Source organism: Cololabis saira, chromosome 13 (genome assembly GCF_033807715.1).
Source record: "Cololabis saira isolate AMF1-May2022 chromosome 13, fColSai1.1, whole genome shotgun sequence".
Lineage (NCBI taxonomy): Eukaryota > Metazoa > Chordata > Actinopteri > Beloniformes > Belonidae > Cololabis > Cololabis saira.
The window spans coordinates 5,039,625-5,098,583 of record NC_084599.1 but is presented as its reverse complement, the minus strand read 5'-3'; the positions used below and the strand labels follow the sequence as shown (position 1 = coordinate 5,098,583).

The following is a 58,959-nucleotide window of genomic DNA, read 5'->3' as shown; positions in this document are numbered from 1 at the left end:
GCGGGGACGCGGTGTTTATAAAACCCACACCTGCAGGAGGTTTAACATTTCTGTGTTGTCCTTTTTTCCTGAGAGCCGGACAGACAGCAATGTAGTGGCCTGGCTCATGGCAATAAAAACACTCGCGGCTCTCACCCGCAGCTGGTGAGGTGCTTTTACGCATCAGCTTTGGCGATCGGTTTCTTCGCTCAGACATCGTGTGTAAGACACGAGGTGCTGGCATCGAAAAAACACTTTTGTGAGTCAAAATGAACTCATCAGCGAGCACGGCTGCTTTTGCTACCGATGCCTCTTTTTGTTCGTTCAAATAGATCACAATTCGCTCCGGCAAACACTTTTTAAATTCCTCGAGAAGAATGAGCTCTCTCATTTCCGCCATGTTTCTGACATTACACGCTTGGCACCATTTATCAAACAAAACACTCTTGTCACGCACAAACTCAACATACGTCTGGTTGGGAGTTTTCTCACTGTTTCTAAATTTTTGCCGATAGGCTTCGGGAACCAGCTCGTAGGCCTGCAGAACAGTCTTTTTCAAGATTTTATAATCCAAACTATCCTCAATGGAAAGACTGGCACAGACTTCCTGAGCTTTCCCCACTAGTTTACACTGGAGGAGAAGGGACCAGAACTCTTTGGGCCAACTAAGGGCAGCAGCTATCCGCTCGAAAGCGCTAAAATACGAGTCCACCTCGGACTCACGAAACGGCGGGACCAAAGCGATGTGCTTACTGATGTCAAAGCCCGGAGCAGAAACAGCGCTGCGGCCAACAGTAGACACTGGGGTGGAGGCTTCAGAGGCTCCTTTTTCCAGCTCGAGAGCCCTGATGCGCAGGTGCATGGCTTGCACCTCCAGCTGTTTGTTTCGGGTCTCTACCTCCTTTATTTGGAGTGCTATGCGGAGATCCTCGGTAGTCATGTTACTCACCAGAGGATCTATGACCGGCCCAAGCCCCGCACCAGCAGTGAGCGTGCCAGCGGCCCCCGCCACTTTCACCTCAGCGCCCGGTACGTCACCAGCCACGTCAGCCGCAGCAAAAGCAGCATCATCCGCATCAACAGCTGGGTCAGGTAGGACGCCCTGCTCCACCAACTGTGCACACAGCAACCGTCTGAGCTCCGCTTTATTGGCACTGTAAGACACCCGCACATTATACACATTTGCCAAACTCAACAGGTCCGCCTTTTTGCACTTCTCAATTTTATCCAAAGACGGACTAGCCACAAAATCATCCAGTGAAAACTCCATAACTTCCCCCCACACACCAAAAGAGAACTACCAACCAGAGGTACTCACCAAACAAAGCGAGACAAGAAAACGGACGAGCCCCCAATTCATGTTATGCCCCCAGTCTAGGGGTGCCTAGGACACAACATGAAAAGGCCCCATCTTCCCCAAGTCCCAAGTAGCCACAAACAAGATTTGGTTTCACTTTAAAAAGGAAGTGATTTATTAACAAAAGTAGATCAACTTGAAAAGTAAACTGAGACTGAGCTGCTAGGCTTCAGGGTGGACAAAGGCCAAAACAACAAACAAAAGGGTCCTGTCTTAGGAGTAGGTAACTGACCTGTCAAACAAAAGAAAACAAATGACACAAGGCTTACCTCCCTAACTAAAATAAACAGGAGAAAACGAAGTTAACAGAATTGGCAGCCCACCCTTACTTTACTCAAAAGTCAATATCTTCCAAAACCTATACAAAGTTCTAAGTACAAGGTGTGGCCGGTTGGGAGAGGAGGAGGATGAGTCTGCAACCTGCTTGCAGCCCACATGGTGGCGGCCATCTTGGCTCCTTTTATATCAGGTGGTTGTTGTTTCAGCCAATCACCATCCAGGGCATGGAACCTTCCCACCAATGACCGCACGGCTGTGGAACACACCTATCTGCATAGTAGATTAATACAAGAAAATCAAAAGGGCACACACACACCCACACAAGACAGACTACAAAAATATGACCACAGTCATAACACTTTATAAAACAAACATAACAATAGCAGCAGTAACAGCAGCAGTAGTAGTGTGGCACATATTATATTAATATATATACACTGATACAAATATCTTGCTTGATCTACTTAAAAAAATAAGTCAACTTTTTGCATGAGATTATTATGTAGATCAAGAAAGACTAGTTTTTGTATAAACTACTTAATTTTATGTATGTAAATAATACATTTTGCAAGTACAGTCAACTTAATTGCATTAAGTTTACTTTATTTATCAAAATTAATTTGATTTTAAAAAGAAAAAAGAGAAAAAATGGAAAAAAGGGGAAAAAAGGAAAAAAAATTAAGTTGACTTTACTTGCAAATTAATTTTGTACATATAGTCGGCTGCATATATGAAAGAAAACCATCATACCCCAAAAAAAGTCTAACAAAAGGTTTTTCAGTGGATTATTGTAGTACTAGGTGTACTTAATGACATCCTAAAAGTCTACCAAAATCTGACCACAAGAAAGGTGTATTTTTCAAGATGGCGACCATGGTGGCCAAGAAATCCCAGGTGAATAGGGTAACATTTTTAACAAACAGATATCATCATGAAACTTCCCCACTTAATTACTTACATGAAGACAAAAAAAAATTGCATTGGAAGTTTTTTGAAATTGTATGTGTAACTATGCAAATTAGGCGTATCTCATTGAATATGCGCCAATTCGCATAAAGGAACATATATCTTAACATTGGATAAAGCTAGGTTAAAAATTATTGTTTGACCTTATTCAGCTATCAGATACAAATTTACACAGGAGATTTTGGAAAACTCTTATCACTCTGCAGGCGGAGCGGAGCAGAGTGCCTGCGAAGGCTCACGCCCTGTTTAACCAAGGAGACCGCCTCCGTGCGCGGTGCTTCCGCTCTGCTTCGGCGTCCGGTGGGTTTACGCTGTTAGAGGTAAAAACTCATTTTGAGAAAATGGCCAATAAAGATAACGATTGTGAATTCTTATATTAGTAATATACAAAAATATACAGACGCAAGTATATATGTAACGATTCACTCGGGTCATGATTCGATTCGATTCACGATTTTTAGCCCACGATTACGATTTTTCATGATTCTTTAAACAAAATTATTAAATTAAAAGAATCCACTGTACTGTATTTTCTCACCTCCTCACTGTTACAGCAATACTGATCGTCGCTGTGTTGCAGTGTTATCAATGCATCAGGTGATGCAGGTGTTGACATAGTCAGAACTGCAGTCAAAGCATCAGAACATCAGACCACAACCTTAATAGGAGAGGATACAGACTTGCTTATTCTTCTGCTCTACTATGCTGAGACAAACAATAGAGACCTCTATTTTCATTCAGATAAGTCCAAAGCTAGTAAAGTGTACAACATCAGAGAGATGAAACAAGTCCTGGGTAGTGAGTTGTGTTCCCAGTTGCTCTTTATTCATGCTTTCACAGGATGTGATACAACTTCCCGCATCTTTAGTGTCGGGAAACAGTCAGCCTTCCAGAAACTTGTGAAACGTGAATCAACCATCCAGTCCTGTGCAAATGTGTTTCTGCTCCCAAATCAGGCAAGGAATGTCATCGAGGACCATGGGAGCAAGGCAATGGCAGTGTTTTTTGGCGGCAAGAGTACTGATTCACTTGCTTCTTTGCGCTACAACCTTTTTAGCAAAAAAATTGTTTCTGCTAAGTCATTTGTTACTCCAGAACGTCTCCCTCCTACAGAGTCCTCGACTAAATACCATTGTCAAAGAGTTTATTTCCAGATCATGGTGTGGATGGAAAAGGAGAGTGACATGAACCCAGTGGATTGGGGGTGGAAACTGGAGGGCAATATCTTCCTGCCAGTTATGACCAATAAGACTGCTGCCCCAGAAAGCCTCCTGCAGATGGTCCACTGTAATTGCAAAACCGCCTGCCGAACACAACGGTGCAGTTGCAGAGCATGGACTACCATGCATGCCTGCTTGTGGACCATGTCAAGTTGAAAACTGTGAGAATCTACAGAATCAACCTTTATGGGAGGAGGAGTGTGACGACGAACTGTGAAAGGAAAAAACAAAAAAAAAATAAAAAAACATACAAGATAAACAAGAAACAACTGCAGCGAACTTAAAAACATAAAAACAATGAGAAAAAAAAAGATAAAAATACAAAAAAAAACAATGAAAAAAAACATATATATAACTATATAATACTAAAAATTGAGTAGTTTATACAAAGACTAGTCTTTCTTGATCTACATAAAAATCTCATGCGAAAAAGTCACCTTCATTTTTTTAAAGTAGATCAAGCTAGATATTTTTTACTGTGGTTTCTACTTAAACAAATAAAGCATGTTTCATCTAAACGTTGGTCAATCTGCCCAATAGATTAAAACTGTTAAAGGAAAAGTAAATACAAAAAGATCATTGCTTGTTGTTTGTGTGTAAATGAAAAGATTGCCTGGGATTACATAAATACTGCTTGTTAAGGAAAAATGCACAATGTCTTGTTTTTTGAACAAATGCAGATTAAGTTCAAAACCAGATGTATTCATGTAAAGCAACAAACGTAATTTTTAATTGTTAATATCACATATTTAAATATGTTATATTTACATGCGCTTAGATTTATTTTTTTCAGTGTAATTGCCTGCTCACTTAAATATGTTATTTTATATATAGCTCTTATTGCATATTTACCATCCACATTCAATTCTAAGCATTTTTGTTTTGTTTTTTTTTAGTGTAAAAGGCACGAGACCAGCCGGGGGTTTATAAGCTGTGGCTGCGCTGAATTCTTCAGTTGGCATTTATATATTATTATTAATTATTATTAACACTGGGACCAGTGAAAGCTCTGACGATCAGCCGACGCACATTTCTGTTTGTATTGATTCTTTCAGGTGGGTAAATGTTACATTACTACAGTTTGTCAATATTGTTATCTTTTTATTTAGTGTACTGTATCATTCTAGCGTGTATTTTGTCCGCGGTATTTGCGCTAGTTTGGTTTCCTAAACCGGGACGAGTCGCAGCAGCTCGGGTTACGGTGAGTTGGTTGTGGTCAAATTAATGTTCAACTGTCAATCAGAGTCGGATGTAACGTTTGTCTGACTCAACTGATACATATATATGAGTAGGATATCATTTTAGAGTGTTTTGTTGTTTATATTTTCTGTGTTTTATTGATTTTTTCTTCTAACGGTTATTAATTTTCCGCCAGCTGATTAGCAGCGCTGTAGTTTACCGTTGCCATGGAAACCAGGCAGCGCGCACGCTGTAAAACGTCACATGAGGATAAACGGGAGAGATTATATTATTGATGTAATTGTTGTGTGACTAAAGGCATAAGGGAATAATATAATTATATAGATAATGTAGCATCCCCGACTGATGACGGTTGCTTCTCTGATGGTTCACACATGTTTTTATTCCTTCAATGTAAAATCACTGCAAACACCGTAAGCGCATCCTCTTATCAGCCAGGTGCGTTTTGTGTCGGTTAGGCTTCACTTTAGCACTTTAGCACTCCCGACACTCGTTTAGTCTTGCAGAAAACGTTTCTACAGCCGTTCAAACTTTAACCGTTAAATACCGGAGCGCTGAAGTTCTCGGCGAGACGCCTTCAAAATAAAAGCACTAAATACTCATCTTAATATACTGTATAACAAAATAAAAGCCTAACTCCAAACAACGCCAATAAGAAAACAAACACAAAAACACATTTACAGAAATAGTCATATTACATTTCATTTACAGATAATAATTAGAGTTGTAGATAATATAAATATAGAATTGATCATTTTTAATAGCCTACGTCTGTTCATAACCACCTATTTTATGTTTATTGTGATTGTATTAGCCTATTGATTTTACATTGAAATATTTTAGTGAATGTATGTTTAAACTGTATTCCAACCAAGAAAACTCTCCATACTAAAGTGTACAAAGAATGCAACCTAATGGTTTTCTACCTTTTGTAGAGCTACAATTTTACTGTGTTTTACTCCCTAAACCACTTCCTTTTCCCCCAAGTGGTCCTTGTCTCTTGTCAGGCCGTCATTGTAAATAAGAATGTGTTCTTAATGACCAGCCTGGTTAAATAAAGGGGAATGACTGAATGAATATCAAATAAAGCGGTAGAATTGGGTTTTTTTCTCTTTATCGTATAATGTTCACAAAGTGTAATGCAGTTCATGTCATGGGTAGTGTATTTTGAAGGATCAAATACTAAACATCCCATATTATCCATTTTAAATCAATATTTCAGGGGTAGCATCATTTGATAGTCCAGTAACATCCTATCAAATAATGCTCCCGTAGGGGCACGGTGGCGCAGCTGGTAGTGCAGCCGTCTCACAGCAAGAAGGTCCTGGGTTCGATTCCCGCCGGGGGACGCTGTGGGCGCTGAAGTGCGTGTTAGTTCCCCCATGACTTCAGTGCCCACACCATGGGTGGGGTTGGCGAAAGGATCTTTCTGTGTGGAGTTTGTATGTTCTCCCCGTGTTCCCCTGGGTAGCTAGTGTGAGCTACCCTCACAAAAACATGCACACAGTCCTGGGCTATACATGCCCCCTCTGGCCAACCGGGGCGCCAGATGGGGTGGGGAGGATCCGGCCGGAATAACGTGATCCTTCCACGCGCTACGTCCGGCCGGAGAAACCCCACCCTGTCTGGTGAAAAGATGCGGCCTGCTCACTCCTCAGGTTAAGGAGGAGTCCTGAGCTCAGTGCAGGGCCCTCCCGGGGTTGGTAGAGGATGGCAATGCCCAGGACTGTCAGTAGGTAGGAGCACGGTGGTAAAAATGGGAAAAAAACTGGGATAAAAATATTTAAAAAAAAAAAAAAAAAAAAAAAAAATAATGCTCCCGTCACTTAATGCATTCAGGTAAGATACTAATCACCTCACTGCCACTGCAGGATGAATGTCAGCATACTAACACCTCAATTTATCCATTCTAAATCAATATACCTCAGTTTATCCATTTTAAATCAATATTTCAGGGGTAGCATAATTTGATAGTTTTGATATTTTATATTATTATTATTCTTTTCTATATATGATGATATTCTTACAGCCGGGGTTTGCAGACAGACCAGGATCCGAGCCAGGGTGATGGACCTGGATCAGAACCAGAACCAGGACTCGGAGATGGACCGGGATCAGAACCAGAACCCGGACCAGGACTCGGAGATGGACCTGGATCCGAGCCAGGACTCCGGATCCAGCAGCAGGACTAAAGCGGACGCTGCCGGTCTGCAGGTCAGTTTTCGGGTCCAGAACCCGCTCCTTCTCGGTCCGTCTGTCTCCTGCTGACGAAACAAAACTAAATGGTAAAGACGTGGCATGGAGAGCATTTGCATCAGTGAGATAGGAGTAAAACCATTAAAACACTGTTCTAAAACAGTGCCAGAGACGCCACCAGACTAGGTCTGTTTAATGAAATGTGATGATCTACTGTCTCAAAAGCAGCGCTTAGATCCAGTAGCACCAGGATTGAAAGCTTCTGTGAATCCATAATTGCATCTGAGATCATTAACAATCTTTAAAAGGACTGTCTCTGCACTGTGGTTTGTCCTAAAACCAGACTGATATTTCTCCAAAATATTGTATTTATTTAAAAATGTATTTAATTAGATAAACATTTTTTTTCTATGACTTTTACTTAAGAATGGTAAGTTGGATACAGTTTGGTAGTTATCAAGGATGTTATGATCTAAATTGCTCTTCTTCAGAAGGGGCATCACCCCTGCCATGTTATAAGGGCAGGTAAAACTCGGGCAGGCTAATTAATTGGCGGAATTATTGATTAGCAACCATTTAATTCAGTAAAGGACAATATTTATATATATATATATATATCACTTCCACTATTTTTTTTTTTATTTGCTAAACACCTACAGTGCAACAGTTGAACAATAAAAGAGAGGAAAGAATCTGGCTGGCCCTCCTAACTTGTGTCTCAAGTCCAGTCCTCTTTCCCTAATAACGACACAATTGTCCAGTAGAAAACTTGTGACTTGTTTCCACTCAAGTCAAGTCTCCCGTTTTGGCCGGGAAACTACTGTAATTCAATTTTTCAATTCAATTTTATTTATATAGCGTCTAATACAACAGAGTTGTCTCTAGACGCTTTCCAGAGACCCATACCCAGAACATGACCCCCGAGCAGTTATTACATAAACAATGGCAGGTAAAAACTCCCCTAGTGGGAGAAAAACCTTAAGCCAAACAGTGGCAAGGAAAAACTCCCCTTTAGGAGGGAAGAAACCTTGAGCAGGACCAGGCTCGTAGGGGGGGACCCTCCTGCCGAGGGCCAGACTGGTGGGTCAGGGACGGCAACAGCACAGCAGGCAGGTGGAAGCAGCAACGGGATGACCAGGGGTGGGGACCGCAGGCCAGCACGCAGCTCCCGAAGCTCCGGCCCAATCATCAAGTCCCAGGTTGGGTGCAGGGTCGGGGAAAGGTTGAAAAGGGGCAGGGCCAGGGAGAGGAGTCTTGAGGGACGAACCTTCTCCCCCGCCCAAAAGGGGCCGTTACCCTGCCCCCCTCACTCCCACACTGCAGGTTCCGGTGTCCGGCAAAGGATGCTGCAACATGGACAAAAGAGAGAAAAGGGAGGAGAAGGGGGGGGCCAGCACAAGAAACTACAGGAGCGACTCTGACACACTAATGTTTACACTACCTAGAGATTTACCAACACCAGCTAGAGGTTTACTAAACACTAACTATAGGCTTTACTAAACAGAAATGTTTTAAGTTTAGTTTTAAAGGTGGAGGGGGTGTCAGCCTCCTTAACCCAGATTGGAAGTTGGTTCCAAAGTAATGGTGCCTGATAGCAGAACGCCCGCCCTCCAAATCTACATTTGGATACTCTAGGAACTACGAGTAAACCTGCACTCTGAGAACGGAGAGCTCTGACAGGAACATAAGGCACTATCAGGTCTTGCAAATAATGCGGAGCTAAGCCGTTTTGGGCTTTATACGCAAGTAATAAAATTTTAAATTGGATTCTGAATTTTACAGGTAACCAATGGAGCGACGCTAACACTGGAGAGACGTGGTCTCTCCTGCTAATTCCTGTCAGTACTTGTGCTGCTGCATTTTGGATCAGGTGGAGCCTATTCAGCAAATTACTTGGACATCCTGCTAACAACACATTACAGTAATCTAGTCTAGAAGATTCAAACGCATGAACTAGTTTTTCTGCATCATTCTGCGAGGGGATTTTCCTAATTTTTGCAATATTACGGAGATGGAAAAATGCTATTTTGTGCTGTATTTTACCCCTCTTTCCCGCCGTCCTCCCGTATTAGTATTTTCCCGTAAATGGCTAGTTTTATAATATAATAATTAAAAAAAGGGTTATTGTGCCTTTTGCGCCTCTCGCAAGGTTAGTGGCAGCAAATGGAACAAACTCGGAACAACAAATCAGACCAGGGCGTCGTACGACATCTTTTCTTGTTGTTGTTAAGTGGAGGTCAACCGGAGGTGGCTCTTTGTTGAAATGGTTACCATGGTTACAGCGCCACCTAGCGTCACGGAGTCAGCCATGCTCTGGCCATTTATCCGATCTCTGAACAGCATGTAAACTCAGACAAGTTATCCGGTCTTCTGCATGTCGTGATCTGATACGATCAGAAATCCCATCTCTTTGCTGCATGTAAACGTACTGAGTGAGGGCAGTCGCCTGTTGCAGCTACACGTCTGCTTCTTTTGCAGAAAGGGGTCCATGGTGGCTCTCTTCTTCAGACTACATGCATTTAATATAAAACACTTTTGTCAGGCACAGTCAGGCATAACGTTAAAGCTCTCTTTTAAAGGCAAAATACGCTTAATATCTTACCAAGGTGAGTCAGTTTCATTCAACTGTCCAACGTGCTTTCTCTTCAAATGCTCATGCATTACCGACGTGCTCCCGTGATAAGCAAGGTCTGCTTTGCAAATTAAATGGTTGAGATTGTGCTCTCATTATCTTCTGCATTTTACCTTAGGATGCGCTTTATCCTGGTCTCCCTTGACATAATTCCGTCCAGGTATTCAAAGGCTGAATTAACATCAACATCAATTTACAAGTTGACTCTCTCGCCATCAGTTGTTCCAGGTATTCTTCCAACACATCCTTGCTGGGATCTTCTTTACCAACCTCCCTATCAATCTTATTTAGGAGTCGTGTCGTAGCAGCCCATACTGCTCCCCTAAATTTCTTCTGTCTTTGCAAGTCCAACATTGTTGATTTGTCCTGGTATCCGCGTCTTCCTTCTTTCTTTGTTTCTTCTCCCGGGTTTCGGCACCAAATGTTGTAAGGTGCAGATATCAAGAGGAGTCGTCTTGCAAAATTTTAAGAATTTATTTACTATCTAAAATTCAGAGGAAAGGGAGGGGGAACAAAGTCTTTTGTTTGTCAAGAATGCTCTCATCCAGGCGCTGCGCATCAGTACCTAATGAGCTCTCACTGACGCTCCCAGCTGCAGCGCGACTGCGCTGTCCATCGTTCCAACTTTCAGGGACCTTGGTTTGAAGGTGACAGCAGCTTAATGTTTTACAATTAAATTGCAACAGGAGCTCTGCTGGCAGTGGAAAAGGGGCTGGCCTTGGATTTTGGAGCCAACAAATGGTCCTCCCGAGCAGTTGTCTTACTGGGTCTGCCGGTCCTGGGCTTGTTCAAAACATGTCCAGTCTCTTCAAATCTTTTTCTTATTCTTTGTACTTGACGCTGAGACACATTAAAGGTGTAAGCCACCTCAGCAGTGGATCTGGGGTTCTCTTTATACACACCCACTAATTGATTGATCAATTACAAGTGAGGCTGTAATCTGTAGTTTTTTATCTGTAATTTTTATCATAGGTACTCCAGAAAATCCAGAAAATCACATTGTATGATTTTTAAGTAATTAATTTGCATTTTATTGCATGACATAAGTATTTGATCACCTGTCAACCAGTAAGACTTCCGGCTCTCACAGACCTGTTAGTTCTTCTTTAAGAAGCCCTCCTGTTCTCCACTCATTACCTGTATTAACTGCACCTGTTTGAACTCGTTACCTGTATAAAAGACACCTGTCCACACACTCAATCAAACAAACTCCAACCTCTCCACAATGGCCAAGACCAGAGAGCTGTGTAAGGACATCAGGGATAAAATTGTAGACCTGCACAAGGCTGGGATGGGCTACAGGACAATAGGCAAGCAGCTTGGTGAGAAGGCAACAACTGTTGGCGCAATTATTAGAAAATGGAAGAAGTTCAAGATGACGGTCAATCTCCCTCGGTCTGGGGCTCCATGCAAAATCTCACCTGGTGGGGCATCAATGATCATGAGGAAGGTGAGGGATCAGCCCAGAACTACACGGCAGGACCTGGTCAATGACCTGAAGAGAGCTGGGACCACAGTCTCAAAGAAAACCATTAGTAACACACTACGCCGTCATGGATTAAAATCCTGCAGCGCACGCAAGGTCCCCCTGCTCAAGCCAGTGCATGTCAAGGCCCGTCTGAAGTTTGCCAATGACCATCTGGATGATCCAGAGGAGGAATGGGAGAAGGTCCTATGGTCTGATGAGACTAAAATAGAGCTTTTTGGTCTAAACTCCATTCGCCGTGTTTGGAGAAAGAAGAAGGATGAGTACAACCCCAAGAACACCATCCCAACCGTGAAGCATGGAGGTGGAAACATCATTCTTTGGGGATGCTTTTCTGCAAAGGGGACAGGATGACTGCACCGTATTGAGGGGAGGATGGATGGGGCCATGTATCACGAGATCTTGGCCAACAACCTCCTTCCCTCAGTAAGAGCATTGAAGATGGGTCGTGGCTGGGTCTTCCAGCATGACAACGACCCGAAACACACAGCCAGGGCAACTAAGGAGTGGCTCCGTAAGAAGCATTTCAAGGTCCTGGAGTGGCCTAGCCAGTCTCCAGACCTGAACCCAATAGAAAATCTTTGGAGGGAGCTGAAAGTCCGTATTGCCCAGCGACAGCCCCGAAACCTGAAGGATCTGGAGAAGATCTGTATGGAGGAGCCAAAATCCCTGCTGCAGTGTGTGCAAACCTGGTCAAGAACTACAGGAAACGTCTGATCTCTGTAATTGCAAACAAAGGTTTCTGTACCAAATATTAAGTTCTGTTTTTCTGATGTATCAAATACTTATGTCATGCAATAAAATGCAAATCAATTACTTAAAAATCATACAATGTGATTTTCTGGATTTTTTTTTTAGATTCTGTCACTCACAGTTGAAGAGTACCTATGATAAAAATTACAGATTTCTACATGCTTTTCAAGTGGGAAAACCTGCAAAATCGGCAGTGTATCAAATACTTGTTCTCCCCACTGTATATACTGTATATTTAAAGGGCACTTAAAGCAGCACAATGTAACTTTCAGCTTTTGTTGAGTTTGGCGGCTCCTTTGGACAAAAGCGGTAGTGCTTTACCAGAAAGAACTCTACGTTTCCCATGAACACCAGCGCGTACTGCTGGAAAACTCCTGTCCCCGTCGCGTGCATTTGTTTTGTTAGCGAATGAAGACGGGACGGACTTTCAAAACTACTTTTCTGTTTCACCAAGTGAACAGACGGAACGCAAAAAAAAAGATGTTAAACTGCTGGAAAGGAACTGGAATTTACCGGGATACCTTAAACAAGGAAGCCAGGGAGCGGTATATGGAGAAAATAATGATTATTAACGGTCTGGATCCATATGAAATCCCTACTAAAGAGTGGAGCTCCACTCTTTAGTAGGGATTTACTGCTGCAGTTCTGCACAACCCACGTCTTACTACCTTGTTTAGGAGTGTTTTGCAGCTGCTTTGGTAAATGTTTGACTCGCCATGTGTTTCAATAAATTAGTATAGTAGTACAACATACAGTATATGTTTTGTATTACTCTTACTTTCTTTTCTTCTTTTTGACTGCTATATTATGCTGAAGAGGCTCCGAGGCGTGAGCAATATTTTTGTTTTCCTCGTGAGATAATTTTTTTCCTCTGCAGCTACAAATAGAGTTAATATTTTTTCCTCAACAAACTAGTTTTATCTGAAGATTGGGGTTAATCGCACTGCAGAGAGCTGGCCAGCAACTGCGTTTAGCAGGAGAAGAATCAGGAATAAAACCCGCGTGGATGATCCAACCCCGGTCTGTGTGAGTGACTCTTTCACTCTTTTACTCTGTTATGTCAGATACTCGGCCTCCGTGGTTCTGCCTCCGAGCAGGAAAGCGGTGAAAGTTAAACCATTAGCGATCTTTTCCCCACGTCTGTTGTGTGGAGCTGCTGCAGCCACAACACAGCAACGGGTTACCAGCTTCTGCTGAGCTCTGCGCTCCACGCCCCGCCCATTTTCGTCTCGACTACGAATCGGGAAGGAGGGGGAAGTGACGTATGCCGTAAAGCAGTCAAAGCCGTAAAAATGTGTAGTTTTTGAGTGTGGCAGGGTTCCTACCATGCTCCTCAAAGTTACATAGTGCCAGTGAAGGTGATACAGACCCCTCAGACCATGACAGAGGTTCATTAAACCTGTTGGAAGTTGATGTACCATCACAATGACTCTGGAAATATGATATTAAGGTGGAAAAGTTACATAGTACTGCTTTAAGGTCAACTTGTACCCAACCGACAAGACTTTTGTCAAGGACTGTATCAAACCACTTTCTCAAGTAAAGGTTGTGGAGTGGACATTATTAATTAAAAAAACACTGTCAATGACAGTAATGGCAGATGGTCGTTTTCTTATTGTGACAGGATGTCTGTATTCCATGCATGTAAGGTTAGTGAACATCTGTGGGCAGAACATTGATGACCCAGACTTTTGTCATAGAATTTTTAGCAGGCTGGCCGACCTGTCTAATACTAACTTGATAATTGCATGGGATCATAGTCTAGTACTTGTTGTGCATATTGATGGATATTCGAGCAGAAACTGTAATAATGGATTAGATTTTTATCACGTTTTTCACAAAAAAATCCCAGACACAGCTCTGTGTACAGCTGGAGTTCACTACTGTTAGTTTACTGTTAGTTATTTGAAACATGTCTGAATATTTGTCAAATTCTGAGGTTGTGGACGACGACTTTGAATATGATGGACGTCCTTACCGTTTTGAGCCAGAGTATACGTTAGCAAAGTCTAGCTGTACCTGTCCGGGATGCGCGCACAGAGATGACGTCATGTCAGAGGTCTTGTTAACAAACTGATTTCCTTGTTACACACACAGCCCCGGATGTAGAGGATGTACAGGTCATGGAAGATGCCCAGAAGCAGATCTAGTGATTCATAAAAGAAATGAACGAGTTTCGCGGCAATAATGTGTTATTTAGACGCTGCATCGTCTGTGTCCCGCTTTGCCCCCATTCGCTACCATTATATGGATAAGCGGCTCGCACAAAACTCCTAATATCTTCCCGAAGGACTCCAAATGACACCAAACTTTTCTGGGTGAGTATACGACCATAAAAAATGCCAGAAATAAGGCCGAGGTTGTAAAAAACGAAACCTTACCTTTAAATGTAGCAAACATGTCAGCATGTCAGATCATTACTTGGATGTGGGGAAAAGCAGAGGAGAAATGATCCAGGCTGAGTTGGATTTGGGAAACCGCTTGGTGATGGAGACGTCACGGGACGCACAGCAGAGAAAAGGTCGTACTACCGATGCAGTCACGAACCCTCACTGTCTGATATGACCAGATCCTCCAAGAAAATAACCCAGACTTTTACAATTATTATACAAGGCTTCAAATTGTAGAGATCAGCCCTGCCGCGACCCGATTATTGGATTTGAACGGGAGAAAATGAAAAAGGATTATGAGGAAAAATACAATAAGTACAGTAAGACAAATTGTCACTGGTGGGTATTTCACTGTACATTTATTTGATTTATGCAATGGTGAAAAAATTGGCAAAATAAATAAAAAATTGCGAAGAAACATTGTTCGGTATTATTCGGCCAAGTGTTTATCATTATTTCTGGTTTCGGCCACAAATTTTCATTTCGGTGCATCACTAACCAGTATAAGGGCACATAACTTAAATCAATTAGGCTGGGAGGGGTGGATCACAAGATCTCGCTTTACACGGACGATATTGTACTTTTCATCTGAACCCGAACACTCTACCCCAGGGGTTCCCAACCTTTTTTGTGCCAAGGACCAGCAGAAGTATGAACAAAAAGCTTGTGGACCGGTTGACAATTTATGTCAATTTTAATAAACATTTTAGAAAAAAACTATGCATTTTAAATAGGGCTCTAACTAACGACTATTTTAATAGTCAACTAGTCATCGATTAGTGGATTAATCGGATAATTAGTAATTTTTTCTTAAATTTAGTATGAGGTTACTTTAATTATGTGGCAAATGATAATAAACACGAGAAAGATGGGTACTTCAATGAAAAATAGATATTTTATTCAATTTTGCTGCTGTTCATACAAAAAGTAAATAAAAAAGCCAAGGACAGGCACAGTGATCAGTCAGTATAGACATAAATCCATAAATAAACCTCTGTCCATTATTTTTCATTTCTTAAGGACAGGCAATTGTGTTATATAAAAAATAAATGATAAAATAAAACGTCTCTAAATTTTTCTCCATCAAGTGGGTGAAATGGGTTCTGGATGGCAGGACGTTCTCTGGGTTGAACTGGTGCATCATTTGTTGAAACCATGGGGTTGAAACCCGTCAGCATCAACCATGGAGAGCTGCTCATATCACAGATCAGCTGCAGTTATTGATCAGTGAGGGCAGTCGCCTGTTGCAGCTACACGTCTGCTTTTTTTGCAGAAAGGGGTCCATGGTGGCTCTCATCTTCGGACTGCATGCATTTAATTTAAAATACTTTTGTCAGGCACAGTCAGGCGTAACGTTAAAGCTCTCTTTTAAAGCCAAAATACGCTTAATATCTTACCAAGGCGAGTCCGTTTCGTTCAACTGTCCGAGGTGCTTTCTCTTCAAACGCTCGTACATTATCAACGTGCTCCCGTGATAAGCAAGGTCTGCTTTGCAAACCTTGCAAGTAATCTTTTTATTCGCCATATCCAGGCTAAAACGCTCCCGAACTATTTTTTTTAAAGTTTTGTTACCCGCAGCTGCGCTGAGACGCGAAAGAAAAAAAAGAAAAGCTGCGCTGAGACGCTTAGTGTTGCGCGGCTCTCGGCAGAGATTGTATGTGGTGAAGTGAAGTGAGATGCGAATCGTTGCGAATCGTCGTCGGCGAATCGTTGCAGCCCTAATTATGATCGGAACCCAAGCCATTTCACGGCCCAGTAGGAACAGCTCTGCGGCCCGGTACCGGTCCGGGGACCGGGGGTTGGGAATCACGGCTCTACCCCACACCTTCTTCAGCTTGTCATATCCTTGAGTGTGGTTTCTGGGTACACCTTCAATTGGCATCTTGCAAAGTTTTCCTTCATCAGTGGCAGCTCGGACACTTTGACAAATTGAGAACTACTCTTTTAGTAGGGGGCTTTGACATTTATCAGTGGGCAAGCAATGATCCTGCTGTGATTAACGACTTACCATCTGAGGCAAGATCGGACAGTTGTGAGCTTTGGCCTTGGCTCAGGCTGATCCTCAGGAGCGCACACTGGGACTGCTGTGGAACTGCAAGACTGAACGTTACTACATGTAACATTGCATTACATGTAGTAACTCTGTTGTGTGATCCATTAGGTTAGGTGATCCCCTTCTTAGAGCTTGGAATTCTTTGGAAAAGGAGCTTTGTTATCTTCCTCAAATCACAATCCCACACTGCTATACCTCCAAAGAGATGGACCGTCCTACCACCGTCCGAGGCACCCATATCTTTTTTGATGCGTCTGAACAAGCATATGGTGTTGTTGCATATGTCAGATCTAAGGATGTCAAAGGTCACATCAAGCTAAGTTTCATTCTTGCTTGCTCACACGTTTCACCCAAGCAACAGCTACCAGTACCCAGACTGGATTTACGTACTCCACTAACTGGTGCACGCCTCTGTGACCTAATCAGGACAGAATTCACTTTGCCAGTCTGAACTATTACACTGTGGACTGACTGAACCACTGTGCTCCACTGGTTCGTGCTGATGATGTTACAAGAGGCTTATTCCCGTCAGATATTTTCCTCCCAAACAGATGGATCAATGCCCCAGCATTTTTATGCGAACCTCCAGATACTTGGCCTAAACCTTGAAACTGTTGCATCTGTTGATGACCAAATTGTTTTGAAACAATCTGTCTGTTACAGTGTTAACGTTGCTGTTACTGTGCCAAATCCTGACAGTTTCAAAACTTACCAAGAATTACTGGATGCCACTGCCCAGTCTCTTTCCAGACAGACCACTGTAAATCCCTCTGCCGCTGAATTTCTGAATGCTGAACAAAAAATCCTCTAATAAGGCACAAAACGATAGCTTTTGGGAGGACATAGCCTGTCTCAAATCACACAAATCACTACATCCAATTGTACTGGATCCTACTCACAAGGTGACACAATTAATCATTAAAGATTATAACGAGAGATTGTGTCAAGATGGTTTAGAAAGGATCTTTGCTGAAATAAGAAGAACATTTTGGATCTTGAGGGGCGCAAGGCCGTACATAGACATCAGCAGAATTGTGTTTCATGTCAAAAATGGAGAGCTGGTGCCTGAGGGTTCAGCCAATGGGTCAGCACCGCCGTTTCATTAGGTAAGAAAAAGATGACCCGAGGAAAGAAGGGGGAAAAAAGCATCTCCCACACTATGTCCTGTCAGAGGACACAGTGTGATATTACAAAAAACACCTTAGCAAAAAAAATGTAATGCACTCAGATAACTTTATATCCAATAAAAAAACCTCCATTGATCCGAACTCTGTTCTTTAACAACTACAAGATTTCTCCACACTAGTGTTTTCAAATAACTGACTGAAAGAATTTCTTTATTAATTCCTCACACATTTGCATAACTCCCAATTTATTTTTTTATTGCACCGTTTATGTTCAGTCGTCAAATGTTCATCTGTGAGCTATTTGGATCTTATAGGGACTTTAGACTTTCAATTTTATAAATGAATTTCATAATTTTAATGCCCAATGAATGTAATTTATTTGTGTTTTTAAATAAGGTAATTGAGCTGAAAGAGTAAATTAAATCATATTTGACATGCTTGTCATGTATGTTCATTGAAAGTACAGTAGCAACAAATAAATTCAGGTTGCTGAAATGTTGTTTTTGTCTCATGTCTCTTGCTTTGGGGCTCGTTTATATCCCAAATTGTTCCTTTTTATGGCATCTCTATCTTGATGGGGACTTGTTTTTGACATCACATTTGTCAGGTAATAAAACTGAGTTTTCACATCCAGTTCTGAAGTCAAAACTGTTTTAAAGACAAAATTTCTAATGAAAGTTTGAGATCAGTAATCTCAAGTGGCTTCGGTAAACAGTTGATGAATGTGTTCTAAGGGTTTTTGTTTCAGCACTTTCACCACTTACACTTTTGTTCTGACCTACCGAGATGTTTTATTTGAATGTTTTTGTCTGTAAAGAACTAGTTGTGACAGGACATGGTTAATATGACCCCTAGAAAATAAGGATTCATTGTTTCACTGCAAACACCATGATAGAAAGCTATTAAATACAACTGAATAAACTTTTGATGGGTCAACCGACAACAGGATCTAAGTCTCTTTTTTTCTTTACAGAAACGTAAAGGCAAAGAGAGGCCCACAGGTTACCCCTGTGATCAGTGTGAGAAAGTCCTCGCCACTTCTTCATCCTTGAAGAGACATAAGAAGATTCACACTGGAGAGAAGCCGTACAGATGTGAGCAGTGTGGGGCAGCTTTTACCACATCAGATGCTTTAACTAAGCACCAACGCATTCACACGGGAGAGAAGCCGTACAGATGTGAGCAGTGTGGGGCAGCTTTTACCACATCAAGTGCTTTAACCACGCACCAACGCATTCACACTGGAGAGAAGCCGTACAGATGTGAACAGTGTGGGGCAGCTTTTACCACATCGGGTGCTTTAACTACGCACCAACGCATTCACACTGGAGAGAAGCCGTACAGATGTGAGCAGTGTGGGGCAGCTTTTACCGCATCAGGTGCTTTAACTACGCACCAACGCATTCACACTGGAGAGAAGCCGTACAGATGTGAGCAGTGTGGGGCGGCTTTTACCACATCAAGTGCTTTAACGAAGCACCAACGCATTCACACTGGAGAGAAGCCGTACAGATGTGAGCAGTGTGGGGCAGCTTTTACCACATCAAGTGCTTTAACTACGCACCAACGCATTCACACTGGAGAGAAGCCATACAGATGTGAGCAGTGTGGGGCGGCTTTTACCACATCAAGTTATTTAACTACGCACCAACGCATTCACACTGGAGAGAAACCGTACAGATGTGAGCAGTGTGGGGCGGCTTTTACCACATCAAGTTATTTAACTACGCACCAACGCATTCACACTGGAGAGAAGCCGTACAGATGTGAGCAGTGTGGGGCAGCTTTTACCGCATCAGGTGCTTTAACTACGCACCAACGCATTCACACTGGAGAGAAGCCGTACAGATGTGAGCAGTGTGGGGCGGCTTTTACCACATCAAGTGCTTTAACTACGCACCAACGCATTCACACTGGAGAGAAGCCGTACAGATGTGAGCAGTGTGGGGCGGCTTTTACCACATCAAATGATTTAACTACGCACCAACGCATTCACACTGGAGAGAAGCCGTACAGATGTGAGCAGTGTGGCGCGGCTTTTACCACATCAAGTTATTTAACTACGCACCAACGCATTCACACTGGAGAGAAGCCGTACAGATGTGAGCAGTGTGGGGCAGCTTTTACTCAATCGGGTCATTTAAGACGTCACCAACGTGTTCACACTGAATAAAATGTGTGTATCTGGAAATCTGTTCAGTTTTATATATTTTTTTTTAAATAGTTCTGCTTCTGGTCGTAAATTAGTAACCTTTTTTGTAATGTTTTTATTGTAATCTAAAATTTTTCATCATTGTTCTGTTATTGTTCTGTTCTGAATAAAGTTATTCGTTTTTTGTTGGATTTCAGTTTCCTGCTCAGTAACACCATTGTAAACAAACAGGAAGTCAATGTCAGAATGTTAGAACAGTGTCCCACAGTAGTGCCTTGTTCATGTGATTTTATCAATATAAATGAATGATGGTTCTTAAATTTAATTTCATCTGAGGGATGTAAGAAAAAAGTGCTTTACTAATGACACCCTCTGCTTCTGAGACCAGCTGGTCAACTGTAAAAGCGAAGTGAATGCTGTTATAGACTTAATTAACAGCAATTAAAATTACGCTGAATTATGGTTCTGCGTTAAATCAACGCAGAGCCTACGCCGTAGCCTGACCTGCACCTCCCAAAAAGTTTAACTATGCATCGAGGCGACGCAGACCCAACGCAGACCGAGAGGGCTGTGATTGGTTCGCTTGGTAGCAACGCATTTCCGGTTCCGGTTCGTGAAGCAGTCGTGAAATTTCAACGCTCTTTTCTTCGTGTGTGTGTGTGTGATTTTTTTTTTTTTTGCACAATAGTTGTCCTTTTCTCTTTGATCCACTGAGAAAGACTGGAGGCTAAACAAAGTATCAACTAGCGCTCTGGGGGGTTACTGCACCACGGAGAAATGGAGTGACGGAGAAGTCTGAAGGGTTCACGACGGCGTCACGCGAGGCCGGCTCTACGCAGGGGCAAGAGGGGGCAGAGCCCCCTTAAATAAATGTGTTGCCCCCTCAAATCAAAATTCTAGAAGTTGAGAAATCACATTTTAATATACTCACAAAATTAATATACAATACAAGTTGACAAAATGATCTGCAGTAGCGGAAAAATCCGCCGAAAAAGGGGCACACACGACACAATGTCGGCTTCCCTCTCATCTCTCTGTCCCTCCGCTGTGCCGTGTCTCCGCAGCAGCATAGACACACACACGCACACACCCCTCTGCCCTCAGTAAACATCCAATCACTGTTGCAGTATGCAAATGAGCCCAAACGTAGCCTGAAAGTGTAGTGTCAGGTTTCAGCACAGCCACGGAGTGGGTTAAGGCTGATTCATGGTTCCGCGTTAAATCGACGCAGTACCTACGGCGTAGGGTACGCGGCGACGCACACCGTACGGTGCGCATCGCCGCGTACACTACGCCGTAGGCTCTGCGTCGATTTAACGCGGTACCATAAATCAGGCTTTAGACTTTGAAAAAACAGCAGCGTTACAAGCACAGAGATGTGCTCCTGTCCACTGCATGTGACAAACTGAAGACCAGTGACCTGTGTCTGACGGACCCCTACGTAAAGCCCCGCCCCAGTCTATAGGTCTGTACTGGTTTTTTCTTATAATCACAGCGTTGGTTTTTTTTTGTTAGTCTTTTTACAAAGCAAGCTTGCTTATTTTCTGCTCCAGCTTCCAGCAGCTCACAAAGAAAAAGTTAAAGCTGTGTAATGCATCCTTTCTTCAGAGCTTTTAAAAGGTGTAGTGCTGCTAGTAGTAGCAATGATGCTGCTACTACATCCAAGACAGCAGCTAGCAATACTTTACCTTTAGCATCAGTAAGCACTGCTTCTGCACCAGCTCCCTCCATCCCCCCAACAAGTGCTCCCCCAAAGCAGCCTGCTCAGCTACCCAGTGACTTAAATGGCAATGAACCATCTCAGCCAATACTGGGTAGTGTTGTGATCGAATTCATCACGCCGGGTTCTTAGATTGAGCTGGAAAAGGTAAATAAGACACAAAACTGGAATACAATTAAAGACATTACCTCTGCAGAGGGAGACCTGCAGGACAGCTCTCCGCAGCCATCCTAACAGATCTGCCCGCCTCTGTCTTGAGAACAAGTTTATTACCTCTGAAAGTAGGGGTGGCTTGGGGCCCCCCTTATCTCGTGCCTGGTACAGAATTCTCCAGAGACAACTCAGAATACACACAATAGTTCATCACATTGACATTAGTTTTAAAGTATATAGGCACATTAGTTAATCAACATATGCAGTTTATATATGTTCAGTTTGATTTTAAATTATTCTTTATAATTATAATATTCCCCCTTTTGATCTCTAATCAGAGATCACCCTATGTATCTTCTTTCTTCTTTATTGTTCCTCTTCAGGGTCAGAGGTAGACTATTCTGAACACCCGGTGGACCCTGCTCAGGGGATTATTCTGCCCCTTTCTTGAGCTAAGGCCTTATGAACGCTGCCGTGCCAGATCCAGCCGGATCTGGGGTCCTAATCTTCGTGGGGGGGGTCCGGTGTTGCCCACTGCGATCGTTGACACCACGTGTCACCTTTCCTGTGGAGTCGGATGACGTGGGAGGTCCGTTCTGGGTCCTGTCCACCTTGGCTCCGACCACTGTCTCTTGATGACTCACAGGGGAACCCATTCTGTCTGTGAGGTCCGTGTCTGTCCGTCTCCGACCTGTTTGGAGTAAGCAGATACCAAACTTTGCAGTTCGGAGAAGTGAGCTTTCTGACCAAATTGTTATTCGTCAGTCTCCTTCAAGTAGGGCGCATTCTGTGGCCCTAGAAAAAGTCGTCCAGTCTGTAGTTCGTACGGGTCAGTCCGTGGCCCGCGTCCACCCATGTCATTTTGGTCTGTGCACAGATTTTTGCCAATTTAGTCTTCATATTCGCATGTCCCATCCAGCGTTTCCCAAACGCCTTCCTGATGTCACCCACTACACAATACTCAACTCCAGATGATTCAATACATTATCCTACAATCTCATACAGATAGTGTGGAGCAATAATTGCTTATTTATGAACATTACTGATTTCTTTCCCTCTGGGCACTTTATGTACACCCACTTCAACAATCCAGACATGCAAATTACTCTGTTAAATCCTTTACGCGTTGAGGGGATACTCAGGATTGTCCACACGATTAACATTTCCATTATAGAAAAGTGACATTTCTACGTAACAAAAAGTAAAAATCATTCACTCTCATGAAACTACGGCATATTTGCCCCAAAATACTGGTTGATGATCAAATGAATTATTACAATAACTGAAAAACATAGTCCTTCTTATTAAGCTCCTCCGTAGTTCACTGTTGAATATTCCCTAAAGACATATCTTCGTACAGAATAAAGTTGAAAATGATCTGCCTCCGGGGCTAAACACTGACATGTTTTCCTGGAATGTTCAATGAAACAACCTTTCTCGTATCACATAACAACATCCATAAAATTCAAAATCTCCTTAACAATGAGCTCTCTAAGGTGGATATTTGGATCAAAAATGAACAAAACCTCTATTAATATTAAGAAAACAAATTATATATCATTCAGTTTTAATAAAGAAACCAAAGAATACGGAAAATCTGGCCTTTCAGATCAAAATAAATGATAAAGAAATAAAGAAAGTAAACTCTACAAAGTTCCTTGGAGTCCTCATTGATGACTGTCTAAACTAATCGTCATATAGATCGTTTTTGCAAAACGAAATATCTAAGAATCCAAAAAATGACGGTCTGCTTTTCAAAGCGAGACCCCTGCTTCCACGCTCTGCTCTTCTTATTCTTTATAAACCTTTGTTTGGACAACATCTAAATTCCTGTACTATTATTTACTGTAATACTTATCCCAGCTATCTAAAAAATTTGACCTTTTACAAAAAAGAAAAGAAAAATTACTCGTGCCATTCCTGGACTAAATTTAATTCACCTAATCGCCATCTGTTTGCCCATTCTGGTATTCTTTACCTTAAAGACTAAAACTACTCCCATAATGCTTGTACAATATATCAGGTGGTCTCAGGTTTAACTCTACTCATTCCAATCTCCGTTTCCCATCTCAAGGCCACTTACTATTTATATTTCTTATTAAGAGCTGTCTTTACCATGTCTACCTCTATACTATTACACCTTTCACTTTTTTAATCGTATATATTTTAATACGTACCACACTTTTATCTATCGTACATTTGTTATTTACTGTTGCTACTTTCAAATCCGGGTGGTAAGCGAAATAACCGGAGTCAAATTCCTTGGGCAATGTTCAAACTTGACCAATAAACCTGATTCTGATTCTGATTCTAATTCCTTCAATCCTTCTAGCATCTACTGTTACCCATGTTTCGTCTTCCTCGTTTACTATCGCATATGCTAATTGTAACCCTTCGTTCCAGTATCTAAAACAGTATCCGTCTACAAACAAATTAATCGCTTTGTCGAATGGTGTTTTCACTAAGTCTTCCCTGACTTTATCGTCACGAACGATTCTTTGCATGCACTTGTGTGGTTTTCCCCCTGTGCTATCCGTCGTGTGTGTACAAAATATTTGATGCTTCATTTTCTTAATTTCTTTTTGATTCATTTCTTTTAACTGCTACATGCTGTATACATGTAGGGTCGTGTTTACACGTCACATAATTACCAACCTTACTCCCCCTTTTGAAACAGGATCACTTGTTGGTGATCTGTTACAGAAAAATCTAAATCCTAACGCCTAGTTGTTTCACCATGTCGTACAACTATTGGGTGGTAATTATAATTTTGCTTTGGAGGCATTAAATCCTTAGCTTGATGGCCTAGACGCAAAACCAATGATACATGAGGGCAAGCCTTTTAATAATTTCATACCACCTTAGTCGTGTCATAATGTGAGTGCAAGGCATCATGTTACCATTAGGTGTATCGTAAAATAATGTGATATGTAAAGGATTGGGGGAACTAGCGTAAGGACACCAGGTGTCGACTCAGGGGCGCCACTGTTGATAGATCGTATATCGGGCCAGGAGTAACCGATGTTTCTGGTTCAAACAAAGTCCAACATACTGTATTTCTGCAGCCAGACCTGGCTGAGGAGAGAACATGCAATGTCCACTCAGATGGTTGATTGACTCTGTGTCCCCCGTCCAGAAAGGTCAGCGTCAAACCATCGGGACCACACTGAATCATCACCCCCAACATGATCAGTTGGTCTGTCCCCATCAGGTCACAGGGTGCTCAGGGCTTACGCCTCACCCTCATCCTGAGGGGGCGTGTGAATGGTAAAGTCTGTTTTTTCTCCAAAGCAGCCAGTCCCTTGGTGTCTCTTTGTGGGGCGTGTCTCTCCTGGGTCTCTATGGCAACCCCCTCGTCAAACCCCCGGGCCCCTCCCCTTTAGTCCACCCATCCCTCTATGGTATGTGGTAGTGGAGGTTGGGTGCTCAAGGTGGTTCATAAAATTTGTGTGTGTTTAATGCTGATTTACTAACAGTATCTCATGGGCTGACCCCAGCCCACTGACCCCGCGCCTGGCGCTGAAAGTTTCCCCTCTTTTTTTTTTTTTCTGTTTCTGTTTCACCCAACATGTTTACGACATGGTCTGGTCTGTCCGTACCCCTACATTCCTTCGTTATCTTTTCCGACCCCCTCCCTGTGTTCCAGGTGGCGTTTCAGTTTTCACTCCTTCTAAATTCCCAATCTCCTCTTTTCTTGTTCAAATTAATCCGAATTTATTTAAAAAATCCTTGGTTCGCTAATGGAGAACTAACCAATGTTTGTAAAAAGAAAATAATCTTTATATATTTTTCCTCTCTCAGCAACAGTTACAGTAAACAGAAAGTGACAAACCCTGTTCAAAAATGTAAAAGTAAATTATCCACTGACTGTCCTAATATTAATAACCGTAGTATAGTCCTAAATAACATTGTAAAACTAACCCATATCTGTAATTTATCATTTCAATCTGGTCCTTTTCCTAAATAAAATAGAAATTGCAAAAGCACTTCCACTTCCCAAAAAATGAGAGTAACCTCAACTATACAAATTACAGACAGAATTACATCATCCCACTATCACAGGTTCCAAAATCTGTATTCATCAACTCCTTTATATCAACTAAGACGTTTTATTATGTATTATTATGCCCTCACTTGAAACTTAAAGAACGTGAGCCGCCCCTAACCAATTCACCATATTTCGCTGAGGGGGAGCGCTCCAGTACACAGACAAACGTTCTTGACCTAAACAAACAAACTCCCAAAAAGTCCTCTCTCGAAGTTCATATATGCTTTATCAAATAAAAAAGTCTTCTTTATTAGACACAGAATGCATCATTTAAAGAAGCTCATTGTTAATGTTATCTTAAAAAATGTCAACAGAGAAGCTGAAGCTCATGTATTTTTAACAGATAAAAAGTCTCCTTTATAGACACAGAATGTATCATTTAAAGAAGCTCATTGTTCATATTATTTTAACCAAGTCAACAGAGAGAGGCTCATATGAATTTAAACCTTTTACTTCTTAACATATTATCTTATAATATCCAAATATATTCTAAAATTTGTCACCTATTCAACCCCTAAATAAGATTATTATCAGCATAATCTCTAGCTTTTTTAAAGCATTACTTTATCTAATTCCTGTTAAAAAGGCCCATTCAACCCCTCCCCTTTTTCTGAACAGAGGAGGAGAGGAGTGGACTTTTACGACCATGTCATCTGAACCTGCAACTTTTCTGCAAATTTCCCATTTTAAAGCCAACTACGAAGTCAATTAAATCATACTTTTCTTTCTCTTAAAATGACAGAATATATCTACAAAGTTCCATGAACATACAATACACAAAGGAACACACACATACTCACACATCTCTCCTTCTCTCTCACACACACACACACACATCCCAGGAGTCTCTGTCTCTCACATACACACACACACACACACACACACACACACACACACACACATACATACACATCCCAGCAGTCTCTGTCTCACACACACACACACACACACAGCAGGCGCTTTACACACAAGCGCAGCCCCTCCTTTCTCACATAGCAAGGCCAGCAGTTACTGCTGAATTTTTACATACTTCACAATCTCATCTATTTCTGTTTTTCAAGCCCATGTCAACATAGATGTTACAATATCTTCACGAAGCCAAATTCCCTCAACATTTAAAGTTTCTCGGGCATTTTAAAACCTCTGTACAGTTTCCAAAATCCTATTCCATCCTCAATTGCATACCATCAACTTTTTACTGTAAGTTTCTTTGGCAGCTCTTAGAATTCGGGTGGCCTCAATCCCGGGATTCCAACCCAGCAAAATCCATGCACTCGTCAGTGTCACGGTGGGGGCCGCCACGCCCAAGACTTTCAAAAATGCCAAATGACAATTTTGGGGCCTCTAACCCTCTCTGGGGCCTCAAACCCTCTCTGGGGACTCTAACCCCCTCTGGGGACTCTAACCCCCTCTGGGGCCTCAAACCCTCTCTGGGGACTCTAACCCCCTCTGGGGCCTCAAACCCTCTCTGGGGACTCTAACCCCCTCTGTGTACACTATCTAGTTAATTTATATTCCAGCCTTGTCCTTTCTTCATTATCTTTAGCAGTTGTCATTCCTTAAATTTAGCAATTCTTAATTCAGCAGTTATCATTCCTTAAATTTAGCAGTTATTAAATTCAGCAGCTGGGTGTTTACTTAAGACTTTGGACACGGTCTTGATTTGAGTATATCCAATGCAGATAAAGGTCTGCTTACCCTGAATTTGCCGCGCGGCCTGTCCTCGCCTTTTTCGCACCGAGCTGTTTTTCATAATTACCTCTCCTGATCTCAATCCCGGACGACGCCCCCAAATTGTTGTGATCGAATTCATCACGCCGGGTTCTTAGATTGAGCTGGAAAAGGTAAATAAGACACAAAACTGGAATACAATTAAAGACATTACCTCTGCAGAGGGAGACCTGCAGGACAGCTCTCCGCAGCCATCCTAACAGATCTGCCCGCCTCTGTCTTGAGAACAAGTTTATTACCTCTGAAAGTAGGGGTGGCTTGGGGCCCCCCTTATCTCGTGCCTGGTACAGAATTCTCCAGAGACAACTCAGAATACACACACTAGTTCATCACATTGACATTAGTTTTAAAGTATATAGGCACATTAGTTAATCAACATATGCAGTTTATATATGTTCAGTTTGATTTTAAATTATTCTTTATAATTATAATAGTAGCTACCCAAAGCGTGCATTTGGTACAACATTGAGATCATTCAATCCTGCCTGGTACCGCACACGACCATGGCTAGAGTATTCTGTGGTGCGAGACGCCTGCTTCTGTTTCCCCTGTCGGAAATATGGCAGCGCTGTTAATGAGAGGGATGTTGCTTTTACCTTAACTGGTTTTAACAACTGGAAAGCAGCACTTGATCGAGACAAGGGGTTACAGAGGCATGTGTCCAGCCACAACCATGTGCATGCTTCAACTGTATGGACTCAGCACAAAAGCAGAGAGGCTACAGGGGGAACTGTTGACTCCCTGTTGGTTGGTAAAACACAACTTGAAAAAAACCATTACTATGTCAAGAGTGTGGGCAGTGCTGTTAAGTTTCTCTGTGTAAATGAGTTGGGGCTCCGTGGAACTGCAGAAACTTTGAGGCATGATGCAGCTGACGACGACATTGCTTCAGGTCTCTTTCTAAAGCTGATGGAGTATACCTTAGAGAAGGATGAGAAATTAGCAAGCATTGCTAAGGGTATCCCAAAGAATGCAAAATATACATCTAAGGATATCCAAAATGAAATTATAGAAACACTGGCAGACATGGTGCTTGGAGAGATCAGGAAAAAATAAAAAATGCAGATTCTGCGGGGTTCTGCCTCAAAAGTGATGGGACCAGAGACAGGTGCAATGTGGAAAATTTGTCTGTGATGATTCGCTTTGTCAGCAATTCCATGCCAGAGGAGCATCTTATTGGGTTGCTTGACTTGCATCAACTTGATGCAGAGTACATCACCTCTGAGATACTGACACACCTTTCTGATGCTGGCTACAGTGCTGAAAACATACTTAGTCAGTGTTATGATGGGGCTTCTGTGATGAGTGGGGTAAGAGGTGGTGTACAAGCTCTGCTCCAAAATAAGCTTGATAGATATGTCCCATATATCCACTGCTTCAACCACCAACTGCACCTAGTAGTTGTGCATGCCATGCAGAGTGAACCATGTGCAAAAAGATTTTTTGACCTCTCTAGTTTACTCTACAAGTTTTTTCAGCACCACCATGTGTCCAAGAAATATGATGCACCTCATCTTAAAAGGCTGCTTGAAATCCGATGGACAAGCCACTATGAGGTGACAAGGTGCATTGTTGAAAATCAAGACCATATTCTCAGTATCTTATCTAAGATGACAGAGGATGATGCTGCTGCAGTTGACCTGTGCACTGAGGCATCAGGCCTGCAATGTCAAATTAAGAGGCATCACTTCTTTGAGACTGGAAAGTTTCTAGTGCGGGTGCTTGGTGTCTTGAAACCAGCAAATGCAATTCTGCAGGCTCAGTCTGTGGATATGTGCAGTGCCTCTGAGGTTGTAGGTGCAGCACTGGAGTCCCTAAAAAACATTCGGGAAGATGATTATTGGGCAGAGTTATCTCAGGTGGCGGCAGGAGATGATTCACATCCTCCAAAGAGAAGGAGAACAATGAGCAAACACCTTGGTCAAAGTGTTGTGCTCTCAACTGTGGGCCATACAGACTCTGATGATCCTACCCTTAATCCCCATCAATCTCTGAAAAGATCTCTGCTCAACATCCTTGACAGGGCCATTTCAGAAATGGAAACTAGATTTTCACAGAGAAATGTTGACCTGATGAAAGCCATATCTAGTCTTGCACCCAAATCTAGTGCATTTCTAGATTCAACACAGTTGCACCCTCTGGCTGTGCTGGCTGGCACAGTGGCAGACAATGCAAGTCTCAAAAATGAAATCCTTGTAGCAAAACAGATGTTGCTCAAGAAATGTCCAAATGAATCAGACCTGTCCACTGTGTGTAAACACCTGCAGGAATACAGGGAAGCCTTTCCTGAGTTGCATAAATTGTATGTAACAGCCCTGGTAATTGGTGTGTCTTCAGCAGCATGTGAGAGTTCCTTCTCCACATTGTCACGGGTTCTAACCCCCTATCGTCGCACCATGTTACACAAGAGAAAGAGGAATCTGGTGATCTTGGCCCATGAGAAGTCTATCACAAATAACTTGGACATGGATGAGTTTGTGAGAGTTTTTGCAAAGGGAAACAGGAGACTGCCGTTGTAGAGTGGAGTGGAGAGAAAAAAGAAGAGTGGAGAGAAATGAGAGAGAAATGAGAGAGGAGTGGAGAAAAAGGAGTTTTTTGAGCTGTTAAGCTGCCAACAAAAAAAAACAAAAAAACAAAAAAAACAAAAAAATGTTCTACTGTATATCTGTTGTGTTTTATAAATTTGTTTGAGAAGATTTTTTATTATTATTCATAAGACTACCTTTCAGTTTTGTAAATATTGACTATAGTCTGTGAGGTTAACATATACCGGTATTTGAGAATTAGGCCATCCAGTTAAAATAAATGTTGTTGGTTGATAAAATCTGGATGAAGGATGTTTTATTTTATTTTATTTTATTCATTTATTTTATTTTTATTTTTCAGTTTCCCCCCCTGAGGGATTGCCACCTTATTGTGGTCAGGGGGTTAGCGTGCCTCAGTGACCTTAAGAGCTATACCAGCAGGAGCTTAGTCTTCAGGTGGGACACCCAAGTTGGACAGGTCTGAAGGTAGAGGCCTGACAAAGTGCAATCCGCTTCTCCAGGGGTTGGACACATAGCAAAAGACCCATTTCAATGAAGAAAGCATTGTTACTATAAGCACAGAAAAAAAAGTGGTGGAGCATGATGTGTACACATGATGCCCCCTTCACATTTCTGACTGCCCCCTCATATATGCATGCCTAGAACCGGCCCTGCCGTCACGGCAACGCCGTTGGCTCTGCGTTGGTTTAACGCAGAACCTTAAATCAGGCTTTACAAAGCTAATGACAATTTAAACATTTTTTTAAATCCTGTGAATAAAATGTGTCTGAAGGATAATTTATATGTAGTGGAGCAGGAATTGGATCAGTGACCCAGCCAGTGGCCTACTGGTTAGGGCACTGGGCTCCTCTTCTGAAATCATCAACAATAACATCAATAACAGTCATCCCTCGTTTGCTGCTGTGGACCGGTTACCAAAAACTCCTGTCAGTAGCATCTGAACTCCAGTTCAGCAGCTAGTCCATCAATATCCAGTCCAGTAACATTAATGCCTCCAATTAAAACCGATTTGGACAAAATGACACAATTTCACACAGTCAACTACAAAAACCTGGAGGATATTATGGATCAGCCAGAAGAATCAGGGGTTTTGGTTCCCCTTGCTGTTGGGCTGTAATTCAGGTCATTCACTCACCACCGGTAGATGATTGTTCTTTCCGGTATCATTGTTGCTGACTCAAGATGGCGCCGATGGTGATTTTGAGCAGATCTTGGCTGCCCCAGCGCCACCAGATGACAACCCGGTATGTTCAGACACTAATAAGTAAATTGTTAGCCTCAAGGAAGACATCCGGATACTGTCTAACAAACTAAAATCCAAAGCTGAACTGCTTAATTTACTTTTGGACGTGGCCCATCAGCAGTCCATGCATATTGGGCTCAAGAGGCTCAAAACCTTCCTTTTAGTTTAGCTTATAACATAATTTTTTCATTTTATTAGGGTGGTTTCGTTTTTTTTTGTTATCTAGTTATTTCTTATTATTTTAATTACTTATTTTTCAATCATTTTATTATGTACTTATTCTTTTGTATTAACTTTTTTTTTTATTTTGTTCTTAGTTTTATTTCAATGTTGTTTTTATTCATTCACATGTTAAAGGTATTAATTGCAATCGTATTCAAAAACATTTATTGTTATACTGGGTGAAATGGTCCTTCCATCCTGAGAGTAACCAGTGAATAATGTGTTCAGAAAAAGGAAAGAAAAAAATCAATCCTCTCTGAAAGCTTTAATCCTGTAAAAACTCTAACCAATCAGTTATTTGCGCACCGAATGGCTCGGATTGGTCAGAAGACCAGAGGCTTGGCAGGAAGGGAAAGAACCAATCAGATGCCTTCATTTTAAACCACGCCCCCCCCTCGTCCCATGCGCGCACTCGCTTCCAGCCCCCCGTGTCCACTTCCCACGGGTCCTCCACGGCTCACAGTGTCCCAGTGTAACCCCCTCCCTCCCCTCTGCCACGGACCCCCAGTATGTAGTTATTATGTAGTTATTTTCAGAGTAGCTCGGTCCCATTGTGTGTGTGAGAGCGGGGAGCAGAGCCGTTAGTCCGGGCTGCTGCTGCAGGACTCTCCGCCCAGCAGCAGCAGCCCGCGGGGATACGAGCAGCCGCAATGAAGCGCCGCAGCAGCTCCGGCTCGGAAGCTGTATGGGGGTCCGTGAGGATGGAGCGAAGAGCGGATAGCAGTGCGCCGTAGGCGCCGTAGGCTACGGCGCACCGCCACCCGCTCTCCGCTCTCCACTCTCGCCGGGATGGAGACGCCGGTGGGCAGGATGCACGTTTGGGTGGGCACAGCCCACCCCTGCCCTCCCCTAAAACCGGCCTTGCTTACAGGTGAATGAGACATGGGGTAGTTTTTAAAATGTGCTGTCCAAAATGTCCTGGAAACCTCGACTCCTGCAAATGCGCGTTCCTCAACGTTTGTGGGGGCGTGGCTTTGGACGGAGCGCTGACGGGAGGGGGAGGAGGGGGCGGGGCTTAGAGGAAGCGCCACTTTCCAATCTTGCTAGCTCTCAGAAGTTGCATATTGCAACTTTAATTCAGTTCCAGTGCTTTTTCCTTGTGAGAATCTTCCCCACCGGGTGCTCTGCCTACTTGGCCTGTTCTATCTACAGTGTGTTCATAGGCCTAGATCATGTGTTCATAGGCCTAGTTCATGTGTTCATAGGTCTGCCTAGCAAGCCTACCAGACGGCTACAGCTAATCCAGAACGCTGCTGCCCGGGTTCTCGCCACAACTAAGAAAGTGGACCACATCACTACGTGTCTGAGGTCTTTACACTGGCTCCCAGTACCTCAGAGAATAGACTTTAAAATACTTCTGTTATTTTTTTAAAACACATCAGGGACTTGTTGCCATAGCAACCACCCAGACCTCTCAGGTCTTCTTGTTCAATTCAATTCAATTTTATTTATATAGCGTCTAATACAACAGAGTTGTCTCTAGACGCTTTACAGAGACCCATACCCAGAACATGACCCCCGAGCAGTTATTACATAAACAATGGCAGGTAAAAACTCCCCTAGTGGGAGAAAAACCTTAAGCCAAACAGTGGCAAGGAAAAACTCCCCTTTAGGAGGGAAGAAACCTTGAGCAGGACCAGGCTCATCAGGGGGGACCCTCCTGCCGAGGGCCAGACTGGTGGGTCAGGGACGGCAGCAGCACAGCAGGCAGGTGGAAGCAGCAACGGGATGACCGGGGGTGGGGACCGCAGGCCAGCACACAGCTCCCGAAGCTCCGGCCCAATCAGCAAGTCCCAGGTTGGGGTGCAGGGTCAGGAAAAGACTTGTGCTCCGTAATGCAAGCTACAAGCCACCCACGGCCACCTGCAGGACAAAAGAGAGAAAAGGGAGGAGAAGGGGGGGCCAGCAACGGGATGACCAGGGGTGGGGACCGCAGGCCAGCACGCAGCTCCCGAAGCTCCGGCCCAATCAGCAAGTCCCAGGTTGGGGTGCAGGGTCGGGGAAAGACTTGTGCTCCGTAATGCAAGCTACAAGCCACCCACGACCACCTGCAGGTTCCGGTGTCCGGCACAGGATGCTGCAACATGGACAAAAGAGAGAAAAGGGAGGAGAAGGGGGGGCCAGCACAAGAAACCACAGGAGCGACTCTGACACACTAAAGTTTACACTACCTAGAGATTTACCAACACCAGCTAGAGGTTTACTAAACACTAACTATAGGCTTTACTAAACAGAAATGTTTTAAGTTTAGTTTTAAAGGTGGAGGTGGTGTCAGCCCCCTTAACCCAGATTGGAAGTTGGTTCCATAGTAGTGGCGCCTGATAGCAGAACGCCCGCCCTCCAAATCTACATTTAGATACTCTAGGAACTACAAGTAAACCTGCACTCTGAGAACGGAGAGCTCTGACAGGAACATAAGGCACTATCAGGTCTTGCAAATAATGCGGAGCTAAGCCGTTTTGGGCTTTATACGCAAGTAATACAATTTTAAATTGGATTCTGAATTTTACGGGTAACCAATGGAGCGACGCTAACACTGGAGAGACGTGGTCTCTCCTGCTAATTCCTGTCAGTACTCGTGCTGCTGCATTTTGGATCAGCTGGAGCCTATTCAGCAAATTACTTGGACATCCTGCTAACAACACATTACAGTAATCTAGTCTAGAAGATACAAACGCATGAACTAGTTTTTCTGCATCACTCTGTGAGAGGATTTTCGTAATCTTTGCAATATTACGGAGATGGAAAAAGGCTATTTTACAAACCTGATTGACATATGGTTTAAACCATATGTCAATCATTGTTGACCCATTGTTCAGGTCTGCTCTGTGTCCCCACAATCAGAACCAAACATGGAGAAGCAGCATTCAGCTTTTATGCTCCACAGATCTGGAACTCTGAAACCCTCAGTTCCTTTAAATCAAGGTTTAAAAAGAAATTGTTTACAACTGAATTATGTAAACAGAAGTCCAATAACGGAGCAGCGCTTGGGCTCAGATCGGGGAGGCCGTTCCTCCCAATCAGACCCCTCCAGATATCACTGTCACCGCCCACGTGAGCGTTGAAGTCCCCCAGTAGAACAATGGAGCACCATCACCTACCTCTCCCAGGGAGTCCAACAAGGCTGTACTCCATCCTGCTGCCTGGCCCGTAGGCACAAACAACAGTGAGAGACCTTTCCCCTGACCCGAAGGCGCAGGGAAGCGACCCTCTCGTTCACTGGGTTAAACTCCACGAATGTGCGAATAAGGTAGCCTTGCAGGCACTTGCGGAGCAGGCGGCCCACTGCCCCCCCCCCTTCCTTGGATGGAAATATGTTTTGTTGTGGTTCTCTGCTAACCCCTGGATGAAACCATCATTGGTAATGAAAGATAAGTGTTCGTTTGTCTGGCGAACTATAAGAAAAACTAGTGGAATCGAATCACAGGTTAATACAACTTTTAATCATGTCAAGCACAAGGTTTTTCCGGCCGGAGGTACATTTGTCTCATGGGTAGGAGAGAAATGCACACGGTCGTCATCAGTCCAGTTGATTTTATACTGAAAAGGAGGGTGTTCTTTGCAAATGATTTCCATTGGTTGAGCCTACGAGACATGTCGCTTCCATCTTCCTTTCCCTGGGGTGTCAAGCCTAGCTCACAGGTGAGACTCCCCACAGCTAACCGTCTCCTCTCCAACAATGTGTATTGTATTTAACTTCTAATCTAATTTTTGTCTACCCTTGGCTCTTAATCAGAATGCGATTACTTTGAAGAGAGAGCCCAGACGGTTTTGAGCTTCAATAATTTCATGAAATCCTAACAGTAAGCTGTCATAATATTAATTATTTCTGATAACATTGTCATAATGCTGAATATATGGCCTTTCCTACACTGTTTGTTGCTGTTTGACCGCCGTGTCGCTCGGTCATCGTGTTAAATACATACGGCGGCCATGACAGTCTGACACCTCAGGGGACAGTTTGTAGAACTTCTAAAAGAAAAGAAAAAGTGGTTCAGCTGAGCAAGGCACTTTGGTCACTGGCTGTCAGTTCATGTGTCCATTTCCGTTTTGTATCCATAAAGAGTATTGATTTTAAAGATTTGTTTAAACTTACTTAGTGATTTGCATGATTTAATTTCATCTTTGCAGTTGTTCCACAGATTAATTCCATTCACTGATACACAATGGGTTTTGATTTTTGTTCGTACATGCTGTTTTTTAAAATGGCATATTCCCCTGAGATTGTGTTTATTTTCTTTTATTTGAAACAACTTCTGGATGTCTTGTGGCAACTGATGATGAGCTCATTCACAAGTGGAGCTGGTGGATTGTAGCGGAGCTGAAACTCTGCAGCTGCCGTGTGTCGGTGTTTATGAGACACTTCACTCCCACATGTTCACCGGGGGGTTGTTGTCACATTGTGAGTGTCTAAAATAAGAGACTGTGAACGGGGGAATAGGAAAAAGACTAAATCGCTTTGCAGAGCCTATAAGTGACTGAACTAAAGAAATAAACTATAGGAGCGCCATCCATTTATTTTAAGGAGTAACTCGGTCGTCAAAGGACAGCATACGGATGTTTGTGTTGTTCAGTTATGATGAAACAAACACAAACGTGACAGTACACTCGGTAAGTGCGCGTATAGAAGACAGTTGTGAAGCCGCAGCTACCGTTTACGACCATACCGCCATGAACCAGCAGAGGGCGCTGTTGCTACGTTTGGGAACATTTGCACATTCATCCTCGTTTGCAGCAAATCAGCTCCAGCTTCAGACGCGTAGAGTTCAAATGCTCATCAAAGAATGTGATGTCTTTGATGACGTCACGAAGAATAGTGGAAGAGGAAGCACACGTAATAGCACACATTAGAGTGAAGATGTATTTCTTTTCTTGTTATTATACCATGAAAATATTATAACTGTAATGGCAATCTAACAACAAAAAATGCCATGTGAGGGAATTTGAAGACATTTCCAACTCATGCTGGTTCCAAAAAAACTGAAAAACTGTGTGGATTCCCAGCTCCTAATTCCCCTGCACCTGATCACCTGTGTGTATGTGCATGTTTGATCCAGGCCTGGGGCCAGAGTCACCAATATGTTCTTAAGAACGATCTTAAGAAATGTCTAAATGATGATGAATAAATGATCTAAAATTAAGAAGTAAATAAGAAAGTTCTTAAGTGAAATTCCTCAATATTCTCTTAAGAACCATCTTAAGAACTGTCATTTCTTACGATTTTCTCATTTTTCCTACTTAAGAACTTCTTAAAATATGGCTGTATCCGAAATCACTCAATCAATTCAGTAGCCGCTCCAGCAGACCGTTCACACAGCAGTAGCAGCCAAGTATCCCAGAATGCATTTCGCACCAAAACGACAGCAGAAGCCGAGAGCTAAAAGCTGTTTTAATCTCCGCTGTAGCGCTGTTAATATGCCACTTTATTAAGTTTTAATATTTTTTCAGGCGTAAAAGTAACCGTTAAGATCCCCAACCTGGGCTCAGTTTATCCAAATAACGGCTGTTAAGAAATTTGATCCGATATTTTCGGGGGATGAGAAGAGCCGCCGGCTCGGAGCAGCAGCAGCAGCTCACGGCCGGGGGGACAGACGTGATCGCCGGGTCAAACCGCGCTGTCGTCCCGGGGAGAAAGTGATCCAATGAACTGACCTGCAGCTCTGTAGAGAATTACCGCTGGCTGAAATAAATCATTTAGGAAGATAAATGTTGGTTTAATAGATGAAATCTAACAGTTTGTCTGAATATAAAGTGAAGCTTCATGTTTTCATGCCCCAGAAGCTGCTGCTCTGTCTGTACATCAGAGCCGTCACAATTTTAATAAATGTATTAAAATAAAAATATCAGTCTATTGAGTTTCATTTTATTTTATTAAGCTACATATGTTTGGGCTTTTAATTAGTGCACCTCTACGTACTTGGTATACAAAATTATATGTATTATTCATTTCATTATATTATTATTATTATTATTATTATTATTATTATTATTCATTTCATTATATTCAGTCGATACACCTGAAGCGAGACTTCACTACACCGATGCATCGCTCCACAATATTGCAGGTTTTTGTTTGTGCATGTGCAAATGTGTTGAAAAAGGTGATATTAGAGTCTTACCTTTTCACAGAAGAAATTTTAAGACAGGTCAAGGTTGTCTTAAAGTTAAGAAAAAAGTCAAGCACAAATTTGAGAACTTTTATTTCTTTTATTCTTAAGTTTTTTCTTAAGAAGAAAGTTGAGAAAATACCTTTTCTTCTTTCAGCTTGAGTTATGGTTCTGCGTCAAAACGACGCCGCCCGTGCCTACGGCGTGTGGTACGCGTCGACGCAGACCACACGCCGTCACTGACGCCGTCACTGACGACGTCACCTCCCAAAAATTGTAACTACGCGTCGAGGCGACGCAGACCACACGCAGACGAGAGGGCTGTGATTGCTTCGCTTGGTATCAATCACATTTTGAATTAAATGCACAGTCTCCCAAACCAAGTAGAGATCTTTTTAAGTGAGGTCAAACTTGGAAAGTAACTGACTGTCAGACACACCCTGTAAAGAAATACACATTTGGTCAAGAAGAATTGGAGGAGTACCCCACCTTGTGACACGAGTGAAGAACAGCAATGCATTAAAGTGACTAAGAGGAGAAGACCATTACCTCCCTCTCAAGCAGTCCACATCTCTTAGAAGAACTCTAAGACTGGAATGTGTGAATTAACTTTGGTTAAGAAACCTTCAATGTGCCTTTCTTTTTTTTTAAGCTACATGTCATTTTTCCATTTCACAACCACAACTATGAATGAATGAGACGTCTATAATCTATAATCTTGGGGCGGCAGTAGCTCAGGTGGTAGAGCGGGTCGTCCAATGATCCGAAGGTCGGAGGTTCGAATCCCGCTCTGTCCCAGTTTGCTGTCGTAGTGTCCTTGGGCAAGACACCTTACCCACCTTGCCTCGTGTGAATGTGTATGAATGTGTATGAATGTTGGTGGTGGTCGGAGGGGCCGTTAGGCGCGATATGGCAGCCACGCTTCCGTCAGTCTGCCCCAGGGCAGCTGTGGCTACAAAATGTAGCTACCACCACCGGAGAGAATGTGTATGGATGAATAATGATTTCTGTAAAGCGCTCTGGGTGCCTTGAAGGGCGCTATATAAATCCAAGTCATTATTATAATCTAAAAAAATTACAATATTCTAGGAATCTTAATCTTAAACTGTAAACCATAATCAGCAATATTAAAATAATAAAAGGCTTGCAATATTTCAGTTGATTTGTAATGAATCCAGAATGTATGACATTTTTGTTTTTTCAGTTGCATTACAGAAAATATCACAATATTCTAATTTTCTGAGACAGTCCTGTAATGTAATGTATAATAAAATTCAAGAAAAGATACAAAATGAGGGTGAGTAAACAATCCCTTACTTTTTATTTTAATTACTCCCTTAATGAATACATATAAAGTGCATTGTAAATGGACATTGTGTGTCACTGAGACAGATCTTGTAACCACACAGACAAACCAACAAAGACGTTCACTCTGACCAGCCGAATAAGGTGTGAACAATCTGAATCAAACCAAATGAAAAAAATCTCAAAACCTCAGATGAGACAGTGTGTGTGTGAGTGTGTGTGTGTGTGTGTGTGTGTGTGTGTGTGTGTGTGTGTGTGTGTGTGTGTGTGTGTGTGCGTGCGTGTGTGTGTGTGTGCGTGTGAGAGATGGGTGTAGTTCATTCAAGCAACAATTTTTTGTTGATTTTGAGGAAAACACGTTGCTCCAGAGATGTGGTTGCCTGTTTCTCAGTCCAGATGACAAGAGTCCGCACACAGAGAAGATGCGCTCCACAAAGGCTTGTGAGGCAGGGGCACTAACGAGATCCAGGGGCACTAACGAGATCCAGGGGCACTAACGAGATCCAGGGGCACTAACGAGATCCAGTGCCACAAGGGCCAGTTTTGGATGGACAGCCTCTCTTGATCTCCAGAATTGCAATGGTGTTTCATTGCACACACCCTGTTTAACGTTATCAACATATCTCTTCATTTCAGTCAACACACTGTCTGTCACATGATCATGCTGATTTGTCGATGACACATGGACCTCCATACGAGATGCAAGGAAGCAGTATTTCTGCAGGACAGTAGGAGGAGAGTCTGCTGCAGTTTGAGTGGCAGTGACAGTATCTTGAGGAGTAGTGGCTGGGTTATACTGTGCTGCCAGGTTCTCCACTAAGGACTGTGCTGCCCTCCTCAGTGGCACCATGTCTGCTGTTTGAAGAATCAGTGAAACACTTGGATCCAACAGGCAGGCTGCTGCTGTTGGTGTGGCATCAAACTGTGGGGAATCAGGGCTAAGAATGGCTGCGAAAGGAGCTCGCAAGGATTTCAGCAGGACTTGAGCTAACTGTTTCCCAGGAGCTGTAGTCATCTGCAGATGTGCCTCCAGGTTGAGAAGGCATGGCACTACCTGTGAGAGTGACTGGCTGTCACTCTGCAGCTGTGTGTGAATGGCAAAGGGCTCAAGCAGCCCCCGGGTCTCGCACTCAGCAGGCACGCCGATTTTTCCCAGTGGCCAGCCGCGGTACTGCAACAAAAAATCCCATGGGGCCCCGAAAGCTTTTTTCCCATAGACCGCAATAGTAAAAGAGAAGCCTCTAAAACTGTTCACACGGCAATTACTAATCTTTGTATTCTATATTTTTAAGTCATGGACTTTATATCCGTCAAAAATGTTTTCTAACGGCCAGAAAAGTCAAAGAAAAGTCTCTTTCTGGGCGTGACGTCACGGCTGTGCCGTGCACTCGCAAAGCGCGGTCATGTGTGTCTCGGGAACGAGCATGGCTGAATCTAAGCCGTTCGGCGGAATAATCACTCAGAAAAGTGGAAAACACGGCTCAAAGGTGAGTTTGGTCACATCGAGTTAGTTTAAATTTATTATAGTTAAAGTCTGTTATTAGTCTCTTGTCAGCTTTTGTTTTTAAACGTAACGTTAAATTGATGAGATCGCCTCGTAATGACTGGATTATTGACGTGAAACCGGACTGTTTTTCTTTTCTTTTTACATTACTACCTTTGTAAAACTCATATTTTTCAGTATTTTTTGCATGATAAATCATTTATACTGTGTGCTCATCGCGGCTGATGTTCACGTGTTGCTCTTTTCACAACGTCTACGTTAATTTATTCGGAGTGACTATTTGCACCCAGGGTACAAATAGCAAGCCCCCATCAGCTGAAACAAATGCGTTGCCCGTGCGCATGTGCACCACCGCGTCTGCAACAGATAAGGCGCCTTTTCACTTGCCCATGCGCATGCGCACCAACGTGTCTGCACTGGAAGGCGCAATTTCATTTCAAATTTTCATTTGTTCACATTTCACTGCCCTGTGATGAAGAAATAATGAAGAAAACCATTCTGAAATGGAATTCAGAGGTAACGTTACCTTAAACTTGTCCAGACTCCTCCATGGTCGGTGTGTGTCATGTGTGGCCTGACGGTGCAGCTGCTCCCCGGCCGGAGGAGAAGAACCTGGACGACCACGTCCTCCTCATCTCGTCAGTGTGTTCTTATTCAATGTCAGTAGTAGCCTATAGCATATTATTAAATTGTTCGAAAAAACAAAGAAACAAATATACTTGCGACTTTTCTTTTGGTACAGATATTGACTTGGGAGATGATAGTGGACTTTTGGAGGAGCCCCCCATCACTGTACTTGTGGCTACTGTGGAGCCCCAACAATTCGGTAACAGGGAATCTGTGATTAGCCTAAAGTATTCAACTTTTTTAGGCCAATTTCTTTATAAATCCTCATGGGTCTAAAACAAGAAAACGATCCTTTGTTCGACAGGACAAAACGTGTGGATCCCGGGATCCAGCTATGTGAGGAGAGGAGAGGGGAGAGCCCTCGAGACCGTGGGCCCCCACCTTGGGCTGGAGGGGGACGCCCGGGTCCACTGGTTGGGGTGGGGAGGCCTCAGGTGGCACGGCCTGCGCCGCTTTTTCAATGAGTGCCTGAGGGGCAGGGCGGCCCCGGACGTCCTGGTGGTGGTCTGCGGGTCCAACAGCCTCGGACAGAAAAAGACGGTCCAGCTGGTGGCCGAGATAAAAACGGACCTGCAGGACCTCCACCGGGAATACCCGAAGATGACCCTGGTGTGGTCGGACATCATGGAGAGGCACACGTGGAGGTGGACCAGGTGGAGGTGCGCCCGGCCGGCCAGGGTCAACAAGACCAGAAAGTGGGTGAAAAACTCAAAACTCAAAACTTCTGGTCTATTTGTGCGCGATGGAGTTCATTTTTCCACTCTGGGAAATGATATTTTTTTAAATGACATTTTTCAAGACCTTAAAACCCACTATCAGGTATAGATGTATGGGTTAGGGTTGTTTGTTGTTGTTGTTCCTTTCCTTTTTTTGTTTTCCTTTTCCTTACCTGATAGTGGGTTTTATTGTTTTTTGTAAATAAATTTAATTTGCAGCAGTCCTGGGCTACACATGCCCCCTCTGGCCAACCGGGGAACAGATGGGGTGGGGAGGATCCGGCCGGTATAACGTGATCCTTCCACGCGCTACGTCCGGCCAGAGAAACCCCACCCTGTCTGGTGAAAAGATGCGGCCTGCTCACTCCTCAGGTTAAGGAGGAGACCAGTGCAGGGCCCTCCCGGGGTTGGTAGAGGATGGCAATGCCCAGGACTGTTGGATTATTCCACTTTTAGATAATAAAAAGGAAATAGTCATCAAGGAACGTTCAATTCTATAGAGGCAGGTGATTGCTGGTGTCTCACAGGAAACCGTGGACATTTAGTCCTACTCTGTCTAACCCTGTTTCCATCACTCACCTGACACTTGGACACATCATGGAAAGTCCAGCCCTCTATGGACAGAGAGAAAGTGCACCCAGAATATTTTCTGTCTATGGAATGGAGACGGCCGATGGGAAAGGTACATTTCTGGGAACGATGGAGTATGATCGAGGCGGTAGTGGATTTCAGTTCTTCCTTCTTCGCCCGTAGTTGCACCGGTGAATTACCTTGTGTTGAATTGTGCTCTACAAATAAACTTGCCTTGCCTTCTGATTCTGATTCTGAGTCTTCTGATTCTGATCATTTTTCTTAATTGGAAAAATGTTGATGCTCCAAGAACCTGGAGCCAAATAAACCTAGTTCTGATTCTAATTCTAATGAGCTGCAAACATGAACGCATGCACATTCACTCCCATGCATTTATGATTCTGTAGTCTGGTGTATGCTTTCACTATACCGTAGATTCTGACACTAGTGGTTGCAAGATTTCTTTAAATTTTTCTCTGCATGTTGTGCATGTGGCAGACCGTGCATACTTTTGATGGGTGTTTAGAGGCCTGGATGGTGCGGGCTGTTGTGCTTGTGCAGTGGTGTGACGTCACGTGGTGTTACATGGAAAACATGGACTGACGTGGAAAGGAAAATCTTTTATATGTTCATATTACAGGGTTGTGTCCATTTAACTCTTCAAGGATAGTTCTTAATGACAATTTGTTCCTCTGCTTCGATCAGCATTTGAAATAGATGGAATAATGTCTGAAGGATGGCAATTATGAGCTGCAACAGCACATTAAATCCATATTTATTAGACAACATTTATTACATTTCAAATAAATACCTACATCTAAAACTGGCAACCACTAGTGCAGAATCTATGGTATACAGCTCTTATTAACATATATACCATTTAAAAAAAAGTGAGTTATTATTATTATTGCACAGTGATTGATTACTCTGAGAATAAAAAATACAACTGTGATTTTTGACACTGCATGCCATTTACTCTACTCCCCCGCCAGCGTGTGTTTGCTTTTTTGCATGTTTGTTTTCACACCAATAGTTTAACATGTTAATAAGGCAATTACACATGTCATTATGGCTCATGCTGCATGACATTACAAAGTGTGCCATGCATGTAAAGCTTTGTGCTTGGTGGCTATTTTGCAATCCAATTAAAGTTACCATAATTGCACAGTATTGGTGCCAATTTCTGCTGTGTGGCTTATTATGTTGTACTACAATAGAGATTTGAGTTTCTATTGGTCACAAAACTCCAAATACCAGTGATATCAAACATTAAGTTTTAAAAGATAATATCTAATTATTTATTATCTAAATAATAATAATAACCACAATCATATGCTGTAATAATGCACCTTTTAATAACCACATGTCCACATGTTTAGAGGGTATTGAGACTCCAAACTTGGGCGAGGGAACACAAATTAATGCACTGCAAAGACTCAAAATCATATCAAGAATATTTTGTCTTATTTCTAGTTAAAATGTCAAATTTTTAGTCAACAGAAAATCTCATTACACCTAAAACAAGACTCATTACTGGAAAAAAACAACAATTTTCACCTGTTTCAACTAGATTTTCACTTAAAATAAGTAGGAAAATCTGCCAGTGGAACAAGATTTTTTTGCTTGTAATAAGAAGATAAATCTTGTCCCACTGGCAGATTTTCCTACTTATTTCAAGTGAAAATTTACTTGAAACAGGTGAAAATTGTCAAATAACAAGTTATATTTCTGGTAATGACTCTTGTTTTAAATGTATTGAGATTTTTTTGACAAAAAGTGAGACATTTTAACTAGAAATAAGACAAATATTTCTGGTAAAATCTTGAGTTTTTGCAGTGTGGATTGCAGATAAATTAGCAATTGAACTGGAATCTGGTGCAATGCATCTCTTGTGTAGCTACATGAGATTAATGTAAGCGATTTATTAATACTCCCTTACATTGGACAATGATAAGTGATGGTTTTCAGTTAAATATTTGATGATCCAGATCTATTGACATCTGTAGTACGATGCTGCAGATGTTTATCAGTCTGTGGTCAGTGTGTTTTATGCTGCATCTGCTGGGGAGGAATCACACACAAATACAGTCTTATGTATTTTAATGATGAATGTGACAATAAGAGCAAGTGCCTGTCCGTGAGAACAAGTAAAATGATTAAAAGACAATGTACGAAGGCTCTTACATCACAGAAAAATATGTTTGGCATTACGGAAGAACCATTTTATTTAACAGAGACTGTATTCCAGCATTAGGACAGCAGAACAAAGGTGGGGCTACGAAATGTCTTACATTTCTTACAGTGGAACACAAGCTCCTTTTACACACTTACAGAGAATATGGGCATATGTTTTATTAGAATACTCTGAAAAGTGCCTGACGCCATTTCCTGCTAAGGGGCAAGACGGACCCTAAAACCTTTAATATTTAATCAGTGTAGTGTTTGACCCACTCTGACTTCTCCAAAGGGGAACAATTTGAAAAAAAGAGGCGTATCTGTTGTAAAGGTTGGCTTTATTAAAATATCCTCTAGCAATATCCTCTGTGCACATCAACCAAACAAGTGGGAAACAGAAAAAAGTGAGAGAAAGTAATCTAGCATCCGAGCATTCACTATCTTAATGTCTATATATTCATCAATGGCAACAAAATAAAATTGTCAATTAAATATACACACCACTACAAAGTATTCATCTACACTGTGTGCACAATTTATTAGGCAAGTTGTATTTTTGAGGTTTAATTTTATTATTTAACAACTGCAGTGCTTTCAGTCAATCTGAAATGTTAATAATAATCAAGGTGAGGTCTGACACGCTTTTTTTTTTTTTTTTTTTACATTTATTTTTGTATGTAGAACAGTGATCATACCATGGTATGATGATGACTAGTTGTGTTAGTGGAGCAGGAAAATAAATTATATTTCTATTTGCAGATCAAGGGCCAGTCCCAATCCCCCCCCAGTCCTACTTTTCAACCCCTACATTTTGCGCGTTCCTGTGAGGATAGTGGTGTCCCAATTCCTCTTTGCATGTAGGGCTAGTGGACATATCGAGGGCTAGTGTGTATGAATCTAGCCCTTCACAGCGAGGGATTTCAGATACTGACTCACCGACCGAGGGCTAGAAAAATGTCCTAGAATGCTTTACGTAATAATTTGCAGACTGAATCAAACAAAAAAACATGGCGGACATTTCTATAAAATAAAATAATAAAATCAATATTTTGAGTTAGTTTCTGCATAAAAATGCGTTTTGATTACATTTCTAGCAAGAAATATATATTTTACTTACATTATATTCACTCAGTGAATGTACATAATCACTCGCTTGGTCGATGTTGCATTGTATCTTCAGATCTCGCCAGGATAAAGGCTGATTTATGGTTCCCCGTTACACCAACGCAGAGCCTACGGCGTAGGTTACGCGGCGACACGCACCGTACGGTTACTTTTACGCCTGAAAAAATATTAAAACTTAATAAAGGGGCATATTAACAGCGCTACAGCGGAAAATAAAACAGCTTTTAGCTCTGGGCTTCCTGATATGGTGTGACGTATGTGCAAACGTAACTACGCAGTCGCTTACGTACCTGAACTTAAACCACACAGTGACGTAGCAAGTGGTGTCCCAATCCCTAGGGAACATTACAAGACCCTACGCCTTTGGCTTCTTTTTTAGGGCTAGTCGTAGTGAGTGAGGGCTAGTGGTAGAAAGTAGGGGGTGTATTGGGATTGGTCCCAAGGATGAGAGGGAGCAGGATCCTCGTCTTCCCAAGGAGTATCTGCAGAAACTGACTTTAATAATCTATTGATTTTTGTCTGTTCAAATAAATTGAATTGAATTGAAATCACTAGAAATCTTGGGCTGGAGAACCTGGACCTGTGAGGGAGAAACACACATTCAAATACATCCACTGTACTCTGATAAAAGAAAAGCAAGACAAGCAGATGATGACATATGCTTTTAAATCAAAAAGTGACTCAGCAAAGGGTGGTCACTTTGTTTCCATTCCTGGAGGTGGAGAAGGCATCGCTTTAGGAACAGCAAACCCTGCAAGAAGAAAACATGACTTGCATACACAACTAAGAAAAGGAACAGCCACAAAATTATTTTGCTGCTCATGTAATTTATAGCTACTCCACTTGTGGAGTCTATTGACAGCAGAAACTTCACAAGGCTCTTTCAGGATTACCTTTAAAATATCAACATCCCATATAAACATGTAATATTTATTTTAAATCAGAGGTAAACAATATAATTAATTCAGTGGTAACCGGTGATCTACTGCCGCCACAGTGTTTAAACCACTGTGCAATGTTTTGGACTATTAAATGTTTGAATTTAAAAATTGAAAAAAAAATCATATCTAACATAAAAAGCGCCACCGGCGGCCATCTTAGGTCGGGACACTCTTTGGTGCGCTATCGTTGTTGCTGTTGGAGGGTGAGTGGTCTGTACAGACAAAAATACTCATAACTTGCTGAAATCTTGACGGATTTACAAACGGTTTGGTTTATTATAAACGTCATTCACGTGGGTATGATTCGGGATGCTTGGACATGTTGAAATTGTATCTTTTCTTTTCAAAAAACGACTTAATCATGCAGCACTTACAATAGTTGTGTATCACCACTAACTAACGTTAACGTTACTTGTCCAAGTTATCAAGGGTGACCACAATCACATACCTGCCAACACTCCCGATTTAAGCGGGAGTCTCCTGATTTTCAACCATTTCTCCCGCCCTGCTCCCGATTTGTAATTTCTCCCGCTTATCTCCCGATTTTAAAGTGAAATGAGTCAATGGTGTTTCACGTGTCGGGGTTCCTGCATGGATGTATTATAATAACGGGTTCCTGACAAACCTGGCAACCCAACCCAAAAGCACTGCCTACGTCCAAGCTCCGCCCCATGGAGCTGCCAATACGTCAACGTCGCCGCCATATTGGATGTGGCAAGACTGCGCTGTAAACTAATACTAGTGAATGGACTTATTTTCATAAAGCGCCTTTCTACAAAGAAATTTACGTTTTACGTCTCATTTATTCATTCACACACGCACTAATATACTTGGGAAACAGTTAGGAAACAAATATAATATGTTTAATTTTCTCAGATGGCAAAAATAAGAACTTTATTGATCCCACATAGGAGTAATTCATGTTATATCAGCTATAGAGAACAAGGTAGTGCCGAAAAACAATATATATATCCCCCTCACAAAAATAAGAAAAATAGAGAAACATATTCTCTCATCAGCAAAACATTACAAAAACATATTTTAAAATTTTAAAGTTACAAAATAACATATTTGAACCATTTTTCAGATTTCTTCAGTTATTTTATTGTTTGGAAAATGGTTAAAATATGTTATTTTGTTATTTGAAAATTTGTTTTGTTTGAGAAAATGCTTTGAAAAAAAGCTGAGGGAAGAGTTGGTGGAGTATCAAGTCATAGCAAGCAAGGATCTCCCACAGGAAGAGAGAGTTGAAGGTTCTGGGTTCTTCTAGGGAAAGAGGAGAGCTTTACAAATCTGGCATCACTGATGAAGGCAAAGCTCTGCATCCCTCACAGCAATGAAGCTCAGAGAGCTCATTCAGCATGGTGAAAAAGATCCTCACAGAAAACCCCATTGAGTATGGATAATTCTACTCTTTGCGCACTCCTTTCTTGCAAGATTAACCATACCAGCCCTGGCCACAAGTATGTACCCTCCAAGAAAGTGATTGAAGCTGCAAAGTCTGACACCTACAATTACAACAGGTCCTTGGGGGACAAAGGGAACCTGGAAAATTCTACAAATATTGTATTTTATTGTTGTTAATACTAAAGTTATTTGGCTCCAAGAGGCTGTAGAATCATTTTGGGAGGTACATTTTAGCACATTTCATTGTAGCTATGGATTTAAAGCTCATTAAAAGTCGCCTTGTTTAGGGCCGCTCGGTAGCGCAGTGGGTTAAGCAGCGGCTCATATACTGAGGCTACAGTCCTCCTCCTGCAGCGGTCGCAGGTTCGAATCCCGGCCTGCGCACCTTTGCTGCGTGTCATCCCCGTTCTCTCTCTCTACCCGTTTCCAGTCTGCATCTTTAATAAAGGGCAACTGTTGTTCAGGGCGGGGATGTTGTGAGTGGAGCATTCCAACCGCTACCCCAGAAAATCTCCCTATTTTTCACAGCCCAATGTTGGCAGGTATGCAATCACAATATGGTATGTATTTCACTGGTCTGCATGTTATGTTGTGAACTGATTGTAGCAGGTTTAGTGTCCTAAAAGTAACTTTAAATATGCAAAACCTCAGCTCTCATTGATTATACTTTTAAGATCAGGGATGCAAACTTGTCAGCTTTAGGTTACGGCCCGCTTATTTCTCAAAGTATGGTAATGAAGTGATTTGTGTGAAATGTGGATTCGTGTCTGCCCTGACAGCTCCCTGAGAACTGCTGCTCTGGAAGTATCTACTATTTTCATAGCATTCTGCTTGTGTCTGCATCCCTGATTTCTTGTGTTGTGTTTTAGCTGGATCATCATAGTAATACAATATTTGCTTTTGAAGGTTCCTCTCTATCCTGGGCTTCATCATCAATATTGACACATTGATGATGATGGTTCCTGCTTGAAGGACAGTGATATGTCGTGACCTACAGGTTCAGCCAGGACCACCTGGAGCTCCTCTTCAACTCCATCATCTGCTACGGTTCATAAATTATATTTAGAAAAAAGAAGAGGAATGTCCACACACTGTCTACTAGCTCCAAAAAACGCACTGTTTATTATAGGTTTGCAACGTTTCAACTAGGTCTTTATCAGGCAAATGTTACAGTGACACACAAGATAGACGACCATCACCCTTTGGAAAAAAAAACCTAGGGGAAACACTGTGGAAGTGTCACAAATCTGTCTGTCCTTTTCTATCTGTTTTCTTAATTTGTCACCACTGTGATACAGTCTGAATTCTATGATAATGTCCTAGAACTTCATTTATGTGGAAAGATAATTTGGGGTGGCTATTTATAATTTCCTTTTTTCTGTTTAACATACTCATACATGTTTGTGTTAGATGGATGGAATAACAACCCTAACGCCAGCCAGTTCAAGTACATCTTTGGAAGGCTGATGGCCCGGAGTGGATTTGTTAAACCCAGCAGCAAAGGAAATGTCACGGAGTCCCTATCAGCCTCTGCTGCCCAGTCCCACCAGACTGACACATCTGTCAATGGCCTGTCAGTCGCAGACACGTCCTCTGGTGAACAAGTCCAAGAGCTTCCATCTCCGTTCATCTATCAATGACCTATCAGCCGTAGACACGTCCTCTGGTGAACAAGTCCAAGAGCTTCCATCTCCGTTCATCTGTCAATGACCTGTCAGCCATAGACACGTCCTCTGGTGAACAAGTCCAAGAGCTTCCATCTCCGTTCATCTATCAATGGCCTGTCAGCCGCAGACACGTCCTCTGGTGAACAAGTCCAAGAGCTTCCATCTCCGTTCGCCGACATTCCTGCCCTTGTTCACGACCACAGCTCCTTCACACTCGCTTTCATGGTCTTGTGGACAAAGCTCTCGTGTACATTTCAGGTAGAGGTTGACCAGTAGTGGATTTTTCCTTTAACAGTTAATGCCAAAAGTCAAAATCTAGGGGAAATCAATGGCTGATTAATCAGACGTAAAAGTATGTTTGTCAATGTTTTTAATTATTCACAATTATGCAGTGTCCTAACTACATCTCTGACGTTCATAACAAACCAAACTGTTTGAAAATCTGTTGAAAATTGAGCAAGTTAAGGTTGTTTAAGCAGTACATGCACCATTAAACACAATGTTATGAGTGAGCGAGCTCCCCCGAGGCAAGATGGCCGCCGTGTGACGACGTCGCTCTGCATTGGCAGCAGCGCGGACGAGTCATCTATGAGGATATCCCTCCGCCGCCAGGGGGCGCTCACCACCAGAAATATCCCTCCGCCGCCCACAAACACAAGAAGAAGTGCCGGAGTCTCGTGAGCATCCCGGACGTCAGGTTCAGGTAACTGTCACTCCTTCACTCGTGAATGTTTAAAGTGTCTCTTTTCAGTCAGACGGGTCCCTCTGCTCGTCTCCTGTCGTTGTCGTCGCCGCGTCTCCCGCCAGTGTCGTGTTAGTCCCGGAGACCAGCGGTCGTGGTTCGGTTGTTGTCATCTGTCTAGCGGTTAACTTCTTATTCAGGCTCTCAAGTTCCGAGGAGAGTCATTATTCTGGTTTGACTGTAGTGTGGTGAGCGAATTTAAACCCTTTAAGATGACCTGTCCCGTTGTATTAACGCGTTAGGCTTTCAGAAGAAACTTGAATGTATTTATGAAACTTGCGTAACATTGTTGTGGATGAGGAGAGGGAGTCGGCCGAAGCTCCGCGCTCACAAACGCAGGTGTCCCTCCGAGGGACGCCGTAAACTAGTCCCACAACCACATCACATTGGTAGATGATTTTATGTAATGCGGATCACAGAAAGAGGAAAACATTCAAGCCAAAAAGTACATGAACATTTGTAAACAAAGAAGTAAATTACAAAGTTTAAACAGAAAGGAAAACCAAAAGTACATGTAATGGAAACGTGCAAAGGAGCGAGGGGTTAAGTTCTGTTAGGATGTTTGGAGAGAAGAGGCAGGAGAAGCTTGTAACCCACAGTAACTCTGGGTGGCCCTAGGTTACCCTGGGTTACCTGGGTTACCCAGGGGGCCCTAGGTTACCCAGGGTAACCTAGGGTAACCCATGGTTAACCCATGGTTACCCTAGGTTACCCTGGGTAACTGGGTTGCTCTAGGTCAGTGGTTCCCAACCTTTTTTCGTTGTTCCCCCCTACTTATGTCTAAGACCAGCCGGGCCCCCCAACCCGTAAAATACGCACAAAAAAATAATTGCAAGGACATAAAAATATTTCTGAAAAATGTCTCTTTTAATATGAGAGCAAAATCTTTTTACATTTTTCCTTTAACAACCTGTCAGAGTAGTAGTGTGATTAAATGTGGAATAATGATATAATAATACGTTTTTAAGTTTTTATCCTGATAAATAACTTAGTATTTTTTTTAATTTTTCTTAGTATTTTAAAATGACTAAAATATATTTCTAAGTGGGTTTATACAGACTTGGATTACTGTATTCCATTAGGTGTGTTAATTATGATTTTTTTTTTATTTATTTAACATGGGAAAATATAATTTTTACAACTGCATATCCTCAGAGCAGACAAAGTTTCACGCCCCCCCAGAGATCTCTGGCGCCCCCCAGGGGGGGCCCGGACCCCAGGTTGGGAGACACTGCTCTAGGTTGCCCTGGGTAACTGGGTTGCCCTGGGTAACTGGGCTGCTCTGGGAGCAGTTGTGTTCTGGTTCCACCAGCTTCGATCGCTCTGTGAGAACCGTCTGGGTGTCTTGTAAATAGGGGCGGCCAGTTTTCTTCCTAAATCGAGTCTGTGGTCAGATATTTGCTTCTGGCAGATGTTTTTCTTGTTAAAGGAACTGTTTAGTAGGAAGTAGGAACTATTTCCTCATGCTTTCTGTGTAAAGAAGTGCCCTGGTGTAAAGCTGATGTAAAGCTGCTGTGTCTGCTGCTGCTGCGTTCCAGGTGGGCGTCCTGCAGAGATGGCTGGCCGGCGGTTGCTTCAGACCTGGCTTCCTGCTCAGCTGCTGCTCCTCGGGGTGCTGACCACGACCTCCGGTGACTCACTCCTTTATTTTGGCTTTTGACACAAACTGCACGAGGAAAAACGTTGCAGCTTTGGCGGCTCGGATGTCCAGCTCCAACCTCTCACAGAGGAGCTCGGAGGCCTGAGGCGGGTTTTCCAGGTTGGAGCTGAACATCTGGCTCCTCAAAAGTCCTCAAAAGAGAGCAGAGCTTTGTTTGTGTGAGCTGGTGCAACAGGTTTGGATCAGGAGGGAATAACCATGAGTCAGTGGTTGTTTTCCTGCATTTATTTGCTTCTGCAGAAGACATAAAAACACATTTAGGAGTCTTCTGGACCCTTTTCTGCACTTTCTGCTCCCTCATCAATGCAACACAGCACCATGTGATTTAATTGATTTCCTTTTAGAGAAGAAATGCAGAGAAATGCACTCTTACACTTTACTAAATAAAAGCTATTAAAACAGACAGGAAAACACTTTGTTTTTAACTAATAAATCTCAAACCATGATAACCAATATGGGAACAGTGACACCTAACGGTCAAAACAAACGCTGTATATGTGGGGTAAACACAGTGAAAACAACTACATTTAACAAAGGAAACATAACTGCAGATGACATAAAAACACATGTAGCGTCTTCTGGACCCATTTCTGCACCTTCTGCTCCTGAACAAGTAAAATAAAAATTAGAAAATGTGTGCTCAACAGCTCTGCAGCGCTGTCTGGTTTACATTACGTCACAGCCTGCCGTTATACAAAAGGCGCGGAAACAAAAACATCCATAAAAAGTTAATGATTAATTATTTATTATTATTATTAATGGTTGAAACCACATAAAACAGCTACGTAATGTTAGCGGTATTTAAATTATGTAATATGCGCCAAAAATGTCAACATAAACGGATAGTTTTTCAAAGAAAACCTGTTAAAAATCGCAGCAGCAATTCTTAACACCCTCATCAATGCAGCACAGCACTGTGAGGAGCTGATATAAGGACCTACGGAACTCCAGGAGGGACAGAAAGAAGGCACAGCCAAAAAAGTAGTTTCCTCAGGAGACGCAAATAAAGATAACAATAAAATAAAACAACTCATTGAGATAAAATTCACAAATATTCAACAAAATGAATAAATGATCAAAAAAATACCCAAATACAATTGAAAACAAAAATGATTAAAGTGCATTTTCCATCACTGTTACACTGGCTGGCTAAAACCTGAGACTGTGAGTTGGAGTCGGGTCACAAACATCAGCTCCCTTTCTGAAGTGTTCTCACGGAGAACGACCCAAACCAAAGATCAGTCATCCGGCTCCGAGAGAACAAAGTCGCATCGCCATTAACCTGCTTATTTAGCTGCTTTTCTCCCACTAGGGGAGTTTTTACCTGCCATTATGTAATAATTGCTCTGGGGTTCATGTTCTGGGTCTGTGGAAAGATCCTAGAGACAACCTTTGTTGTATTAGACGCTATATGAATAAAATGTAATTGAATAGTTTGGATATCGGCTGATGCTGAGCCCTGTTCCAACAACCCAGACTTATTTGTCATTTGTATTTTACTAAATAACAAATTAAACTCAAGATTAAACAAAGAGCAGTTTCCCGGGAAACGGTGCCACGCCTCCAGATGTTCAGGCATGCCGCACATTTTCAACGACCAGTGGAAGCCGATCGATGAAAATGATGGGTACAGTTTTGTCCAGGGTTTTTCTGGATTCAGTGTGGAGGTGCAGTGCTGTCATGCTGCCCTGGTACAACGTTCAGCTGAGCTCCTTCTGACCTCCTCAACGTCTCCAGCAGCGTTCTGGAAACTGCTGCTCACCAGTCGTATCCCAGAGCAGATTCTTCATAACCTAGAGATCTAGACGTACCGCTGGCAAACCTAAATGTGCTTTGCAGGGACGTCCAGCCACCATAGTAGAGAGAGTCTGTGGGCGGGGTTAACACGATGATGACGGGGCAGCGGCTTAAACGCTCTAAATGCTGCAGCTGAGGATTAACGGCCCTTTGGCATCCACAGTTAAACATTTGGAGCTTTTTATTTGAAAAAATTGAGCTCCTGAATCTCAGATTCTGATCTCAGATCCTCGTCCAATTCTTTGTGATATCCAGGATTTAATTCAAACATCCTACATATAAAGACAGACAATTATACTTTCATGTGTTTTCATTCATAGTGAGCCTTTGGACTAATTAAAAATAAAAACCCTAACCAGGGCCAATAGTTTTCAAACCTGACCCAGAAAAGATTTTCAGCAATCTTTGAATCTAAAAAACAACTAAGACGAGGAATCCAGAGTTTACAGTTTCATACCAGTGGTTTAGAGTCGGTTCAGTCAGCTCGACTTCATCATGATCGATGCGACTATAAAAAGATCATGGAGCTCCGTTGCTGTGATTCACCATGGCAACGCCAACCCGACCGTACAGATCCACCCACTTCCAGTTACTAGAATTAGAGTTTTTGTTGCAATCACATGTTAAATTTGAGCACATCTTTCTGAAATACAGAAGAAAGGAATTCAGATGACTAAGTATTGATGGGCAAGAACTGATTTCCCTGAACCTGAAATCCTGTGGAATAGTTTTTCTACATGTTTGTGTTCAGGAAGTACAGAAACGGTTCAGAAACTGCTGGACAGTGGACAGCCAGGAAAAACTGAGCAAAAGACGTCCCTGAAAGGGTTCGTGTGCAGCAGCTGCAGGCGTTATGCTGATGCATGTAGGCCTTTGATGTTTGTCTGTGTGGGTTTGTGTTTTTACATCTCCCGTTGTTGTCTTGTAGCGTCTGCAGTGCGTCTGGTTGCTCCCAGCACCGTCACCCTTCAGGACTTCTCCAACACCTCTGTCACAGTTTCATCCAGGTAAGCATAGAAACCCGCCTGCTAACGTCTGGGCTCATCATTCCTCCAGCCTCCGCTCCTCTGCAGCCATGTTGGATGCTTTTTGGCGTTTTTCCACTAGTACCTACTCAGCCCGACTCGACTCGCCTCGGTTTGGTTCTTTTCCACCAGGGATCTAACGTGCCGAGTAGATACTTTTCTGTACCTATTCTGCCGAGGTTCTAAGCTCGTACTCGCTTCCGGACCAGAGGAGACCGATCCTTCCAGGCCGTTGCTCCCAGGCTTTGGAACGATCTTCCACTCTCTCTGCGTTCCATGGAGTCTGTTGACTCCTTCAAAAGGCAACTTAAAACCTTTTTATTTGTGCAGGCTTTTGCCTAATTGTCTTGGGGCTGTTATGATCGTAAATGTGTTGTCTTGGCCTTTTAATCTTAAACTTTGTATGTATCTCTTAACTGTGTTTTTATTTTAATTGTGAAGCGCTCTGTGACCATGGTCTGTGAAGGGCGCTGTACAAATAAAGTTTACTTTACAGGCCACCGATTGGTCGGGGGGTTGGAGTCAGACGTCTGAGTCAGGAGGAGGAAATCAGAGAAAGAGACTCTGACGGATTCTTGTTCATTTTATTCAACCAGCAACGGCAGCAGAAGTCTGTTTCATGATCCAACTCTGAGGGTCAGATGTTCATAAACCTGGTGCTGAGGAGAGAATTAAAAAGATCTAGACGGAGATAAGGAACGACCAGATCTACCAGGAGCTCTGTCTCTTCATAGCTGCTCGCGGCTCCAGATGACTTTTCAGCAGCACCGAGACAAACAAACAAAAAAAAAAGAGTCTCCGCTTGAAGTTTCTCTCTCTCTCATTTTTTAACTTGATATGGAACACAAGCCACAGACCCAGCAGCACATCTATCATCTCCTCCAGGTTCTAGGCCGAGCTGAGATGAGTAGAGCCGAGTAGGTGCTAGTGGAAAAGTGCCATTTGTCGACACTAGTCTGGTTGTTGCTCCACCTACGTCTCTGATTGGCTGCACGTGTGTGTTTTTGCTGCTGCTTCCTGGAAGTATAAGTTAGTCCAGAAGAAGCCGTTTGCGTGAGTCTGTCCAGGCTGCAGTAAAGAGATGTTGGATGCTCAATCATCACACGATCAGATCAGAGTTGTCTACACTTAACTCCCTTGTTTCTGTGTTTCCTGCAGCTCAGCCGTCAAGCAGCCAACGGTGATTCACCTGAACGTGACCTACAGCTCCAAGCAGGACTATTCCTCCATAATAACCCTGCCCCAACAGGTGACTTATATGGATAAGTGTTCTGAGACGGTCCCATGCCCGCTAGGCCCCCCCCTCTCTGCTCTGCAGGATGTTGTAAACCGTGACTCAGGCCGAGGCCACATCAGTGCACTCTTGCTTTAAAACGTCAGCTCAAACCAGGAGTGACTCACATTAGTGCGTCAGCTCTGCCACGAACCGTCTTGGTGCACATGACAACCATGTCATGTGCACAATCATGTGACCTACGCTGACTGGACGTGCACGAGTGGTCCGAAGGTCGCTCTCGTGAAGCTCTGCTCATGGTTTATGCAGATGTAGTTTGATTCATTAGAGACGTGACCCAGGTGCTCCTGGCGTGTGAGGACAGCTGATCACATGACCCTGGTGTAGAGCCCTGCTGTTTTCTTCATCCCGCTCCTGCTCCTGTTTTATATCCACTCCTGCAAAACTCTGACAATTCCTGCCCTCACGATAATAGAGATGCATTGATTTAGTTTCTTCTCTCGTCCCGCAAGAGAAATGTCCAGACAAATTTATCTGATTTAATGTTAACATGATCATTGTGGAGCTTGATGGATAATTGACAGTTCATAGGTCACCTGACCCAAAGTTAGATACAAATCTATGGAGCTAGAACAGTCTCATAATTCACAAATGCACAGGACAAGTTTTACAAATGCACGGACCGATTTGCAAATACACACACCGTTTCACACGTGCACAGGACAAGTTTTACAAATGCACAGACCGATTTGCAAATACACACACAGTTTCACACGTGCACAGAACAATTCACACGTGCGTAGGATAAGATACACAAATGTATTTTTGATGCACACACAAATATAACCTGATTTACACATGTTTTTTTGTCTGTGAGCTGCGCTGGATTTGTGTGTGAGTTTTGAGACTCTCCTGACGTGACAAGATCCACACGTAGGTTTTTTTTAACCCGGAAGGATCTGCAACCAATCAGATTAAAGGGGCGGATACACCTGCTGTTTGAGCTGCGTTAGCGCTGGTTTGTCGGGCTGATCAACCAGAGCCGTCAGGAGACTGCACTCCAAGTCCTGCCGATGCAGCAACTGATGATGAAAAACAGCGGAGATTTTTATATATTTGCTCCGTTTGGTTTCACGAAGTATTACTGTCCCGCTGATTCATCTCAGAACCAGACAGACAGCAGAGAGCTGCTGCGCTGCCTGGCGGGGACGAGCAGCGGCCAGGTGGAGCAGCACGCGCATGTCAGGAGATTAATTTACCCAAATATCTGGAGTAACGTCGGTATCAGTCGACTGATAACCGAAGAACCTCTGTATCAGCTCAGATGTTTGATGATCGGTGGACTAAACCCCGACCAGCATCATCACGGCTGCATCTTCCCATGCATGACTCTATCTGCACCGGGAATGTGTTGATCTGCCACCGCTGTTTTGACACACGTTTGTCTCTGTGTGGTGGCGATGTCACATCATAAATGTGAGGATAACAGCTGCTTGTTTCTGACCTCCGTGTCTGGTCCCTGGTCAGCTGGTCTGACCGGGACCAGCGCCACCCACGGCCAGAGCCAGAACGAGACTGCAGCAATATTCACCCCCGTCAACAGGCTCGTTCTCCTGAAAGACACCTGTAGTTCAAATATATAAAAATCTCCGCTGTTTCTCATCAGCTGCTGCATCGGCAGGATGGAGTGCAGTCTCCTGACGGCTCTGGTTGATCAGCCCGACAAACCAGCGCTAACGCAGCTCAAACAGCAGGTGTATCCGCCCCTTTAATCTGATTGGTTGCAGATCCTTCCGGGTTAAAAAAAACCTACGTGTGGATCTTGTCACGTCAGGAGAGTCTCAAAACTCACACACAAATCCAGCGCAGCTCACAGACAAAAAAACATGTGTAAATCAGGTTATATTTGTGTGTGCATCAAAAATACATTTGTGTATCTTGTCCTACGCACGTGTGAATTGTTCTGTGCACGTGTGAAACTGTGTGTGTATTTGCAAATCGGTCTGTGCATTTGTAAAACTTGTCCTGTGCATTTGTGAATTATGAGACTGTTCTAGCTCCATACAAATCCATCATTGTCATCCACAAGTTATTTCTCCTTTCGTACACGCATCAATTATGATTGAGGTTATAGCAACGAGAGTAACTGTGAGTGGCTAAAATAACACTAATAAATAACATAAAATAAACAAAGTTAATGAATGAAACGTATTAATTTAACAAATTAATCACTTGGCCATTCCATATCTGTGTATGAAGAGAATGCTGCTGACTGACTGCTGGTTCCAATCCCTCGTCTCTTCCAAGATGCTCCACAGACACTAAACACTGTTTCTCCAAATATCTGACTTGCTTTGTCTTTGTTTAGTAAAGACTTTGTTTGAGGTTCTTTTCCACCTCATTGATTTCCATCTGGTCGCTAGGCTACATCCCGATCCCGCAGTGTTTTTTTTAGCCGACCAAAGTTCAAACCACCCGCTCCTGCAGGATTTGCGTCCCGTGGGACCGGGCGGAACCCGATCCCCATGCAGCCCTCTACCCTGGTGCTCCTGGTGCTCCTGGTGCTCCTGGTGCTCCTGGTGCTCCTGGTGCTCCTGGTGCTCCTGGTGCTCCTGGTGCTCCTGGCGTCTGAGGACGTACTGGAGCACCACCGTCCTGGAGGAGGAGAGGAAAGCCGGAGGAAATCTGGCTCCGTCAAATAAAGTGCAAAGCAGCATCAGTGTGGGACCAGAAGCAGCAGCAGAGCGACGGGGGGGCGACGGGGGGGGCGGGGGGTGGGACATGAAACGCCTTTAACGCCGTTCTCCTGTCTGTTCCAGGTTCTGCTGCCCAAGGAGGCCACTTCAGTCAACTTCAGCGTGGCGGCCCTGGATGTTGGTCAGGTGACCACGTACCTGCTGAGCA

The 58,959-nt window shown here is 42.9% G+C and overlaps 2 protein-coding genes across 2 annotated transcripts in view; both read left to right on the top strand.

Moving 5' to 3' along the window:
* The first annotated feature begins 2,479 nt into the window (after window positions 1–2,479).
* LOC133458050 (zinc finger protein 420-like) lies at window positions 2,480–19,811 on the top strand. The gene is made up of 3 exons (XM_061737542.1): window positions 2,480–2,509; window positions 2,788–2,901; window positions 18,612–19,811. Exons 1-3 carry the CDS (start codon window positions 2,480–2,482, stop codon window positions 19,809–19,811), a joined length of 1,344 nt encoding a protein of 447 aa, XP_061593526.1.
* Window positions 19,812–50,243: 30,432 nt separating this feature from the next.
* ctns (cystinosin, lysosomal cystine transporter) overlaps window positions 50,244–58,959 on the top strand; it is a 17,356-nt gene continuing 8,640 nt past the window's right edge. Inside the window, exons 1-5 of the mRNA XM_061737430.1 lie at window positions 50,244–50,300; window positions 51,878–51,970; window positions 54,725–54,803; window positions 55,980–56,070; window positions 58,875–58,959. The exon at window positions 58,875–58,959 is cut by the window's right edge and continues 19 nt beyond it. Of these exons, the coding sequence (XP_061593414.1) occupies window positions 51,895–51,970; window positions 54,725–54,803; window positions 55,980–56,070; window positions 58,875–58,959 (331 nt within the window). The 5' untranslated portion in view covers window positions 50,244–50,300; window positions 51,878–51,894. The remainder of the gene's footprint in view (window positions 50,301–51,877; window positions 51,971–54,724; window positions 54,804–55,979; window positions 56,071–58,874) is intronic.

Bases quoted from the DNA above. Each gene is read 5' to 3' on its own strand.
- LOC133458050 (XM_061737542.1), top strand. From the start codon at position 2,480: ATGGCGACCATGGTGGCCAAGAAATCCCAG. The intron at 2,510-2,787 runs GTGAATAGGGTA...ATCACTCTGCAG, and splicing joins TGGTGGCCAAGAAATCCCAG to GCGGAGCGGAGCAGAGTGCC. The intron at 2,902-18,611 runs GTAAAAACTCAT...TTTTCTTTACAG, and splicing joins GTGGGTTTACGCTGTTAGAG to AAACGTAAAGGCAAAGAGAG.